This window comes from Echiichthys vipera, assembly GCF_963691815.1.
Source record: "Echiichthys vipera genome assembly, chromosome: 23".
NCBI classification, from domain to species: Eukaryota; Metazoa; Chordata; class Actinopteri; order Perciformes; family Trachinidae; genus Echiichthys; species Echiichthys vipera.
The window spans coordinates 1059407-1131495 of record NC_139848.1 but is presented as its reverse complement, the minus strand read 5'-3'; the positions used below and the strand labels follow the sequence as shown (position 1 = coordinate 1131495).

At 46.9% G+C, this 72089-nt stretch overlaps 1 protein-coding gene across 1 annotated transcript; it reads left to right on the top strand.

Annotated features, from left to right (window-relative positions):
* Window positions 1-12893: 12893 nt before the first annotated feature.
* On the top strand, window positions 12894-70624 carry LOC310964714 (zinc finger protein GLI2-like; the record flags this gene model as incomplete). Its single annotated transcript, XM_083937970.1, has 14 exons — window positions 12894-12962; window positions 18673-18779; window positions 41673-41778; window positions 48530-48732; window positions 49235-49417; window positions 55305-55506; window positions 56185-56362; window positions 56914-57024; window positions 64452-64592; window positions 65536-65685; window positions 65957-66121; window positions 66218-66499; window positions 68248-68596; window positions 68673-70624. The coding sequence occupies exons 2-14, from the start codon at window positions 18686-18688 to the stop codon at window positions 70622-70624; spliced, it is 4116 nt and encodes a 1371-aa protein (XP_083794096.1). The 5' UTR covers window positions 12894-12962; window positions 18673-18685.
* Between the last annotated feature and the right edge of the window lie 1465 nt (window positions 70625-72089).

Here is a 72089-nt window from a genome sequence, read left to right as displayed (position 1 = left end):
GGCCCAGGTAGTGTGAGTACAAACGGGCCTGGAGGGGGGACAAGGACCCTAAAGCACGGGGCACGGGACGGAGGAACAGTGGGAGGGCGCCCTTAGAGCTGGTTAATGAGGCCCGGGAAAGGGACGTTTGGGGTCCCCTGCTGGAGCTGCTGCGCCCACTATCCGATCCCGGAAAAGCGGTTGAAGATGATGACGAAGCTGTCAGAAGTCACAGTATGAGAAGCTGCTGCCACACTGAGGTGGACGTTGCATCACTGCGTCATGGTTCTGTTGTTATGGTAGTTGAAACTGAATCCACAGGATTACGGCGTCACGGCGCTGCAGAGGAAACACGGACGTTTGAATCTGCAGGTTCATCTGATTGATTCTTATCCAGACTGCAGACGTTACGCAGGGACACAGACGAGCTCATGACATCGTGTTTTCCCTTTAGAAGCTCAGATGGATCCTGACGGTGATGAACAGTGGGACATTGAATCCCCATGATGCACTTGGAGGAACCTTCCAGAGACGCTACACGACTGAAAACTGGACACAAACTGCAAAAACACACATACTCCCACTCTACACGATCCAAAATGATGCATTCAAAGACACACAAAACGCCGAAATATGGGGCAAAACAATCAGAAAGGGAAGCAAAGCCACTAAAAATACACGCAAAATGACATTTAATGATAAAAATAGACGCAAAACTGATGCAAAATGTCTAAAAATGACCATAAAGTGACAAAAAAAGACAAAAGTTTGATGCAAAAACGATGAAAAGGGAAACAAAATGGCTTCAAACGGATGCAAAACGACTCCAAGAGGCTGAATGAGTGAGAGTCTGGGTCCCGTTCAGACCCACAGCTGCTCACTGACCTCTGGTGGTGGAAGCAGCTGATGCTCACACACACACACACACACACACACACACACACTGATGTTTGCTTTTCTTCCGGCTGTAGCTCCGTGCGCTCGTCCTCTCTCTCCGCGGAGGTTCTGCACAAGCGTCACGCCGGATTACCAAAGCCGGGCTTCACAGCGGAACCAAAGCTTGGGTCAACTTTAACGCAGAAGCTCCGGAGAGTGAAGAAGATTGGAACCAGGCCGTGAAAGTGAAGAAGACGTGGGTGTGAGTGTGTTCAGGTGGAAACGCAGAGGTTTGTGTTTCCATCACGCACAAATAATCCTCGTACGCACGGGAGACGCTGACGCTGTTGGATGTTTATCAGAAGAGCTCAGATGTGTTAAAAACAACAGATGATGAAGTTTAATTGAAAGACAGAGAAGATCCACAGACTGTAAAAGAGAAATATCCACGCTGAACAGACTCAGGACGACCACAAAGAGATGCTATACGATTGAAACCTGCACAGAGAGGACAAAAAGACACACATTCTCACTACAAGAGACACAAAATGACCCAAAAATGAATGCAAAATAACCATGTTAATGTCTAAAAATGACCATAAAGAGACACAAAATGATGACATAGAAACATATAAAGACTAAAAACAGATGCAAAATGACCACAAAAGACCAAAATGACAAAAACAAAAGCAAAATAACCAAAAAGGGACGCAAAGCCACTAAAAACAGATGCAAAATGACACAAAATGACCATAAAGAGACACAAAATGACCATAAAGAGACACAAAATGACCATAAAGACACACAAAATGACCTTAAAGAGACACAAAATGACCACAAAGAGACACAAAATGACCACAAAGAGACACAAAATGACCATAAAGAGACACAAAATGACCATAAAGAGACACAAAATGACCATAAAGACACACAAAATGACCATAAAGACACACAAAATGACCATAAAGACACACAAAATGACCATAAAGAGACACAAAATGACCATAAAGACACACAAAATGACCATAAAGAAACACAAAATGACCATAAAGAGACACAAAATGACCATAAAGACACACAAAATGGCTGCAAATCGATGCAAAACGACTCCAAGGATCTGAATGAGTGAGACTCTGAGTGTGTGTGTGTGTGTGTGTGGTTCCTGTGCAGACGGGGCGGGGGGCCTCTCCCATGTCGGTGCCCAGGGCCCCGTTGTGTCCTCCCCTGTCCGTGGTCAGCGTGGACGGGGCCGATAGAAACATCACGTCAGTGCGGCCTCTCTCTCGTGTGTGTGGGGCCCCTTGAGCTGAGGCAGGGGACACCCGGGGTTTCTAACCCCACAGGCCGGTTTATCCGTGGGGCCCCGGGCCTCCCGCGGACCCCCCTCCCCAAGTCACAAAGACCCGGCGGAAGCTGCCCCGCTGCTGCAGAGCCGGCGCTCCCCGACGCCGCAGCACAATGGGGCCAGAGCCGCTTCATCCTGGACCTCTAATCTGGCTTCTGTCCCTCAGTCACAGCCGCCGCCCGCACCACTGACAGCCCACCGTGCGCCGCGTCCGCACAATGGCGCTAACAACGCCAGGGGCTCTCCTCCCCCAGGACTGGCTGCTGAGTGAAGGCTCCTCTGCGTGAACGAGGGCTCTGTGCACAGATCTAATTAAAGCACAATGAGGCAATTACTGCTCTTCTGTACGGGACGAGGGAGGAGAAAGAAACCCCACACAGGTGCGCACGTGCACGTGCACGCTCCACAAAGGGAGCGCGTTGAGTCCGCAGAGCTCGGTTTAGTGTCACGGCGTGGAGTCAGACGCAAGGAGAAGCGCTCCTGCATCACACGTCTGACGCTGAACACTCATCGAGCTTCAGCAGCAGCAACACTCACTCACTCATCTTCAGCCTCTTGTCCCTGTCGGGGTCGTGGGGGGCTGGAGCCGATCCCAGCTGACATCGGGCGTGAGGCGGGGTCCACCCTGGACAGGACGCCAGTCTATCACAGGACACATAGAGACGAACAGAGACAGACAAACATTCACACCTACGGGTGATTTAGAGTCATCAATGAACCCAACACCTGCACGTCTTTGGACTGTGGGAGGAAACCGGAGAACCCGGAGAAAACCCACGCAGACACGGGGACAACATGCAAAGGGCCCCAGCTGGGATTCGAACCAGGAACCCTCTCGCTCTGAGGCATGAGGATGTTTATCTCTTTGTTTCAAATGGTGCTTTACAAGACAAGTCATGGAACGAAAGTAATAAAATAAAATGAACGTTTGCCCTGATGAACGTCCGGTGGTGCAGGTTTGACGCAGAGTAGCATCAGCGCTGAACCCAACAGGGACAAAGGTCCGCTGAGCGTCGACCTTTCCTCCGATCGGTTCATTGTTTGGAGGAAATATCACATTACCTGCAGACATGATTAAAGTCCTGCGAGGTAAATGGACACTGCGGCCGCCACAGCAGCTATCAGACGCCTGCGAGGCTCTTTCCAGGAGGTCACACGTGAACCAGAGGGTCATTTCATCCAGAACAGGACAGAAGATACTGAAGAATATGTGCGTGATATCCAGAGACGTGCACGGCTGTGACGGCGCTCTTTACGGTGGAGGTTTCACTGCGAGCGTGAAGCGGGCCTCAGGCTGCTGGACTGAGCCCAACCCGTCCCGCAGGCCTCTCAGACGGACGTGAGAACGGGCCGACGGGGCCGCTCAGATGTGACGGGACCTCCGCGAGGGGGACCCCACTCTGCCCCTGACATTCATCTCCTCTCAGATCACTTGAGTGTGACTTTCCCTCGGCTCTGCCCAGCGTGGAGCCCCGCGAGAGCCTCGCCGCCCGCGCTGACATGCATTGTTGGCGTGTCAGTAGGTTTTTGGAGAGGGCCACGTGCGTCCAGTCGGCTGAGACAAGCGCTCCCATACATGATGTCAGACATGAGAACGGAGCTTCTCCGGAGCAGAAACGCGCTCCCATCGGCACAAAGAGACTTATCAGCTCAGGGGCCGGCTTTGTGCGCAGGAGGACGACTCGCCGTCCCCCCAAAGCCAACGGGAATTAGCATCTTTTGAGCGTTCTCCGTGGCTGAGGCGCTCATACAGAAGTGTTTGTGCAGGTTGAGTGCTCGAGAGTCTCGCTCAAGGACACTTGAGCAAGGAAAATACTCAACGGCTGAAGCGTTTGTGAGCTTTTGAATGCAGGGTAATCTGTGGAGCCAGCGGGCCACGCAGACGCCGCGCAGAGAGGGAGAGAGAGGACGCAGACGTTTAGACTTTCCTCTGTCAACCAAGGGAATCACGCTGAAGCAGGAGCTTGCACAGAACCGAGAGGGACAAGAGTCCGAGTCAAGTCTCCTCTCATGGTTTTAATAAATAATAACAAAGAGTTGCAGCTGAACTGTATAATCACACACGATCCCGACTAATGAAAGGTTCCTAATCTGGTGTAAATAAAGATATGCTGCATGACGTGCTCATGATTATGGTCCATACTTTCATACATATTTGCTGTATTACAGTCGTGTGTTTTTGTTTCTGTCTCAGGAAAAATGAGATGTTTAATGTCAGCAGCTCTTCCTGTTACATAAATAATAAAAAACCTCTCAAACGCAGTGTGATGGTCTGTGGTTACGTGGACTACAAAGAGCAAAAATGACTGAAAAAAGATGCAAAATGACTAAAAAGAGAAGCAAAATAACTAAAAACAGATGCAAAATCACTAAAAACAGATGCAAAATGACTAAAAACAGATGCAAAATGACTAAAATAGATGCAAAATGACTAAAAACAGATGCAAAATGACTAAAAATTACCACAAAGAGACACAAAATGACAAAAACTAATGCAAAATAACCAAAAAGGGAAGCAAAGCCACTAAAAACAGATGCAAAATGACTAAAAAGGAAGCAAAGCCACTAAAAAGAAATGCAAAATGACTAAAAACAGATGCAAAATGACTAAAAATAGATGGAAAACCAGCACAAAAAGATGCAAAATGACTAAAAATAGATGGAAAACCAGCACAAATAGATGCAAAATGACTAAAAACAGATGCAAAATGACTAAAAACAGATGCAAAATGACTAAAAAGGAAGCAAAGCCACTAAAAACAGATGCAAAATGACTTAAAACAGACGCAAAATGGCTAAAAGCAGATGCAAAATGACTAAAAACAGAAGCAAAATGTCTAAAAACAGATGCAAAATGACTAAAAACACATGCAAAATGACTAAAAACAGATGCAAAATGTCTTAAAATGACCACAAAGAGTTTCTCTTCTAGTTTTTACAGATCTAGAGAAACGTCTTCGTATCGTCCGGACACTCATGGTCCCCAGAAGATGAACCCAATCATGCTCAACTCAGAGAACAGGAAGTCCTGGACGTCTTCAGTTCAGGACTTCCTGTCCAACTGGACGCAGGTCAGAGCTCGAGTACGTGGGTGAGATTCTGAACGACGTGACTGAGCGTTCACGCCGGCGTTCGGACGCCATTGTTGTCCCGAACGAGCCAAACAAGTGATGAACAGCCTCAGACGTGCTGGGCGTGAATGGATCGGTGTCATCCGTTAGTCAGACAGCGAGACGGGCGGAGACGGCAGGGGAGGCTGTGTCCACCTCATTGTCCCGCCGCACAGAGGCTGATGGGGCCCTGAAAGACTGACAGATTCCTCTTGGCGTGCAGCCAGCAGGCACACACACACACACACACACACACACACACACACACACACACACAGCGCAGCATGGGAACTTTCGGGGCTGCTGGTTTCGATGAATGGCCGACGGAGGCGGAGGGCAGATCGTCAAACTATTAGTGTCCAACACAGGATTCAAAACCGTGTCCCCCGCCAGTTAATGGAGAAAGAAACGCCACCATCCGTCACTGGGACTGAAGATGAGCGACGCGTTCTCCGCGGAAGAGCACGCTGTCGTGAAAAATGACACAAAGATCGCAAACCAAGAACCTGCTGTTGTTCTTGAACGCCTCGTTAAGAGAAACGGTTCTGTCACTCGGTCGAGACTCAGAACGACCACAAAGAGACGCTGCACGACTGAAACTGGACACAGAGGAAGAAAAGACACACGTTCACACTACAAGAGTCACACAATGACCCAAAAATGAGCAAGATAACCAAAAAGGGAAGCAAAGCCACTGAAAACAGATGCAAAATCACTGAAAATGACCATAAAGACACAAAATGACCATAAAGAGACACAAAATGACCTTAAAGAGACACAAAATGACCATAAAGAGACACAAAATGACCATAAAGAGACACAAAATGACCTTAAAGACACACAAAATGACCACAAAGAGACACAAAACAACTACAAAGAGACACAAAACAACTACAAAGAGACACAAAACAACCACAAAGAGACACAAAATGACCTTAAAGAGACACAAAATGACCATAAAGACACAAAATGACCTTAAAGAGACACAAAATGACCATAAAGACACAAAATGACCTTAAAGAGACACAAAATGACCACAAAGACACAAAATGACCTTAAAGAGACACAAAATGACCATAAAGACACAAAATGACCTTAAAGAGACACAAAATGACCACAAAGACACACAAAATGACCACAAAGAGACACAAAACAACTACAAAGAGACACAAAATTACCATAAAGAGACACAAAACAACTACAAAGAGACACAAAATGACCACAAAGAGACACAAAATGACCACAAAGAGACACAAAACAACTACAAAGAGACACAAAACAACTACAAAGAGACACAAAACAACTACAAAGAGACACAAAACGACCACAAAGAGACACAAAACGACTACAAAGAGACACAAAACAACTACAAAGAGACTCAAAACAACCACAAAGAGACACAAAACAACTACAAAGTGACAGAAAACAACTACAAAGAGACACAAAAGAACCACAAAGAGACACAAAACAACCACAAAGAGACACAAAACAACTACAAAGAGACACAAAACAACTACAAAGAGACACAAAACAACTACAAAGAGACATAAAACAACTACAAAGAGACACAAAACAACCACAAAGAGACACAAAACAACTACAAAGAGACACAAAACAACTACAAAGAGACACAAAACAACTACAAAGAGACACAAAACAACTACAGCTACAACTACAATGTGAATAAAGCATCTGTCGTCGGCGCTCGTCGTTAACGAGGACCGACCCGCGGCCTCAGTGTCTTTATTTATTTCTGTTTGTTTCTTCATTTATTTTTTCAAATATCTTCACTTTTTTATATTTGTTTTTATTTTTTCATTTATTTTTAATTATTTTTTTAATACATTTTTCATTTATTTAAAATTTAACAATTTATTTCTGTATTTTTCTTAATTTATTTGTTTATTTATGTTTCCTCATTTATGAAATGTATTTTTTTTATTCATTTTTCAAATATTTTCATTTTGTTTATTTTTTTTTTTTTTTTTTTTATTTTAATTGTATTTCTTCATTTATTTTAAATTTTCTCTTCATTTTTTCATTGATTTAAATTCATTTTTCTTTTATTTTAAACGTATTAAAGTCTGCGTTCGGCCTCTTTCACACGTGTGCGGCTCCTTCCTGGTTCCCAGGACGCCGGCGTCGACGCCGCGCCCGCGTGAAAAAACACGGAGGGGCCGCTCATTAACGCGCTGCGCGTATTTTCAGGTCAGTCACAGCAAACACAGAGACGCCGCTCTGAACCCGTTTACCCAAGGAAGCCCGGGGCACGCAGGTTAATCCAGAGGTGGCGAGGAGGGCGGCCTTCCACATATCTGATTTAATACGCATCCGAGCAGGGGCGGCGAGGACCGGGGGGGGCGGGGGGGCGAGGGGGCCGGGGAGGGCCAGGGGGGCCGAGGGGGCGTACAGAGTAAACTGAGCGGATATTAAAGGTCAAAGGTCGTCCCACATGTGTTTTCTGAGACGCTGAAGACGAAAGCAGACGAGACGCAGACGCGGAGTAACGCGGGGTCACGCAGGAACCACGCGGCCGGGTCCACGCGCCCCGGGTCCACGCCGTTTACGCTCAGCTGTTGTTGTTTTTCAGAGATGCTGCGTCTTTACGACGGCGTGTGACGAAGAAAATCCAGATTAACGTCGTAAATTTACACTAAAATTACAAAAAAAAACCTGGATTTTCTCTTAAAGTTGAATATAAACAAGAAGAAACTTGTGAATTTGAGATTAAAGTGAAAATTTATAAGAAAAAAACTCACAAAATTACTAAAAAGGTGAAAATTCTTTAAGAAAAAGTTATTTTATGAGATATTTTGTGAGAAAACAACAAAAATAATCCAGAATTTACAACAAAATTGGAATATTCTGAGATTAAAATTGTAAAAAAGGAAGAATAAAAAAAATATATATATATTCTGAGAGATTAAAGCGATAAATTTACAACAAAAACTCATGAATGCACAAAAAAGTTTAAAAATTCTCTCAGATTAAAATTATTTCATGGGAAAAAAATGCAGATTTTTTTGTAAGAAAACAAGAAAAAACACAAAAAAGTTGAATTTTCTCTTTAATTAAAGTTTTAAATAAAGAAAAAACACAAAAAAGATGAATTTCTTTAGATTAAAGTTTCAAAATATTGAGTCTTTGGGTCCCGGACTCCTCCTGCAGGTGGATCTGGGCTCAGGCAATGCATTCTGGGAAATGTAGTAAACAGGGATAAAACCCCTGAAACGCACTGAAAATAAAGGATTAAAGGTGCGTAACAGGGCGTAATCCTTCCAGAGCCTTGCTCAGAGGCACTGCAGCAGCCTCACGTGATTAGATTTAGATTTTAAAAGATATTTAATATTATTATTTCTGCCCAGAGGCACTGCAGCAGCCACGATGGGTGCAATGCATTCTGGGAAATGTAGTAAACAGGGATAAAACCCCTGAAACGCACAGAAGGTGACACTTTAAAGGTGCGTAACAGGGTTTAATCCTTCCACAGCCTTGCTCAGAGGCACTGCAGCAGCCTCACGTGATTAGATTTAGATTTTAAAAGATATTTAATATTATTATTTCTGCCCAGAGGCACTGCAGCAGGCACGATGGGTGCAATGCATTCTGGGAAATGTAGTAAACAGGGATAAAACCCCTGAAACGCACTGAAGGTGACACTTTAAAGGTGTGTAACAGGGTTTAATCCTTCCACAGCCTTGCTCAGAGGCACTGCAGCAGCCATGATGCCTGCAATGCATTCTGGGAAATGTAGTAAACAGGGAGAAAAGCCCTGAAACGCGCTGAAGGTGACACTTTAAAGGTGTGTAACAGGGTGTAATCCTTCCACAGCCTTGCTCAGAGGCACTGCAGCAGCCATGATGCCTGCAATGCATTCTGGGAAATGTAGTGAACAGGGAGAAAAACCCTGAAACACACTGAAAATAAAGGATTAAAGGTGCGTAACAGGGCGTAATCCTTCCAGAGCCTTGCTCAGAGGCACTGCAGCAGCCTCACGTGATTAGATTTAGATTTTAAAAGATATTTAATATTATTATTTCTGCCCAGAGGCACTGCAGCAGGCACGATGCCTGCAATGCATTCTGGGAAATGTAGTAAACAGGGAGAAAACCCCTGAAACGCGCTGGAGGTGACACTTTAAAGGTGCAGGGTGTAATCCTTCCACAGCCTTGCTCAGAGGCACTGCAGCAGCCTTGATGCCTGCAATGCATTCTGGGAAATGTAGTAAACAGGGATAAAACCCCTGAAACGCGCTGAAGGTGACACTTTAAAGGTGCGTAACAGGGTGTAGACGGAGACGCAGCTCTGTGGAAGTCATCAGGATCAGATTCTAACAGTTATTATTTAATATATTTTTATATTTAATATTATTATTTCTGCTCAGAGGTGAAATTATTGCAGAACGCGTGACGTCATCATTTCTCCACAGCTATGATTTAATTTCCCTGTTTTATTTTTTATTTAATCGTCGCCCGCAGACGTTTTCAGTCATTTATAAAAAATAAATCCACAGCAGCAGAGCTTTTCCTCATTCATGCTTTTTTTAAATCACATTTTTAGAAATTTTATTACTTCAAAATAAAAGCAGATTTCAAAGCTCACGTGTTTATTTTGAAGGATTTTCCATTTTGTCTTTGGTGGATTGTGATTCTCCCTGAGCACCAGCAGGGGGCGCAAACACACAGCTTTTATTTTTTATATTTACTTTAAAAATAAAGTTTATAAGTAGATTAAGTTGCTCCAACATTAAAGTGTTCAAGTAAACCATCAATTATAATTATAATTATAATATTAAGTACGTTTTATTAATGTTTTCAGACTTTTATTAATATTTCTGCTTTTTTTACTTTATTTTTAATCATTTTTGATGCTTTTATTTTGTAGTAAAGTGATGAAATAAAAGATTTAAAACTAAAATAAAAACCACATAAAAACACACATTAGTTAAATAAAAGATGTAAAAACATTCTGTGTCTTAATAAAAGTAATAAATGAATAAGTGTAGTTCACAGTTTGTCCACTCGGCGGCGCTGCTGCTTTTCTCTGCTTTCATCAGAAAAACAATCAAAATAAAACTATAATTATTTATTAAACTTTGTGTTTGTAGATTTCTCCTAAAGTCAAAAAGTCACATTTTTATATTTAAATATAAAACTTTTAATATATGAAATAACTTTGTTAATAATTTATTTTTAGTTTTATTTTGAAATGACGTCAAATTAAAGGTTTTACTGTTAAACTCTAAATGTTTAATTATTTATTTATATTTATATTATATTCATATAATTATGTAGATTATGTATTTATATATATATTACATTTATATGTATTTATTTAATTATTATCCTGTTTTGATTCAAGTATAGTTACTTTAATGAGTCACAATAATTATAATTATAATAAAAATAATAATTATAATAATAATAACATATATAAGAAGAAGAAGAATCATATTAATAAGTATAATAATTACAATAATGATAATTATAATAATAAAGTTTAGAGGAAAATGCTTCACATTAAAAACAAACAGGAGAATTATGTGTTTATTTATTTATTTGCCTGTTTTAATTAAAATATAATTGCTCTAAAGTGTCATTATAATAATAATAATAATAAACTTAAAAATAGAATAATGTGTTTATTAAAAGGTGACGAACAAGAATAAAAATTAAAAAATAAATTTCCTTAATAACGATGACCTGGACGAATGAGAACATTCACAGGCCTAAAAAATAAATTAAATATTTAAAAATAAATCAACTAAAGTGAAGAAAGTGAAAATAAATAAAATATTAAAACACAAAAACAAAAATAAAAGGAATAAAAAGCTTAAAAATGTGATTTTAAAGTTTTTTTTAATGAGTTTTTTATTTGAATTCAATCTTATTTTTTATAAACACACAAAATAAATCAACTCAAGTTAAATAAAGAACTTACTATTACTAAAGTCAATACCATTATATTATTTTTATTATTTTATTATTTATTAAATAAAATAATAAAACACAACAAATAGAAATAAAAAGCTTAAAAAATGTGATTTTAACGTTTTTTTAATGAGGTTTTTTATTTTATTCCAGTTTTATTTTTAATAAACACAAACATAAAAAAACCTGTTTTCTCTCTTAAGTTGTATTTAAAGTGATCTGTTGAATATATTTATTATAATAATTTAAGTTAATTTATTGAGTGATATTTGCAGGAGGCCTCGCGCTCCCCTCTGACGTCAGCAGGTGTCAGGATTTCACCTCAAATCACAAAAAAAGAGATTTTTTATGTTTTTATGTCACATTTAAATAAAGAGCAGCATGAAAAGAGTCTTTGTGGGATCAAAAACATAAATATTATAATATTATAATAAATAAATAATTTAATAATCACTAATTATTTTATTTATTTTTCATTATTTTGTTTATTTTAATTCAAACTTAAAGCAGCGGTAAAACCTCTTTCCTTTAAACGTGTGAATCAGATTTCATCCTCACGTTTCGGTGCATTTTAAAACATATTTAATAAAGTGCATTAATTTAGATCAAAGTGCATGAAAGGGCGCGAGGACAGCAGCAAAAACAGCGCGTGTGGAAGCGAGTCTTTATCGTTCATCACGCGCACAAATGTCGCAGCGCCTCCTTCTCAGTTTATCCGAAATATGCGGATTTATTTTTATTAAATCTGTTTAATCCAACTATTGTTCGGGTTTTTCCTCGTGCACATTAATGCACCTTTATTATAACACATGCAGGTTATTAATTATGAATAATTATGAATAGTTACTGCGGTAGTTTCAGTGATTGTGAGAAGAATCAGGAGCAGCAGCGCGGCTTCAAAGGCCTCAAATCAGACAATTCATGTTAAAAAATAAGACAATTAATGTTAAAAATGTTCAGTTTCTGCAGAATTATTATAAATAAATGTTTTTATTTGCAGTAATTTTATAGATTTATATCTTTTTTTACCTGCACAATTATTATTAATTCATGTTTTTGCAGCTTTAGTTGAATTTACTTAACAATTAAATGATGCATTTGTTCATTCACACCTTAACAGCTCTGTCTGTCACACACACACACACACACACAGGGAGAGAGGGAGAGGGAGAGAGAGAGAGAGAGAGAGAGAGAGAGAGAGAGAGAGAGAGAGAGAGAGAGAGAGAGAGAGAGAGAGAGAGAGAGGAGGAGGTGGTGGAGCGCGCAGAGACACACGGCGCACCCGCAGCTCCGCAGCATCCCGGCGGAAGCTCCGGGAAAAGTTTGATCCAAGTCTCCGTGAAAGTGCTTCTGCGGACTCGGGTGCACCGGGACTCGGCTGCACCTCCGCGCGCACACCCGGGGGAAACTTTTCCACAGAGAGAGAAAGAGAGAGAGAGAGAGAGAGAGAGAGAGGGAGAGAGAGAGAGAGAGAGAGAGGGAGAGAGAGAGAGAGAGGCGCGGACGCGTGACCTCCGCCGCGTCCTCTCCTGTTCCCGGATCTCATGTTTGGTTTTACGCGCGGTGGATTTGCTCTTCCCCTTCTTCCCCCTCTTCTTCCTCTTCTTCACCAGAGTTTGACTTTGACTTAAACAAAAAAGAGGAGAAGTTGAAGAGAAGGAGGCCGAGGAGGAGTCGAGAGGAGGCGCCCGCAGCAGAGAGGAGGACACGGGGACACACGGGGTGAGTCTGAGCCGCTGCTGGAGCCGCTGCTGGAGCCATGTGCTCCTCTGCAGCTTCACCATCACCTCCTCCTCCTCCTCCTCCTCTTCTTCTTCTTCTTCTTCTTCTAAACTCTCTCATTCCCATCATTCACTCCGTGTTCTTCAGATGTAAAGTGTCTCTGATCCTTCACAGTGTAACATAAATAAAATAAGACCCAGGGAGAGAGGAGAGAGGAGGTCTTTAGACCCTGAACGCACCAGAAAGAGGTCCACGCTCACCCTGGAATCCCTGGAATTTGCAACCTGATATTTAAGATGCTCTCGGGTGAAGCGGCGTGCAGAGGAGTCCCCGTGACCCCCCTTCCCTCTCTTCCTATGTATTATTTCAGAGGGAGATGTGGAGGCAGCCCAGGCCTCGTTAAAGTCTGGATTTAAAGGCTTTTAAACGGCGGTGGAGGAGTTTTTCTGCAGCCTGAGAAAGAAAAAAGGCCTCAAACTGAGTCAGTACAGAGCAGAACTAGATGCTGGTGTGAACCCGCGGACCCTGGTCCCCTCTGCCTCCGGGCGGGTCCCTTTCACGCTGAATGGCGGGTGCGTTCATTTGCATCAGAAGGAAAGTTCCAGAGCGTTTGCTTTTGTGCAGGATGCAGAGTTCCAGCAGTCAGGGGCGGAGGGGGCGTGCGGAGATGAGAGGGCGTAATGGGGCCTGCGCGTTAGTCAGGGTGACACGGGGGCCCCCAGACCTGGGGTGGGGATGTCACTCTCATCCTGCCCAGGCGCCGTCCCCTCCCTCGCTGTCCTCCTCACACACACACTTCCACCCCCGCCGCCCGGCCGCTCCTCGCCGCCCATCCTCATACACACACTTTAAAGACGAGGGGAGAGAGGGAGTCTGGCACACGGGGCGAGATAAATGTGTGTGTGAAGGGAGTGAAGCGCCCCGCGGAGACCACTCAAAAGTCCCGCGGACCACAAAACAACAAGTCCCACGGTTACACCGCGTGACGTGTGTGTAGAGGTGTGTGTAGAGGTGTGTGTGTAGAGGTGTGTGTGTAGCGTGTGTGTAGACGTGTGTGTAGACGTGTGTTTATAGGTGTGTGTAGACGTGTGTGTAGAGGTGTGTGTAGAGGTGTGTGTAGACGTGTGTGTAGAGGTGTGTAGAGGTGTGTGTAGACGTGTGTGTAGACGTGTGTGTAGAAGTGTGTGTAGAGATGTACACACACACATCTGTTTAAAACACACACACCTGTTTAAAACACACACACACACCTGTTTAAAACACACACACATCAGTTTAAAACACACACACATCTGTTTAAAACACACACATCTGTTTAAAACACACACACATCTGTTTAACACACACACACACACATCTGTTTAAAACACTGTGTGTGTAGACGTGTGTCGGTGTGTGTGTAGACGTGTGTGTACACGTGTGTGTAGAGGTGTGTGTAGACTTGTGTAGACGTGTGTGTCGACGTGTGTGTCGACGTGTGTGTAGGTGTGTGTGTAGACGTGTGTAGACGTGTGTGTAGGTGTGTGTAGACGTGTGTGTAGACGTGTGTGTAGACGTGTGTGCAGTGATGGCGGCGTTTACTCCCGCTGAGCACCAGCGAACACGTCAGTGGCGAGCAGAAGAGGGGCACGCGGCCTGAGACGCTCCGTCACACGGGCTGACATCACAAATCAAAGGTCCGGGGGTCTGGGGGGTCTCTGGGGGTCTCTGGGGGTCTCTGGGGGGCCTCTGGGGGGCTCTGGGGGGGTCTGGGGGGGCTGGAGCTCCTCCTCTCTGCTGTGGAGCCGGAGCGTTTGGTGCGTCTGTTAATTAACTCCTGAAGGGACGCACACCAACGCCACGCTGAGGCCTGACAGCGCCGAGCCGAGCAGGCGGGCGTGAAGGATGTGAGGGACGTGAAGGATGTGAGGGGGGGCCCCCGCGCTGTGAGGCGCCGACGATGGCGATGGCGTCCTGATCCTGAAGACCTCACAATCTGGTCTTCGCCACATATGACGGTGTTTGTTCAGGAGTGGAGACAAGCTCCGCGGGACTGCTGCTGCTGCTGACGGGACGGCGTGCAGAATCACTCCACACGTGGCGTCCCGGCGAGGTCAGGACGGGTGTGTGCGGCCCCTGGAGGCCCCGGGACGAGGATTGTCAGTGACGGGGCCTCACAAACACACACAACTACTAAATAAAGATGGCTGCTGCTGCTGACGGGAAGGCGTGCAGAATCACTCCACGCGTGGCGTCCCGGCGGGGCCATGCGTGACTCTTTAGCGATCAATCTGCGCTGCGAGGTCAGGACGCGTCTGTGCGGCCCCTGGAGGCCCCGGGACGAGGACGTGAGTGACGGGGCCTCTGCAGGGCTCCACTCAGCTCAGACGACACCACAGAAGAAGAGACACGTTTGAAATGTGAAGTCTTTATTCGTCTCGTCTCGGTCGAGCGCCAAAATGCACCCGAGCGTTTCTGTGTCTGAGGAACGAGGGCGGCGTGACGTGTCTCTGAGCCTGGCGGCGTGACGTGACTCTGAGCCTGGCGGCGTGACGTGTCTCTGAGCCTGGCGGCGTGACGTGTCTCTGAGCCTGGCGGCGTGACGTGTCTCTGAGCCTGGCGCCGTGACGTGTCTCTGAGCCTGGCGGCGTGACGTGTCTCTGAGCCTGGCGGCGTGACGTGTCTCTGAGCCTGGCGCCGTGACGTGTCCCTGAGCCTGGCGTCGTCGTCGTCGGTGACGACAGGAAACACTCAATAAAAAGTGTTTTTAGAGACGCGCGTGCAGCTGTTGGGGAGTTTCCCATGATGCATCACTCAGGCCGTAATGTCACAGTGACACGAGTGAGGTGTGCAGACCTCCAGGGTGTGTGTGTGTGTGTGTGTGTGTGTGTGTGTGTGTGTGTGTGTGTGTGTGATTGGATAATAAACAGGAAGTGCTCCTGTAGGTGACGCTCAGCAGGAAGTCACGGCTCCAAACTGTGGCAGTAAAACAGAGAGCAGCTTCCCGCGGTCGCACCATTTGGTCCCGAGTTCAGGGATCAAAGCAGCTGGACAGACACACACACACACACACACACACACACACACACACACACACACACACACACACACACACACACACACGCTCACACACACACACACGGCCACTGACACCAAGTCTGTCTCAGGTCAGCCTCAAAACTCACACAAAACTACTAAATATAGATGCAAAATTAGCACATGGTGGATCTGGGCTCAGACGTGGAGCTGGATCAGGTGGATCTGGGCTCAGACGTGGAGCTGGATCAGGTGGATCTGGGCTCAGAGGTGGAGCTGGATCAGGTGGATCTGGGCTCAGACGTGGAGCTGGATCAGGTGGATCTGGGCTCAGACGTGGAGCTGGATCAGGTGGATCTGGGCTCAGACGTGGAGCTGGATCAGGTGGATCTGGGCTCTGAGGTGGAGCTGGATCAGGTGGATCTGGGCTCAGACGTGGAGCTGGATCAGGTGGATCTGGGCTCTGAGGTGGAGCTGGATCAGGTGGATCTGGTCTCGTTCTCTCCGCGTGCACAGGAACAAGTGTGCGTATAAATCAGAATGTCACCGTAAACAACCCCCCTCGGCTCTGAGGCGCTCTTCTATTTAAGACCGGGCCGACCCGGGCCCCTTTTACGGGGCGCCTATTACTCACGGGAGAGAAGGTGCCGGGCCCGACCATAAATTCCACCAAGTGGCCCCTCCAAACGGGGCGCGGCGGCGAGGAATTGACTGCGTGCTCCGAGCTTCTCCTGGTGACCTTTGCAGCGGAGACAGAGTCGTTTGTTCTCCGGTAATTCAGGGCGCCGTCACGGCAGCTGCTGGGGATGAGCCGCGCCGCGCTCTCCTGCACGCCAGCGGGCCGCCGCGGGGACGCCGCGCAGACCGCAGAGGCATTTGTCTCCCTGACGCGGGGAAAGACCCTCCCGCAGGACATTCATCTCCATCGTGTGTCCGCGGAGTTTATTTACAGTGTCACAGGTTTGATGCTGGGAGGACTCACCTGCAGAGGGGGAGCAGACGCAAGCATGCGCTGCACAAACGGCCTCCTGCACAAACGGCGTCCTGCACAAACGGCGTCCTGCAGAAGGAGAGAAGCACATTAGAGGGAGTTAGTGCACGTTAAACTGCAAAAAACACACATTTATGATGATTTTGCAGAGAAAACACGATATAAATGTAAAATTCATTAAGTTAACAAAGGTAAAACTGCAAAGTTTGTGACAATTGTGCAGAAAAATAAGGTTTGAAAGTCCAAAAACCAAGTGTCTGTGATGAATATGCAGAATTAATAAAGTATAAATGTCCTGATGCATGGATATAATCATGGCGAGCATCAGAATCAATCATATAATGTGAGTAAAACTGCAAGAAAACACACATTTATGATGATTATGCAGAAATAAATAAGGTCTAAATGCACAAAAGCATCAAGTTAATGCAATTAAACAGACTTTTATGATCATTTTGCAGAGAAAACATGAAATAAAAGTACAAATTCATCATGAAAGTGCAGGTAAAACTGTAAAACAACAAACATTTAATAAATAAGGTTTTAATGCACAAAAGTTAAGTTTAGTTTGTTTAATTATTAAGTTAATTTAATTAAAACTGAATAAAACATGAGTTTGTGACAATGGTGCAGAAATAAATAAGGTATAAAATTCCAAAATCATCAAGTTAATGTAATTAAACAGACTGTTAAGATATAAAAGACTGTGCATGATATAAAAGTACAAAAGTTAAAATTCATCATATAATTATTAAGTTAATGCACAAAAAACTGCAAAAAACACAAACAGTTATGATGATTATGCAGGTTAAGTTAAATGTGGGCTAACTGTGTGTGTGTGTGTGTGTGTGTGTGTGTGTGTGTGTGTGTGTGTGTGTGTGTGTGTGTCTGTGTGTGTGTGTGTGTGTGTGTGTGTGTGCGTGTGTGTGTGTGTGACAGAACAATGGATCTGAGCACAAAGAGGTTTTTTTTCTGTTTGTTCTGCTTCACTGAATCATTTTGCAGAGAGACCATTAATTACACCACTAAATAGACATTAATTACACCGCTAAATAGACCACTAAATAGACCACTAAATAGACGTTAATTACACCGCTAAATAGACCACTAAATAGACATTAATTACACCACTAAATAGACCACTAAATAGACCACTAAATAAACATTAATTACACCACTAAATAGACTGCTAAATAGACCACTAAATAGACGTTAATTACACCGCTAAATAGACCACTAAATTGACATAATTACACCACTAAATAGACCATTAATTACACCGTGCATTTACTCTGTGACTCAACTGATGACTCGACATTTACTCAACTGATGACTCGGCATTTACTCAACTCATGACTCGACATTTACTCAACTGATGACTCGGCATTTACTCAACTGATGACTCGGCATTTACTCAACTGATGACTCGGCATTTACTCAACTGATGACTCGACATTTACTCAACTGATGACTCGGCATTTACTCAACTGATGACTCAGCATTTACTCAACTGATGACTCGGCATTTACTCAACTGATGACTCGGCATTTACTCAACTGATGACTCGGCATTTACTCAACTGATGACTCAAGGGGTTTTAAAAGTGTTTTAAAGGTCTTTTAAAGGTGTTTTAAAGGTGTTTTAAAGGCCCACGTCGTCGTGGCGCCCCTCATTAACGCCCCCTCTTTGCGTCCCCCCCCCCAGCGCCCGCCGGGCGATGGAGACGACCGCGTCCCGAGCCTCAGAGAAGAAAGACAAGATGGACGGGAGCCGATTCCACGAGCTCCAGAAGAAGCCATCAGAGCTGAGAGGTAACGCGCTCCTTTCAAACCGCTCTCTCTCTCAGATGTGTGTGTGTGTGTGGGGGGGGGCGGCGTCCGGCGGTGTGTCGGGCCTCCGCGCTGCGCCGTGGCGTCCGCGGCAGCAATGAAATATACATTTGAAAGATAAAGAGTCGTGTGTCCTGGGAGCCTGATAAGTGCCGGCGGCAGTCAGAGGTGACGTACAGTAGGAGTCTGACAGGAATCCTAAACAGTGTTGAAAGAGCATCGTTAACGCGGGCGCCGCGGCACCGAGAGTGGCAGCGCGGCACGGTTTGAGCCCCGTAAACACTGATGAACAGATAACATGACAGGAGGAGAAGAGCAGGTGGGCGGGGGGTCGGGTGGGGAGGGGGACACTGTTGGTGTTGTTGAACTAAATGAAGAGCAGCAGCGAGCGTCTCCTGCAGACATGTTTTAAAGATGTCAGGGCACAGAGGGATGAAAGGGCGCCGTAATGAGCCTCAAAGAACGCCACGTGTCTCAGCTCCAGAGGGTAGAAAAAGAAACGGTGTCAGGGAGAAGAGAGGAGGACAGAGATGCAGAGGGACGGGGATCGAACGTGTGATCTGGTGAAGGTTTTTACTCAGTGATGAAGAAACATGAACGAGAGAAGAAGGAACAAAGATGGAAACAGAGTCTGCAGAGAATTACATCCGCTAACGTTAGCTTCGTTAGCTCCGTTAGCTTCTTTAGCAGCGTAAGCTTCATTAGCAGGGTTAGCTTCATTAGCTTCGTTAGCAACGTATACAGAGGAACAAAAGGTGACGGTTGAGTTTAGATGATTAAAGAAGGAACAAAGAGATTAACACCCGCTAACGTTAGCTTCGTTAGCTTTGTTAGCAACGTTAGCTTCATTAGCTTCTTAAGCAGCGTATGCAGAGGAAATATAGCCGATGGCTGAGTTTAGACGACTAAAGAAGGAAAAACGATGGAAAACAAAGTCTGCAGAGTTTTACATCCGCTAACTTTAGCTCTGTTAGCAATGTTAGCAACATATGTTAGCTTCGTTAGCAACGTATACAACAATAGGCAACGGCTGAGTTTAGACGATTAAAGAAGGGACTAAGAGATTTACATCCGCTAACGTTAGCTTTGTTAGCAACGTTAGCAATGTAGGTTAGCTTTGTTAGCAATGTATACAGAGGAACAAAAGCTGCGGGTTAAGTTTAGACGACTTAAGAAGGAACAAAGATGGAAACCAAAGTCTGCAGAGATTTACATCCGCTAATGTTGGCTTTGTTAGCAACGTTAGCTTCATTAGCTTTGTTAGCAGCGTATACAGAGGAACAATAGACGAAGGCTGAGTTTAGACGACTAAAGAAGGAACAAAGAAATTTACATCCGCTAACATTAGCTTGGTTAGCACTGTTAGCAACGTATGTTAGCTTCATTAGCAACGTATACGGAGGAACTAAAGGTGACGGTTAAGTTTAGACACCTAAAGGAGACGGTTGAGTTGTGCGTGACAGCTGAAGTTTCTCTGGGCTCAGATAAAAAACGCCCCGCGTGTAAAGAGGAGCAGGAGCGCGGAGGTCCGTCCTCTGGAGGTCCGTCCTCTGAGGTCCGTCCTCTGAGGTGAGGACGGCGTGTTTCAAAGGTGTCAGCCAGCACGTGATGAAAGCTCGCTCTAACGAGGTGAAAGGAGCTGCTCCTCACCTCCGCGGGGGAGACACGCTGACGCCCATGCAGAGTGACGGCACACGTTTGAAATGGAAATGCAGCCGCTGATCAGGGACACGTCTGCGCTCTAACGAAGGGCCCGGTGGCCGCCGCCATCAAGGAACCAACCGTACCTGTTCAGAGGAGAACATCAATGCAGGGCGCCGCCGCACGCGTGACTCTGCTTCAATATTTAACACAGCTGCTGCAGCGACGCCTGCATCGCTAAAATAAAGACGTGCAGGAGGTTTCTGTTCTTTTAGAGACCAAACGTTTGATCGAGCGACCGCAACAATTAACCTGCGGATGCACGCGGAACAAATATGATGCTGTTTTAAACCAACCAAGAGGGGCAGCGCACGGCACGGTTTGAGCCCCGTAAACACTGATGAACAGATAACATGACAGCAGGAGAAGAGCAGGGGCACGGGGGGGGTGGGGGCTCTGTGTTGTTGAACTAAGGGCACAGAGGGATGACGTTTGTTTACACGACCGCTGACGTTAGCGCTGACGCTAATGCTACGCTTCCTTGCTCAAATAGCACAGTATTCCATAACTATAGGAAGTGCTAACTGTTAGCATCTGGATGCAGCGTTCTAGGATCAAAGTAAAAGTTCCTCTCCACCATCTCGTCTCTTGTTCGCTCCTGATGAAGCTGCGTCAGCCTCCGCGGTCGCCATCTCTGGAAACAACAGACCGTGTTGACCGGTGTCTCGACTCTTCACGCATCAGTTCTCCGCTGTTCCTCGCTCTCTCTCACAGACCGCTCTGTCGCCCCCCTCACAGACCGCTGTCGCTCTGTCGCCCCCCTCACAGACCTCTGTCGCTCTGTCGCCCCCCTCACAGACCGCTGTAGCTCTGTCGCCCCCCTCACAGACCGCTGTCGCTCTGTCGCCCTGTCTCTCTGTCGCTGTGTTGCTCTCTCTCACAGACACTCTGTCGCCCTGTCGCCCTGTCGCTCTGTCACCCTGCGGAGACACGCACCACCCGGGCGGTGACAGCGTCGGGCAACTGAAGGGACGCTGACGGGCAGGAAGCTCCACCAATCATTTCATTCAGACCGAATAAAAAGATTTTATCAGAAATAAAATCCTAAAAAAGACTTAGAGTGTCAGAAAGGGAAGAAACCGCTTTAATCGTGACGTTAGAAGGAAACAAACGAGCTGCAGAGGAAACGCTGCCTGTTCACTTTTCATCCCGCGTGTAGACGAGCGCCTTTGGGGGAAATCTGCGTGCACGCGGTGACACAACAGTGTGTATATTTCGTCGCTTAGTGTGTAAGCGCAGTCCGCTCACTTTGAAGATGCACGTTAATGAAACGTCCTCAAACGTGCAGAGAGGTGTTTCCTCTGATCAGCTGTCGACACGTGGACGAGCTGCAGTGACGCGTGTTCCTCTCGTCGGTGCTTCACGTCGTACTTTACTGCAGTTTACGCTCAAAGTCTCTGTTTTCCCGTTAAATCTGAACTTTTTTGTGTGTGAAACGAAGAGAATCTCGTCTCTTTGCCTCTAAACGTCCCAGATCTGCTCTTCCTCCGTATCAGCTGCTGCCTCTGTAATAAACGAGTCCCTGCGTAACTCTTCCTCCGTATCAGCCCAGCGTAAAAGCTCCTCGCCTTTTAATCTGCCGCCGCCGCCCCGCTCCCGTCTGCACCAATCAGATCTCAGATACCTCAGCGGTAACGACCAACGGGCGTCTGCCACCGCGTCCGGACACGGCGATTACTTACGGCCGTGACACGCATTATTATTCGTGCGGCCGGCTCCTGATAAGTGAATATGCAGCGAGCTCCTTGAACCTGGAGAGCGTTTGTCTGCAGCACGGGGACGCCACAGCCGCCGCCGCCGCCGCTCTGATATACGGCCGCTGCTCTTTACTGTCACAGGATCCCTGTCACCTAAGTCATGCCCACCTCTGAGCCTCCACGCCGCCCCCGCCTCTGCACAGCCCGCCCTGCTTTATATTCCCGTCCTGCGTTATTTATTCACAGCCATTTCCTCTCTATCAGAGGACGCGGCTAATGCTGCGGTTTAATATCTTATTTACACGTGAAAACAAGCTCTTTACAGCGGCGCATGTGTGCAGGGGGGGGGCGAGTGGGCCCCGGCGCCGCGCCCCGATCTGTTATATCACACTTTAACAATCTGGATTGCTAATAGAACCATTTATCATGGAGCGGTCATTTGTTTTATGTGCGCGGCCCGGGTCCCGGTCCCAGAGGCCTATGGAAATGGGCTGCGCGTATAATGAAGCTCAAGTGAGAGACACTTTGTTTAAAGAAGAGGATCCGCCGCCGCGCCACCACTCAATTAGGATGGCCCCAGGTGCTCCAGACGCTCTATCTGCTCCTTCCTGATGACCCGGCCCCCTCCTCGCCCTCCCGCTCCCTCCCCTGCAGCTCCAAACGTGCGGTGACACAATAAAACCCTGGCACGCCACTTCCTGGACTCGTGCTCCGTGTCATTTCCCAACAGTCGGCCCCTGGCAGCGCTCTCCGCTTCTGCCGTTTCTGGTGCTGGACGAGCCCGAGACTGTGCCACAGCCCGCCACCGCCACTGCCACCGCTTAATAGATTCAAACGAGCGCGTGTATTTCCTGTGACAGCACGCATCTGTCTGCTCAAACAGGCCGGGGGCCGCGGCGAGCGCACGCACGCCGTCTCAGGGACCAGTGTGTTTTTTCCAAACCCAGTCGTAATAAGCAAAAGGTGTCGGAGGTGCAAACGCGCGGGTTATTGATGTGAGTGTCAGCGCGCGGGCTCGAGAGGATTAACGCTTTTATACATAAGACTTTTCTTTAAGGGAGAATCTGATTTCGCTCAGATTTAGACTTATTGCCTTCGCACACGACGTCACGGGTCCCATCAGCCAGTCAGGGTGCGGCGCATCGTCCCCATCACGTGTCTCCAGAGTCTCAGTCCGTTTAGCAGCTTTTCCGGAGCTTTCTGCTGCTTCACATGATCTTCAGCTGCAGGTTTCTCTTTGTTTCTGCTCTGGAGCGAATAAACTCCAGAGAGAGGAGAGAGAGACGTCTTCAGGGGTTTGAAAAGTGAATTTTCAACGTTTGAAATGTGGCAAAAGAAGCAGATTAGACGTGTTTCCATCAGCGGGTCCGGAGACGAACACGCGTGTTACAGGAATATGTTTTCTAACGCGGTTCTTTAAGACTCAGGAATAAGAAACGCAGCATCGTAGAGGCTCAAACGTCCTCTTTAAGGACTTTAAAGGTCAGGTTCAAAGGTTGTTTGAGTGGCTTTTTGTTCACGTCAAAAGATCTTTTGACTTTTGAAACGTCGCAAAAAAAGAACGTGAATTAGATGCATTTACATCTGCTGGTCTGAAGACTGCAACGCTTGGAAATGCATGAATGGAAACGCCTAAATGTCGTCTTTAAGGACTTTAAAGGTCAGGTTCAAAGGTCATTTTGTGGGCTTCGGTTTCGTGGCTTTTCGATCACGTCAAAAGATCGTTAGCAGCGGTTTTTCCCAGTGTGAAAAGTGAACTTTCAACGTTTGAAAAGTGGCAAAAGAAGCAGATTAGACGTGTTTCCATCAGCTGTTGTGGAGACGAAGACGCGTTTACAGTAAGACGTTTCTAACGCGCTTCTTTAAGACTCATGAATAAGAAACGCAGCATTGTAGACGTTCAAACGTCCTCTTTAAGGACTTTAAAGGTCAGGTTCAAAGTCGTTTTAGCAGCTTTTTCAATCACGTCCAAAGATCTTTTGACTTCTGAAACGTCGCAAAAACAGAACGTGAATTAGATGCATTTACATCTGCTGGTCTGGAGACTGCAACGTTTGGAAATGCATGAATGGAAACTCCTAAGTGACGTCTTTAAGGACTTTAAAATTCAGGTTCAAAGGTCGGTTTAGCAGCTTTTCCCTCACGTCAAAAGATCTTTTGACTTTTGAAACGTCGCAAAAACAGAACGTGAATTAGATGCATTTCCATCGAATCGTCGGAAGACTGCGACACTTGGAAATGCATGAATGGAAACTCCTAAATGACGTCTTTAAGGACTTTAACGTTCAGGTTCAAAGGTCGGTTTGTGGGCGTTGGTTTAGCAGCTTTTCGATCACGTCAAAAAATTTATTTTCAACGTTTGAAAAGTGGCAAAAGAAGCAGATGAGACGTGTTTCCATCAGCTGTTGTGGAGACAAAGACGCGTTTACAGGAAGACGTTTCTAACGCGGTTCTTTAAGACGCATGAATAAGAAACGCAGCATCGTAGACGTTCAAACGGCGTCGTAGAGGTTTAAGGTTTAAATGAAGTCTTTAAGGACTTTAACGTTCAGGTTCAAAGTCGATTTAGTGGCTTTTTGATCCCGTCAAAAATCTCCATCAGCAGTTTTTTCAGTGTGAAAAGTGAATTTTCAACGTTTGAAATGACGCAAAAGAAAAACGCAGATTAGGCGTGTTTCCATCAGAGGGTACAAAGACGCGTTTACAGGTGAGAACGTTCAGGTTCAAAGGTCGTTTTAGTGGCTTTTTTTAGCAGCTTTTCGATCACGTCCAAAGATCTTTTGACTTTTGAAAAGTCGCAAAACAGAACGTGAATTAGATGCATTTCCATCGACGAAGACGCGTTTACAGGAAGATGTGAGAAGACTTGGAAATGCATGAATGGAAACGCAACGTCGTAGAGGTTTAAGGTTTAAATGACGTCTTTAAGGCCTTTTAAGGTCAGGTTCAAAGGTCGGTTTAGCAGCTTTTTGATCACGTCAAAAAATGAATTTTCATCGTTTGAAATGTGGCAAAAGACGCAGATTAAACGTGTTTCCATCAGCGTCTCCGGAGACAAACACGCGTTTACAGGAAGACGTTTCTAACGCAGTTCTTTAAGATGCATTCAAAGGTTCAAAGGTCGTTTTAGCAGCTTTTCCATCACGTCCAAAGATCTTTTGACTTCTGAAACGTCGCAAAAACAGAACGTGAATTAGATGCATTTACATCTGCTGGTCGAAAGACTGCGACACTTGAAAATGCATGAATGGAAACGCGGAGTCGTACAGGTTTAAGGTCTAAATGTCGTCTTTAAGGACTTTAAAGGTCAGGTTCAAAGGTTGTTCTAGCAGCTTTTCCATCACGTCCAAAGATCGTCAGCATCAGTGTTTTTAGTGTGAAAACGTTTGAAATGTTGCAGAAGAAAATTCCTCTAAACTAGAGATCACATTTCTATTTTTACCTCAACGAACTTCTCCTTCGTTTGAGCAGCGAACCAAAGAACAACTCTCCAAAATTAAACAAATGAACAGAAAGCACTGATCTATGCAGAGACACGTCGTCGTCTCTCCCCTCCAGAGGACAGAGGACGGACAGGAAGTGCGGGTGTGATGGAGGGAAGTGTATTCAGAGGCGCGTTAAAGCCCCGACCCTCGGCGGGTGCAGCTCTGCTTCCCTCTGCGCTCCGTCTGCGTCTCCTAACTAGGCCAGAGGAAACGGCCGAGCGCCGCTAATGATTTGATTAACTGGCTCCGGCGGCTCCTGACATACATCTTACCCAGAGTGAGTTTGTCATTCGAGAGGGAGATTGATGCGCCGCGCTCAGCCTCCCTCCCTCCCTCCCTCCCTCCCTCCATCATCCCTCCTCCCTCCCTCCTCCTGCAGCCTCGCAGGTCTTTCTGCTGAGGTCCGCAGGGAGGGTCCCCGAGTACTTAGCGCCTCCTAGTCCGCCTCCTAGGCCGCCCCCGGGGCGCTCCGGGGCGGGGGGCGGAGCTAAAGAGGCTAAACACACACATCTTTACAGCTGCAGCTCCAGTAAATGTGGATTTTGACTTTATTTACTGATTTAAAAGAGAATTTCTCATTATATTTAAAATTAAGTTCACTGGGAATAAAGAAGAATACATACAAATAAAGTCTGTTTGGTTTATTTTGACCTTTTTTAATAAGTTAATAAATAATTATTTAAATATGAAAAGCAATTTAAATGAATAAAAATGAAATAAATAAACATTATGTTAATTATCAGTCAATTTAAATAAACACAAATAAAATAAATATCTAAATAAACATTATTTTAATTATCAGTCAATTTAAATAAAGTAAAACAAATAAAAATAAAATAAAATAAATATTAAATTAAACAATTTGTTAATTATCAGTCAACTTAAATTAAATTAACTAAAAATAAAATATTTATTTAATCATCATGTTCAGTTTCAGTCAATTTAAATTAAAATAAAATAAAAGATTTAGATAAACATGAAAATTATCAGTTAATTTAAATAAATACAAATAAAATAAACAGCTTAATGACGTCGTTTCTAAATCATTATATTTTCTTTTATGTCAGAAAACAAAAATGCGTTTTGATCATTTGATCGTTTGCATCAAAGAGGGTGTGTGTTTGTGTGTGTGTGTGTGTGTGTGTGTGTGTGTGTGTGTGTGTGTGTGTAAATAGAGTCTTAAGAGAGGTGTGTGAGAGATAAGGACGCGTTCCTTTATCTGAGGGACGGGGAGTATAATTGATGGCGTCTGGATGTGCACGCGTTCACCGCCACGCCGGCGAGCTGCACACAGAGCTGCACACAGAGCTGCACACAGAGCTGCACAGAGAGGGGGTCAGACCCGCGGGCTGAGAGAAATACGACAGGGAAAAGGGGCTCAGCGTCCACCTCCGACCCTAAAGGACGACCACTAATCTTCCTGAGGAGGAGGAGGAGAAGGAGGAGGAGGAGCAGAGGGAGCAGCGGGTCTAAACGAGGCCCTGCACCCGCTCACACGCTCCTCACGCCGCCGTCTCGCTCTTTATGCTGCAAAAATACCATTAAACTTGACTCATAATGGCATCAAACGACCACCAGACCACGTCCTGCGGTGGTGTGGTGACAGGAGGACGCGTCATCACTCTGACCCTCCTGATGAGGGCCTTCACTTGGCTCCAGGACGCTCGGACACACCTTCCTCCGCAGCTGCAGACTCGATGTTGCGTGCGCGGCGTGCAGCTGTCCGCAGAGCACGTGTCCGAGCCTGAATCCACCTGCGGATTCAACCTCTGGTCTTCATGCACGCGTCCACGAGAGGACAACACAAGCAGCTCCAGCGTCACATGATTCACGTCTAAATAAAGATGGTTTCTGTCGTTTCAGGTGGTTTTTAATCGCACTGAAACACTTTTAATGAGTCTTTTCCTCTTGTTTTCAGTGGATTTATAGAGCAGTGGGAGACTACGGCACTAAAAATACACACGTCCTCGTGCCCTCACTCGCTCCTCAGACGCTTTTGAGTCATTAAGAGAAAACACGGCCTAGATTTGAAACATCATCCAACATGTGGAAGGTTTTTATTCCATTAAATACGACTTTAAAGTCACTTTGAGGGCTTTGTTTCACACGTTTGTCCACATTTAAAGAACGCAAAGAGAGAGAAAACAAGCATCTCACGTCTTATTGGATGATTTAAAGATGTTTTCGTTGCTCTGATTGGTTTAAAGTCACATTTTCGTTGCTCTGATTGGTTTAAAGTCACATTTTCGTTGCTCTGATTGGTTCAAAGTCACATTTTTGGTGCTCTGATTGGTTCAAAGTCACATTTTTGTTGCTCTGATTGGTTTAAAGTCACGTTTTCAATGCTCTGATTGGTTTTAAATCACGTTTTTGTTGCTTTGATTGGTTGTAAGTCACGTTTTCGTTGCTCTGATTGGTTTAAAGTCATGTTTTCGCTGCTCTGATTGGTTGTAAATCATGTTTCTGTTGCTCTGATTGGTTTAAAGTCACGTTTTTGTTGCTCTGATTGGTTTAAAGTCATGTTTTTGTTGCTCTGATTGGTTTAAAGTCACGTTTTTGTTGCTCTGATTGGTTGTAAGTCATGTTTTAGTTGCTCTGATTGGTTGTAAATCATGTTTTTGTTGCTCTGATTGGTTTAAAGTCATTTTTCTGTTGCTCTGATTGGTTGAAAGTCATGTTTTTGTTGCTCTGATTGGTTTAAAGTCACGTTTTTGTTGCTCTGATTGGTTTAAAGTCATGTTTTTGTTGCTCTGATTGGTTTAAAGTCACGTTTTTGTTGCTCTGATTGGTTTAAAGTTACGTTTTTGTTGCGCTGATTGGTTTAAAGTCACGTTTTTGTTGCGCTGATTGGTTGAAAATCATGTTTTCGTTGCTCTGATTGGTTGTAAGTCATGTTTTTGTTGCTCTGATTGCTTTAAAGTCACGTTTTTGTTGCTCTGATTGGTTTAAAGTCATGTTTTTGTTGCTCTGATTGGTTTTAAATCACGTTTTTGTTGCTCTGATTGGTTGTAAGTCACGTTTTCGTTGCTCTGATTGGTTTAAAGTAACATTTTGTTGCTCTGATTGGTTGTAAGTCATGTTTTTGTTGCTCTGATTGGTTTAAAGTCATGTTTTCGTTGCTCTGATTGGTTTAAAGTCATGTTTTTGTTGCTCTGATTGGTTGTTGGTCACAATTTTGTTGCTCTGATTGGTTGAAAATCACGTTTTCGTTGCTCTGATTGGTTAAAAGTCACGTTTTCAATGCTCTGATTGGTTAAAAGTCATGTTTTCGTTGCTCTGATTGGTTTAAAGTCATGTTTTTGTTCCTCTGATTGGTTGTAAGTCACATTTTCGTTGCTCTGATTGGTTTAAAGTCATGTTTTCGTTGCTCTGATTGGTTTAAAATCACGTTTTCGTTGCTGTGATTGGTTTAAAGTCGTGTTTTTGTTGCTCTGATTGGTTTAAAGTCATGTTTTCGTTGCTCTGATTGGTTTAAAGTCATGTTTTCATTGCTCTGATTGGTTTAAAGTCACGTTTTCGTTGCTCTGATTGGTTTAAAGTCATGTTTTTGTTGCTCTGATTGGTTGAAAGTCATGTTTTCGTTGCTCTGATTGGTTAAAAGTCACATTTTCGTTGCTTTGATTGGTTTAAAGTCACGTTTTCGTTGCTCTGATTGGTTGTAAATCATGTTTTTGTTGCTCTGATTGGTTTAAAGTCATGTTTTTGTTGCTCTGATTGGTTGTAAGTCACATTTTCGTTGCTCTGATTGGTTGTAAGTCACGTTTTAGTTGCTCTGATTGGTTTTAAGTCATGTTTTCGTTGCTCTGATTGGTTTTAAGTCATGTTTTTGTTGCTCTGATTGGTTGTTGGTCACGTTTTCGTTGCTCTGATTGGTTGTTGGTCACGTTTCATTGGTTCAACATGCATTTGCAAATGAGTCTGGTGATGCCAGGCGGCACCTTTTCAAGTATGCTGAAACCAGAGCTGGTGGTTTTTCTGCTGACAAACAAACAAACACACAAACTGAACCCTGGCAGAGGTGAAGATAAACCCAGATAAAGGAGTTTCCTTTGTGAATGTGTTGATATTTGTTCCAGTAAACACGGAGAGAAGAGAGAACGTCCTCCTTTATAGGACGGACAGCAAAGTCAGAGACACGACTATAAAAAAGACTCATAAAGTCAAAACCAGGGCGGGTGAAGTCTGCACACCTCTTCTGTCCCGTCCACATGTAGGCCACGCTGGAAACAGATTGGTGTTTTGGTTCTCACCACTCATCAAAGAGAGGCTTCCCTGCGTTTTAGTACGTCCGTCTGGTTGACTGAAGCCATCCCAGCGCTGAAATATGCAACCGCAAGCTTCAGGCGACGTCTGCAGACATCCATCTCTCAGAGCCATTAAGGTCCAAAAACAACAAGGCTGCGTTCCTGCAGATTTACAGCTGTGGAGGGAGCGGCCGCAGGGATACATGGATGTTTTAGAGGATTAGACCCCAAAACACTCCCCCACCGTCTCATGTTCTCTCTACCTGCTCACCCTCCTCTGTGTGGGCCCGGCCTTTAAGGGCGCACTCCCACTGTGCCTCCGTCCCGTGCCCCGTGCTTTAGGGTCCTTGTCCCCCCCTCCAGGCCCGTTTGTACTCACACTACCTGGGCCTCGGAGAATGCTTCTTGCTGCCTATACGTCATCACGCCGTAACACGTCACACGCATTGATGACGTCATGGCGATGCGTGGCTTTGTTTCCAGATCTTTCCGTAGACCTCAGAGTTTTTTTGCGTCTTGTCGACAGTTTTTGAATCTTTTCATCGACCAAATCTGCAGTAAACACTCCACCTCCGCATCACACCAACGTGAACCTTTCACCGCCATTGTTTGAAATGTCCGCGCATGGTCCCTCCTTCTTTTTTCTACGTCCCAACAGGCGCACAGGAAATGACCTCAGAACCGCCGTAGGCCTCGTGCTCGTACACGTGCGCACGCTCGTGCTCGTACACGTGCAAACGTGCTTTACTAAAGCCCACCTCTCCCAAACGGGCCGTGGACGGCAAGCGTGCAGCAGTTATGCGTGGAGTGAGTGCACTCACACTGCTCAAACGCACGAGGCTTTAGCTGAAAAACCTGTTTTGGCGCGGCGCGGAAGGACAGTGTGAGTGCGCCCTAAGAGAGTTCACGACAAAACGTCACAAATGTTGGCGCCTTTTTAACAAATATCACTTAAATGTCGTTATTTCTCACGATATTGAGAGATTATGAGGATAAAGGTTAATTTGTACAAGAGAAAAACATCATATTGAGACTTAAAATCACCTAAAACTTCTCTAAAAAGTCACAACTATAAATAATAAACGTATAATTTAACCACCAAGCGTCGACTTCTGGGTCCCTGAAATAAAGAATAAAAGGCCCAAACCCACATTTTGAATGGAACCAAGTTTCCTATGCGTCTGACACTTGGAACAAACCAAACGTGTTGAATATTCGTCACTAAAGGATGATTTTATTAAAGGACGGAGCTCCGGCCTCCACAGACACACGTGCCCTGACCAAGATGGCCGCCGTGTTGACGCATCACTGTAACGAACAGCAGCGTGATTATGAAAATATTCTTCTTCTTGCTGCAGAAATTCACTTTTCTTTGAGGACAATCAAACAATGATACTCCAGAACAGCTACGGCAAGTTTTAATTATTATAAAAAACATAATCTGAGGAGGAAGAGGAGGAAGAGGAGGAGGAGGAGGACGAGGAGAAGGAGGACGAGGAGGAAGAAGGAGGAGGAGGAGGAGGAGGATGAGGAGGAGGAAGAAGAGGACGAGGAAGAAAGAGGAGGAGGAAGAGGAAGAGGAGGAGGGGGAGGAGGAGGATGAGGAGGAAGAAGAGGAGCAGGAGGAGGAGGAGGAGGAAGAGGAGGAGGAGGAGGAGGTGGAGGAGGACAAGGAAGAAGATGAGCAGGAGGAGGAAGAGGACGAGAAGGAAGAGGACAAGGAGGAGGAGGACGACGATGAGGAGGAGGGGGAGGAAGAGGATAAGGAGGACGAGGTTGTGGGACTTGTAATGAAACCTCTCCGACTGACGAGTCCAGACACATCTGCACCAGTCTGAATGTGTGTGTGTGTGTGTGTGTGTGTGTGTGTGTGTTTGTGTGTGTGGCAGTGCTGTGTGTGTGTGTGTGTGTGTGTGTGTGTGTGTGTGTGTGTGTGTGTGTGTGTTAGCTTAACTTGTGACCCATGAGGTAAACAGAGGGATCAGTGTTGGTGTCAGACCCGAGGGGATCAGAGCGTGTGGAGGAGGTCACTTTGGATCCTCCTCCGGGTCAAACGTCATGATTGACAGCTGCGATTGTGGGCGGGACTGCGATGGCGTCTGATCTCTGCTGTGCAGACTCTGGTTGCTACGTGACAACATGGCGGCGCCACATATCCTCACGTTTGTACAGCGGGTCATGCAAACTCTCCTCAGGTCCCAAGAGTCTAAACCCGGACTACGACGTGCACGGGACTTTCCACCAGCGCTGCTATGAAAGGTACGGATGTGACGTCTGCGGGACTCTTGATCCGTGATCTGGTCCTGAGAGGAGACGGACGCCCCGGCAACGGCGAGGGGCGCTCTACACATGTGCTGCAGATGTGACGTGTGCACGGAGGCAGCGCTCTTTAAATCCCAGCCCGCACAAACATCTTTATTCTGGGGTTTCAGCCGCTCCTTCTGGTCCTGAGCAGCACCGCCGCGGTCTGCAGGGCCGCCCTCGGTGTTCCCTCTTCCCCTGACGTCTGGCACCTCCAACACAAACACCGAACCACAGAGAGGGAACCTCCACATGTCCGAGTCCCGTTCACACCCACTGCACGCCAACATGAGGAGACGGAGAGATGCTTCAGCTCTGAGACACCGACCAAGTCCGTCCGCTCCGTGCTAACGAGGACCCACTTAGAGTGTTTATGAGTCGTGTTTACAGTGATGGAACCGTTGCTACGGGCCGCCGGTGATTCAGCCGTGGGTTTGAAACCCTCCTCTCTCTCAGACGCCGGAGCTTCATAAAGATTTATAATGGCCCGACAAACACCAGCCTGTGTTTATCCTCATGTGCCAGCTTTGATTTCCACCGTAGCCCCGGCTAATTAGCCCTTATTGCTAACCTCCAGCTGCTTTCTGTGATACTTACAAGGCAATTAGCGCGCCTCTGCTCATTTCACTGGCGGTGTGGAAAGACTGAGCGCTGCGGCTGCAGGCCCGGCACCGCCTCGCCGCCTCAGCCCCACAGACGTGCACTCACTTCATGAGTTCATGTTGCACAGAAGAGACGAAGAGCGGGGGTGAAACCGCGCTCAACGACCCAATGTGATCGATGCAAATCTTTACATATCGTCCGTATTGAGACTCCTCCACCTCTCAGCTGCCATTTGTTGCAGAGGCGACCCCAGGGTTGGCCTTCAGAGGGTCAGACCCCGGTGAACCCCCTCAGTGTCACGCCGCTGCTCCTCGGCTCCTCCTTCTCTTTGTGTTTCTGCAGAGGAGCAGCTCCGTCCCACCACAGTCCCCTCTTCGTCACACAGAGAGGCTTCTGGGAAAACGCCATCACGCTCAGCCGTTGTGTTCAGCGTGTAGTCAAGTGTAGGAACGCTCACACACTCATTCAGGAACCAATCAGTTTCCACCTCCAGCTCCTGGAGCGGCGCACACAGCAGGACGCAGCGGCGAGCTGCAGGATAATGCGTGTAAAGCGGCGAGGACGTGGGTGTAAAGACACGATTCTTAGTGACGGGGAGCTCTGGCTCACAGAACGCACCCAGCTGGGGCGGTAACAGGAGCCTGGACGTGACCACGAGGGCGCTCAGGGGACGCCTCCAGCGCCCAGCAGAGCCTGCGGCGGAGCTCTCGTTTCCTAATCACGGGCCTCCCGTCCCTCTCTGCGGAGCTTCTGCTGACATCAGTGGGAAGACGTGAGCGATGACGGACGAACACGACTCAGCCGACGATCATTCGATTATCCGGTTTCAGAGAGAGCCGCAAACTTCAGCACAGAATCTTTTCACTCTGTGACTTCAGCGCCGCAGACATCGGTCAGAGCGGAGCACGCTCAGTTTAACGAAGAGGGACGCTGCAGCTCAGTAGAGCCGGATGCTGGGCGCCAGCGCGAGCCAGACGCTAGCACGAGCCGGACGGCAGGCGCCATCAGAGCCGGACACCAAGCGCCAGCACGAGCCGGACGCCAGTACAAGCCGGACAACAGGCGCCAGCACGAGCCGGACGCTAGCACGAGCCTGAGACCAGGCGCTAGCACGAGCCGGACGCTAGCATGAGCCGGACAACAGGTGCCAGCACGAGCCGGACGCTAGCACGAGCCTGACACCAGGCGCCAGCACGAGCCGGACGCCAGTACAAGCCGGACAACAGGCGCCAGCACGAGCCGGGCGCTAGCACGAGCCTGAGACCAGGCGCCAGCACGAGCCGGACGCTAGCATGAGCCGGACAACAGGTGCCAGCACGAGCCGGACGCTAGCATGAGCCGGACACCAGGCGCCAGCACAAGCCGGACGCTAGCACGAGCCTGACACCAGGCGCCAGCACGAGCCGGACGCCAGCACAAGCCGGACAACAGGTGCCAGCACGAGCCGGACGCTAGCACGAGCCTGAGACCAGGCGCCAGCCCGAGCCGGACGCCAGCACAAGCCGGACAACAGGTGCCAGCACGAGCCGGAAGCTAGCACGAGCCTGACACCAGGCGCCAGCACGAGCCGGAAGCTAGCACGAGCCTGACACCAGGCGCCAGCACGAGCCGGACGCTAGCACGAGCCGGACGCCGGGAGCCCACACAAGCCAGACACTAGCACGTGCCGGACGCTGCATGAGTCGAACACTAGCACGAGTCGGACGCCAGGCGCCAGAGCAACATAAAAATAAATACATAAACAAAGAGCAACATATGCGAACGCCAAATGTATAAAACCAGCAGAATATAATAAATAACTAGTTTATAATAATAACTAACAGAGAGCGTGTGCAGGCGCGCTGCAGCCTCCTGTGGTCAGAGGCGAACGCTCTCAGACTGATCGTCGTCCTGACGCAGTTTGTCTTCAGGTGGAGCTGATGAAGCAGGAAGCAGGAAGCAGGTCAGGACACAGCCGCGCTCATTTACTCCGCTCTTTACAGATGAATCACCGTAACGATGCTCTTTGGCTCCGCATTACATCTCCGCACATTTAATGTTTGCTTCTATTTCAAGGCGTCCATTTTTCCTTTCTAACCGTTCCTCTACCGGCGCTTCGGACCCGCTCCGATCAGCCAAGACGAGCGGAGACGAGCGGGGACGAGGTGCGACTCAGCTCCTCCTCCTCTTCAGTACTGTATCACCTCTCCACGCGGTGTTTGCGGAGCTTTGAGGCCCTCTGCGTCCTCTATCAGAGGCTGAACGGTGCAGGTCAGAGGTCACCCGCTGTGGAGGAGCTGCAGGAGGACTGTTCCTGTGTGTGTGTGTGTGTGTGTGTGTGTGTGTGTGTGTGTGTGTGTGTGTGTGTGTGTGTGTGTGTGTGTGTGTGTGTGTGTGTGTGTGTGTGTGTGTGTGTGTGTGTGTGTGTGTGTGTGTGTGTGTGTGTGTGTGTGTGTGAGCCTGAAGTCTCAGAGGGACAGGATCAGGTTTCTGTCTCTCTCTGGACCCTGCAGGGCTGTAATCACACCCACGCTCCCTCTCTTTGTGTTTATCGAACCCCCGGCTCGATTACAGGCCGCGCGGCCGCGTAGACGCCGCTCACGTGAACTCCTGAGCCGCTTGTTTACGGCATGTCACCGCGGCGTGGGCGTGGGCGGAGACATCACAGTCGGTGTTTTCTGCTCTGGAACATGAGAACGCTCTGAGTCACAGCAACGCTTTCTGTCTGAGGACGTTTGAGTTCAAACAAGGCGAGAAAAAGTCATCGGCAAAGCAAAAAAGGCTCGTTTTAATCTGATAAAACAAGTAAAAAAACAATATTCTCTGAAGTTACAGCGGCAAATGTTCATGAGAACAATAACAAGGATAATCTGTGGGATTAAAGTGGTAAATTTAGGAGTTAAATGTGAATATTCTGTGGGATTAAAGTGGTAAATTTAGGAGTTAAATGTGAATAATCTGTCAGATTAAAGCAGTAAATTTAGGAGTTAAATGTAAATAATCTGTGGGATTAAAGCGGTAAATTTAGGAGTTAAATGTAAATATTCTGTGGGATTAAAGCGGTAAATTTAGGAGTTAAATGTAAATAATCTGTGGGATTAAAGCGGTAAATTTAGGAGTTAAATGTAAATATTCTGTGGGATTAAAGCGGTAAATTTAGGAGTTAAATGTAAATAATCTGTGGGATTAAAGCGGTAAATTTAGGAGTTAAATGTGAATAATCTGTGAGATTAAAGCGGTAAATTTAGGAGTTAAATGTAAATATTCTGTGGGATTAAAGCTGTAAATTTAGGAGTTAAATGTGAATAATCTGTGAGATTAAAGTGGTAAATTTAGGAGTTAAATGTGAATAATCTGTGAGATTAAAGCAGTAAATTTAGGAGTTAAATGTGAATAATCTGTGAGATTAAAGCTGTAAATTTAGGAGTTAAATGTGAATAATCTGTGAGATTAAAGCAGTAAATTTAGGAGTTAAATGTGAATAATCTGTGAGATTAAAGCTGTAAATTTAGGAGTTAAATGTGAATAATCTGTGGGATTAAAGTGGTAAATTTAGGAGGAAAATGTAAATAATTAAAACGTGGTTAAAACGACCATTTTACTCAAATATCAGAGAAAATTTGAGGTGTTTTGTCGTAAATCTGTGAAAACGTCGTTGAACAGGCCGAGAGGAGTGTGTGTCACAGAGGAGAGGCTTTTATTTTGAAAGGATTCAGATAAACTGAACACCAGCAAGAGATTAAGACGAAGCAACGACGCACAGGTGAAGCAGGAAATATTATAATATAAACATATATACATGGTTGCTGTGTGTTGGCGCCGCTCTGACCCGTCCACGGTTGTTTTGCGGTGGATTCATTCGTCTCCGGCTCACAGAGGCGGAGCGAGGCGTCTTCAGAGGCCCGAGGACGTCCCCCTGAGGCCCGCGCTCCATCACGCGCCCCCGTTTGTGTCACACAAACGTTGGCGCGTGGTAAAACGGGCAGCGCCGGGGGAGAAGCAGCAGCAGCCGGGTCACGGGACACAAACACTCCTGCTTCAGCAGAAAGCGTGAGCGCGGCGTGCAGCCGAGCGTTCAGATCCACACGGGGGAGGCTGCTGAGTGCTGACGCCACAGCTCGCCCCCGTCTATTTAAAGAGATCTGAGTGGAGGTCCGGGCCTCCGCGGTGACTCCCCAGAGCCCCCCAGCGTCCCCCCCCACAACAACAACTAGGTCTTTGTTTTACACGGCGCCCGCTGGAGGCCCGTCCCGCTGGAGGCCCGTCCCGCTCCCACCGGCCCGGGGCGACTCCTAATCCCAGGCGCCCCCCTGGCGAGGGTGCCGGCGGGGTAATATGGATGTTAGCTGGGGAGCACGGTGACAGCCCCAGAACACGCTCTTTAATTCATTGTGTTTTAATTATCGCTCTCGGCGCCGCTCGCCGGCGACAGCACGCCTTCATCACGGCCCGGCGCCGCAGATAATAAACTTGTGCTTTAAGGTAATTACTTAATCTGGACAAACCTGTGTGTTAAGCAGCGCTATTAAGAGAGGGGCCGATAAATCAGGCGTGCCGTGGAGGAGGGTGATTACTCGCCGCTGCAATCACTCTTTGGACCCTCGCCGTCTCTTAAGGAGCTAAAGAGCACAAACAGCGTGCGAACAACACGCGGCGAGCGCCACCTCCAGCCCCGTGATGCATGGGGGTTATTAACACGTGGCCCCAGCACAGCTGTCCACGGCTGATAAGTGACTCTGCCTGTGGTGGGGTGGGACACAGGGCCACCAGGGCCACCAGGGCCACAGGGGCCACCGGGGCCACCGGGGCCATCAGGGCCACCAGGGCCACAGGGGCCACCGGGGCCACCGGGGCCACCGGGGCCACAGTGCTACAGACTCGTGGTCGTCTTCTTCTTCGTCTCCTGGCGTGTTTGATTCCTTCTCTCTGACTCTTTATGGTCCTGGTGCGTGGATCTGTGTCCTGGATCTGCGTCCTGGTGCGTGGATCTGAGTCCTGGATCTGGGGCCTGCTGCGTGGATCTGGGTCCTGGTGCGTGGATCTGAGTCCTGGATCTGGGGCCTGCTGCGTGGATCTGGGTCCTGGTGCGTGGATCTGTACCCTGGTCCTGGTCCTGGATCTGTACCCTGGTCCTGGTGGATCTGTACCCTGGTCCTGGTGGATCTGGGGCCTGGTGCGTGGATCTGGGGCCTGGTGCGTGGATCTGGGTCCTGGTGCATGGATCTGTGTCCTGGTCCTGGATCTGTACCCTGGTCCTGGTCCTGGATCTGGGGCCTGGTCCTGGTGGATCTGTGTCCTGGTCCTGGTGGATCTGGGGCCTGGTCCTGGTGGATCTGGGGCCTGGTGCGTGGATCTGGGTCCTGGTGCATGGATCTGTGTCCTGGTCCTGGATCTGTACCCTGGTCCTGGTCCTGGTGGATCTGGGGCCTGGTGACGCTGAGGAAGTGCAGTCGTCCGGCTGCAGACGCTGAAACCAAAGTGATGAAGCAAAGACTAATAGGTGGCTGCAGCCTAAAGCGAGGGCCTGACGCCGCTGCCTGACGCCACTGTGTACGCCCAGGGGGGACCGGGGCCCAGGGGGGACCGGGGGGGACCGGGGCCCGGTGAATCAGGTAAATGTGCCTCTTGAACTCTCATGAGCGCTCGCCTTTTGTTCTTCCCGCGGAAACAGAACAATGGAGCTGTCAGGGTGATGGAATAAGCCGCGCTCGGTCGATCCCCTCGGCCGGGACGCCGGCGCCGCAGAGGAGCGCCACGAGGACCGGCTGGATCCCTGACAGGCCTCCTCCTGCTCCGGGTCCAGGACTGGAAAAACAGGGAGGGAGGAGGGTCGGGACTCCAGTCCTGGAGGAACTAAAGACACTTTTGCACGACTTTCCTTCATCGTGTCAAACTTTTCTGCTCCTAAAGAACAGTGAACGTACCGTCGCCTCCGTGTGTGTGTGTGTGTGTGTGTTTGTGTGTGTGTATGTGTGTGTGTGCGGCTCGGTTTGTGCGGTGAACACTTTGAGTCCCCGCAGCAGGTCGTGCTCGTTAACGTGCACACTGCAGCACTGAGACGATGCTTTGTCACGTTCTGGTGACCCAGATTTAGCTGCAACACAAACACACACACATGCACACACACACACACACGCACACACACACACACACACACACAGACACGCACACGCATGCACGCACACACACACACACACACACACGTGCAACAAGTCACCAGAACAAGATGCGACTGTGCTTTACTTTAATCAACAGCAGCTGTTTTTAACTTAATATAATAAATAATTATTTTCCTACAATGGTGCAGTTTATAACGGTGCGGATGCTTTTATTTTGAAAGGATTCAAACTGTTAATAATCTATGAGATTAAAACGGTAAATTTATGAGGAAAAACGAACAAATTTGAACCAAAAAAGAACATTTATGAGGAAAAACGAACAAATTTATGACAAAAATAAGTTAATTAGTTTACAAATTTAAGAGAAAAAATAACAAATTTACAAGAAAAAAAACAAATGTATGATATTTTATTTAAATATTAGAGATTAAAACGGTCAATTTGAAGGAAAAACAAACAAATTTGATTAAAAAAAAGAACATTTATAAGAACAAACTAACAAATTCATGAGAAAAATAAGTGAATTGGGGAAAAAATAACAAATGTATGATATTTTATTTAAATGTATGAGATTAAAATTGTAAATTATCGCGGAAAGAAACTAAAACATTTAAAGGAAAAACCAGCAAACTTCCATGAAACGAATAAATAACAATAATAATTATAATAATTAAAGTTGTTTGCAGAACTCTTCATCACATAGAACTCATTAATAATGAATAAGTGACAAACAGGAGGAAAGAGGTGTCTGATGTATTTACTCCCTTATTGTTTTTATACTTTTATACTTATACTATATATTTATATTATAACCGCTGCTGCTGCAGAGTCTCCACACGTCACAATAAAAGCATATTTGACCGTCATCTTGTGTGTTTTTGCTCCTGAAGCTGAATTTAAATCATAAAAACATCTTTTTCCCTGAGCTGTGAACTCCGAACCCTGCGTCTACGTCATTAAAGAGCCTGTTTTTAAACCGAGCAGGTTCCTGCGTCTGTGCAGGTCTCTCTGCGCCCTCAGACCACGGTAAAGGGGGGGCGCTGAGGGGACTCGGGGACAGGAAGCGGCCTCCTTCAGGACTTCCCCTCCAAACTAAACCCAGACGGAGCCGGAGCTGAGAGGATCCAGCCCCGGCCCCTGGAGGCCCCGGAGCCACTGTGCAGACGGAAAGTGGAGAGTAAAGAGAGCTATTTCTGCGGGGCGCCGGGGGACCGGGGGCCGCTCCGCCGGGCTGTCAGGGTCCAGAGTGAGAGGAATGGACCTGGAGTGCTGACTCACTCAGGTCCTGGAGCCCCTGGGAGCCCGGGAGGCCCCAGTCAACCCCCTCCTGACGCTCGGCACGGAGCAGATAATGATCCGTGGCCCTGACCCCTCCGCTCCCCAGTCCCAGGTCACCCTGAGATCCCCGCTGCAGGAGTGTGTGTGTGTGTGTGTGTGTGTGAGAGAGAGTGTGTGTGTGTGAGAGAGTGTGTGAGACAGCAGAAGAATTTTAATGTGATCCAGAGATCAGCTGGCTCACCTCGTCCTCCTCTTTTTTCCTCCTGCTGCAGACGAGACGCACCGGGTTACAATTACCAGGATGAGAGGAGTCTACGGAGAGGGGGGGGGGAGAGAGAGAGGGGGGGAGAGAGAGAGAGTGGGAGAGGGAGAGAGATGTTAAAGAGGAACACAGGTCCATAAAGATGTTTACTTGGTGGTAAAATAAAGACGCGACATGTTTTCGCAGCAGCTGATTGGTTCTGACGTTCTGCAGGAATCATCACTTCACAACGCACGGAGCCAGCAGAACCAAGAACCTGCAGAACCAGCAGATCCATCATACAGAACCTGCAGAACCAAGAACCTGCAGAACCAGCAGATCCATCATACAGAACCTGCAGAACCAAGAACCTGCAGAACCAGCAGATCCATCATACAGAACCTGCAGAACCAAGAACCTGCAGAACCAGCAGATCCATCATACAGAACCTGCAGAACATCATACAGAACCTGCAGAACATCATACAGAACCTGCAGAACATCATACAGAACCTGCAGAACATCATACAGAACCTGCAGAACCAAGAACCTGCAGAACCTGCAGAACCTGCAGAACCTGGCGCTGGGTCTCCAGGCTCGGCTCAGAGACACAAACACACACACAAACGTGATTCTGATCGTTTGAATCGTCGTAAACGTCCAAAAACAAAAGTCTGGATTAAAACACTGAGCAGTTTATGACGGAGGGGAGGCTTTTATTTTGAAAGGGCTTAAACTTTGTAAAATGAGAGATTTTATGAAATTAGAACGAGTGTGTGTGTGTGTGTGTGTTTGTGTGTGTGATATCAGTGAGTCTTCTTCCTCCTCTTCCTCTCCCTCCTCCTCCTCTTCCTCCTCTTCCTCCGCCTCCTCTTCCTCCTCTGCGCCCATGCTGGTTCTGGCTTTAGAGCCCTGTCCTGGTCCTGGTCCAGAGCCCGTCCTGGTCCTGGTTCTGGCTCAGAGCCTGTTCTGGTTCTGGTTCTGGTCCAGAGCCCGTCCTGGTCCTGGTTCTGGCTCAGAGCCCTGTCCTGGTCCTGGTCCTGGTCCAGAGCCCGTCCTGGTCCTGGTTCTGGCTCAGAGCCCTGTCCTGGTCCTGGTTCTGGCTCAGAGCCCTTCCTGGTCCCGGTTCTGGTCCAGAGCCCGTCCTGGTTCTGGTCCGGATGTCTTTCATGTTCAGGATGATCTTTGATGATTTACTGACCCCCCCTCTCTGCTCTTGTGTCCCCAGCGCCGCCTCACGTCTTCCCCACCTTCCACACGCCCATCCCCCTCGACATGCGGCACCACGAGGGCCGCTACCACTACGAGCCCCACGCGCTGCACGCCCTGCACGGGTAAGTCACGGCCGCCGCTCCTGGGGGGGTTCTGAGGCGGATCTGACAGGGCTGATGTTGTCTTGCTTTAACCAGGGAGGAAGTGGAGGAAGTGGAAGTCAGCGGGCGCCAGTGTCGGAATCAAACACGCGCACGTCAATGCGCCGACTTCCAAAGTGAATAATCAGTGTCAGTGTGAGAGCGTTCCTGCTCCGCGTACGGTTTGATTACGGGAGAGAGCTTTGGAGACGAGTGGGGATCAAACGCTCTGATGCTCTGGGAGCTCTGTAGTCCTCTGAGCCTCCGAGCCTCTGAGCCTCTGAGCAAGGCAGCGCAGCAGCCGGGATCAGAGCACAGACGACTGTGTAAAGTGGGTTCTGCTGACTTTAGAGGCCGCGCCGGCGTCTTTAAACACACAGATGTCGTTTCTCTTCCTCTGTCTAAAAAAGATGCAAAATTACTGAAAATAGATGCAAAACCACCACAAAAAGATGCAAAACCAGCACAAAAAGATGCAAAATGACTAAAAATAGATGCAAAACCAGCACAAAAAGATGCAAAGTGACTAAAAATAGAGTGTGCAGTAAAGTAACAGAGTGTGCAGTAAAGTAACAGAGTGTGCAGTAAAGTAACAGAGTGTGCAGTAAAGTAACAGATCGTGCAGTAAAGTAACAGAGTGTGCAGTAAAGTAACAGATCGTGCAGTAAAGTAACAGAGTGTGCAGTAAAGTAACAGATCGTGCAGTAAAGTAACAGATCGTGCAGTAGAGTAACAGAGTGTGCAGTAAAGTAACAGATCGTGCAGTAAAGTAACAGATCGTGCAGTAAAGTAACAGAGTGTGCAGTAAAGTAACAGATCGTGCAGTAAAGTAACAGATCGTGCAGTAAAGTAACAGAGTGTGCAGTAAAGTAACAGAGGGTGCAGTAAAGTAACAGAGTGTGCAGTAAAGTAACAGAGTGTGCAGTAAAGTAACAGTGTACAGTAAAGTAACAGAGTGTGCAGTAAAGTAACTGAGGGTGCAGTAAAGTAACAGAGTGTGCAGTAAAGCAACAGAGTGTGCAGTAAAGTAACTGAGGGTGCAGTAAAGTAACAGACTGTGCAGTAAAGTAACAGACTGTGCAGTAAAGTAACAGAGTGTGCAGTAAAGTAACAGAGTGTGCAGTAAAGCAACAGAGTGTGCAGTAAAGTAACTGAGGGTGCAGTAAAGTAACAGAGTGTGCAGTAAAGTAACTGAGGGTGCAGTAAAGTAACAGAGTGTGCAGTAAAGCAACAGATCATGCAGTAAAGTAACAGAGTGTGCAGTAAAGTAACAGAGTGCGCAGTAAAGTAACAGACTGTGCAGTAAAGCAACAGACTGTGCAGTAAAGCAACAGCAGCTCCTGGATGACAGATCCGTGTGCAGCCGGCTCCATTAGCAGCGTTGAGCGCGGATCTTTCTCCGCGGACAGAACACACCGACCTGCTCCAGCCCTCTTTATATTCATGAATGGACTGTTGCTGGAGCTAATCTGTGCGCCGCAGGCCGCGCTGCAGGCCGCGCTGCAGGCCGCACTGCCACTGCACCGCCCCTGAGCCCGCGCCGTAATTAAACTCCCAGAGTACAGAGGTCACCGCGCCTCGGTGGCAGCAGCAGCAGCGCGGTGGTGAGTCCGGCCTCAGAGTGTTTAAACTTCACACTTCTGCTGTAAAAAAAGAGTGGACGTGCAAAAACTGAACATTTACAGAGCACAGAGAAAATAAAACAACAAAATGACTAAAAATAGATGCAAAACCACCACAAAAAGATGCAAAATGACTAAAAATAGATGCAAAACCACCACAAAAAGATGCAAAATGACTAAAAATAGATGCAAAACCACCACAAAAAGATGCAAAATGACTAAAAATAGATGCAAAACCAGCACAAAAAGATGCAAAATGACTAAAAATAGATGCAGAACCAGCACAAAAAGATGCAAAATGACTAAAAATAGATGCAAAACCACCACAAAAAGATGCAAAATGACTAAAAATAGATGCAAAACCACCACAAAAAGATGCAAAATGACTAAAAATAGATGCAAAACCAGCACAAAAAGATACAAAATGACTAAAAATAGATGCAAAACCACCATAAAAAGATGCAAAATGACTAAAAATAGATGCAAAATGACTAAAAATAGATGCAAAACCACCACAAAAAGATGCAAAATGACTCAAAATAGATGCAAAATGACTCAAAATAGATGCAAAACCATCACAAAAAGATGCTAAATGACTAAAAATAGATGCAAAACCACCACAAAAAGATGCAAAATGACTAAAAATAGATGCAAAACCAGCACAAAAAGATACAAAATGACTAAAAATAGATGCAAAACCACCATAAAAAGATGCAAAATGACTAAAAATAGATGCAAAATGACTAAAAATAGATGCAAAACCATCACAAAAAGATGCTAAATGACTAAAAATAGATGCAAAACCATCACAAAAAGATGCAAAATGACTAAAAATAGATGCAAAACCAGCACAAAAAGATGCAAAATGTCTAAAAACAGATGCAGAACCACCAGAATTGTGCGTGTAAAGCAGAACCTTGTGAGTGCTGTAACGCTTTAATGTTGTGAGTGAAGCTGAAGCGCTGGAGTTTGGACTCAAACGTCTGCAGCACAGAAAAGCCCGCGTGTGTGAGAGCGGCGTGTAAAAGTGCGCCTGGCTGTGACACTGACCAACGAGCTGCAGCTCCGCTCCAAACTTACTTTATCACGGGAGGAAAAAGTGGCGGCGGGACAAAAAAAGTCAATAGCATTCTCCAAATAGTGCTCTTACATTTAGATTCACAGATGTGATGGTGATGCATACTTCGCGCCTGGCGCCAGCAGGGCCATTCATCACGCCGGCCCGGGGAGGGGAGGGGGGGTGGGGGGCTGTCCGCGGGCCCGGCCACCTTGATTAATGTGATTTGATCTTGACAGTGGACCCCTAATTCATCAAGACCTTGATCTGGTGTCGCTCCGCCCTGCCGCTGCCAAATTCACCTAATTACAGCAACATTGTGCAGCAAATGAAGTGCGCTGTCATTTGTCGCCTGGTGCGGCACTTTATTACGGGCGCGTGGCAGCGTGTCAGAGGTCCCCTCCGTGATTGTCTAACATGACATGTCGGCGCCGGCCCCTTCATCATTGTTTGCATAAAGCGTAATGAGAGGGCTGCTTATTTTGTCAGGCCTGTCAGAAACAAGAGACTCTGGGAGTCACGGAGGAGGAAGAAGCTCCTGTCTCAGGGAGACGCCGCTTCACTTTAAACGCCTGTAAGTGTGCACGCTCTCGGACAGGAGCCGCTCCAGAGGACGGACCGGGCCGCTCCAGAGGACGGACAGGAGCCGCTCCAGAGGACGGACAGGAGCCGCTCCAGAGGACGGACAGGAGCCGCTCCAGAGGAGGGACAGGAGCCGCTCCAAAGGACGGACAGGAGCCGCTCCAGAGGACGGACAGGAGCCGCTCCAGAGGACGGACAGGAGCCACTCCAGAGGACGGACCGAGCCGCTCCAGAGGACGGACACGAGCCGCTCCAGAGGACGGGCCGAGCCGCTCCAGAGGACGGACGCGAGCCGCTCCAGAGGACGGACATGGGCTGCAGACGTGGAGCTGCTCAGAAACTCAAGTTTGGAAAGTTGCACGTTGAAGAAAAGAGAAAGAAGCAGATGAAACGATGCAAAATGACTAAAAATAGATGCAAAACCAGCACAAAAAGATGCAAAATGACTAAAAATAGATGCAAAACCAGCACAAAAAGATGCAAAATGACTAAAAATAGATGCAAAACCAGCACAAAAAGATGCAAAATGACTAAAAATAGATGCAAAACCACCACAAAAAGATGCAAAATGACTAAAAATAGATGCAAAACCAGCACAAAAAGATGCAAAATGACTAAAAATAGATGCAAAACACCACAAAAAGATGCAAAATGACTAAAAATAGATGCAAAACCAGCACAAAAAGATGCTAAATGACTAAAAATAGATGCAAAACCACCACAAAAAGATGCAAAATGACTAAAAATAGATGCAAAACCAGCACAAAAAGATGCAAAATGACTAAAAATAGATGCAAAACCAGCACAAAAAGATGCAAAATGACTAAAAATAGATGCAAAACCACCACAAAAAGATGCAAAATGACTAAAAAAAGATGCAAAACCACCACAAAAAGATGCAAAATGACTAAAAATAGATCGAAACTCAAGTTTGTAAAGTTGCACGTTGAAGAGAGAGAAGGAGGAGAAACGTGTGCAGGATGAGACGAGGAGTGTGGAGTGTTTGTTTGTATGTAGGTCAGTCCTCCCTCTGCATGAGGAGGACGGTGGCGTTCGGGGGGTTCGGTGGCGGCGGCGCCCGTTCAGCAGCTTCAGCCTCGTGAACAGTGGGAGTTTATTCAGCCGCTCGCTGGACGGCGTGATTTATCTAAATCAGAGCGCTCCCTGAGCCCGACACCGGAGACGAGACGCACTGTCACACTGCAATTCATCTCCGGTGTCTCCCACACACACACGCACACACACACACACACACACACACACACACATGCACACACACACACACACACACACACACAGGACTCCAAAAGCAGCTTTTTAAATCTGCCATAAAACAAACAGACGAAGAAGAAGATTTGAATGATGTTCATAAGGTTGAACAAGAGGAGGAGGGGAGGGAGAGGAGGGTGAGGAGGGTGAGGAGGGTGAGGAGGAAGAGGAGGGCGAGGAGGAGAGGTGGGTGAGGAGGGAGAGGAGGGGCGAGGAGGAGAGGTGGGTGAGGAGGGAGAGGAGATGGAGGAGGGAGAGGAGGGAGAGGAGGGAGAGGAGGGAGAGGAGGGCGAGGAGGGAGAGGAGAGGGAGGAGGGAGAGGAGGGAGAGGAGGGAGAGGAGGGAGAGGAGGGCGAGGAGGGAGAGGAGGGAGAGGAGGGTGAGGAGGGAGAGGAGGGAGAGGAGGGAGAGGAGATGGAGGGAGAGGAGGGCGAGGAGGGAGAGGAGGGAGAGGAGGGTGAGGAGGGAGAGGAGGAAGAGGAGGGAGAGGAGGAGAGGTGGGTGAGGAGGGCGAGGAGGGAGAGGAGATGGAGGAGGGTGAGGAGGGTGAGGAGGGAGAGGAGGAAGAGGAGGGAGAGGAGGAGAGGTGGGTGAGGAGGGCGAGGAGGGCGAGGAGATGGAGGAGGGTGAGGAGGGTGAGGAGGGCGAGGAGGGTGAGGAGGGTGAGGAGGGCGAGGAGGGAGAGGAGGGTGAGGAGGAGAGGAGGGCGAGGAGGGAGAGGAGGGTGAGGAGGGAGAGGAGGGTGAGGAGGAAGAGGAGGGAGAGGAGGGTGAGGAGAGGGAGGAGAGGGAGGAGATGGAGGAGGGTGAGGAGGGAGAGGAGGGTGAGGAGGGAGAGGAGATGGAGGAGGGAGAGGAGGGTGAGGAGAGGGAGGAGGGCGAGGAGGGTGAGGAGGGCGAGGAGGGGGAGGAGGGTGAGGAGGAAGAGGAGGGAGAGGAGGGAGAAGAGAGGGATGAGGGTGAGGAGGGAGAGGAGGGTGAGGAGGGTGAGGAGGGAGAGGAGGGAGAGGAGGGCGAGGAGGGTGAGGAGGGTGAGGAGGGAGAGGAGGGTGAGGAGGGTGAGGAGGGAGAGGAGGGTGAGGAGGGTGAGGAGGGAGAGGAGGGTGAGGAGGGTGAGGAGGGTGAGGAGGGCGAGTCCTTCTTCTGTTTGGACGATAACGCCTTCATTTCTGGAACTACACTTCCCATAATGCACCTCTACAGTGAGCAGAAGCACCTGTCAGCACTTCCTGTTTGCAGTGAACGTCACAAACAGCCCAAAAACCCGCAGAAAGCTTCTAAACTCTGACTTTTCCTCAGAAACTCAAAGGATGAATCCATGAATCTGAGCATTTTTCATGATGCAAAACTGAGAAAATGTGTTTTTGCAGCTTTAAAATGTGATTTTATGAAAAGAGCAGAAACAAAAGTTGAGTTTTTCCCCTCCTTTATACGTTAGTGTAACTTTTTTGAGTCTTTCTACGGTACTTTCTACGCGCTGAGCGTCAGATCAAAGGGAAGTTTACCAAACCTGAGTGCTGCATTAAAAATACACACGCTCCTTCATCATCCTCGTCTTCATCGGCCTCTAACAAAGCCTCGCTGCAGGACGCCGCAGGACGCTGCAGGACGCTCGGGTTGCATCACGCGTGATGTTCCAGACGATAAAGATGTGATTTTTTTAATCAGAGTGAAATATTGATGCTGAGCCTGCAGGTGAGCGCCGTCTGTGTCTGCGTTTGGTTACGCGGAGAACGAGCTCCTCAGCCCGTGGATATGTCTGTCTCTGTGAAGGAGAGGAGAAGGGAGGAGGGGAGGAGGGGAGGAGGGTGATGAGGGAGAGGAAGACGAGGAGGGGGAGGAGGAGGTCGAGGAGGAGGGGAGGGGGAGGAGGAGGAGGGATAGGAGGAGAGGAGGGAGAGGAGGAAGAGGAGGGCGAGGAGAGGGGAGGAGGGAGAGGAGGAGGAGGAGGGTTAGGAGGAGAGGAGGAGGGCGAGTTGGGGACGGCAAGGAGGAGAGGAGGGCAAGGAGGCGAGGAAGGAAAGGGGGAGAGGAAGAGGAGGGCGAGGAGAAGGGAGAGGGGAGGATAGGAGGGAAGAGGAGAAGAGGAGGGCGAGGAGGCTGAGGAGGAGGGGAGACTAAAAAAAGATGCAAAATGACTAAAAGTAGGAGTTTGTTTGAGTGTTAAAGTGTTTTGTGTCCTTGCTCACTTCCTGTCCCTTCAGCCCTGCAGGTTTGTCCGGCGGCCCCGTCCTTTCCGACATCTCCCTGATCCGCCTCTCGCCGGGCGCCGTGCAGAGCGGCGACTCCCCCTTCAGCCCGCCTCCCCCGTACGTGCACCCCCACATGGAGCACTACCTGCGCTCCGTGCACGCCGGCCCCGCCCTCTCCATGATCTCCGCAGCCAGAGGACTCAGCCCCGCGGACCGTGAGTTCACGCACACACACAAAACGGGAAGATGCAAAATGACTAAAAATAGATGCAAAACCAGCACAAAAAGATGCTAAATGACTAAAAATAGATGCAAAACCAGCACAAAAAGATGCAAAATGACTAAAAATTGATGCAAAACCAGCACAAAAAGATGCAAAATGACTAAAAATTGATGCAAAACCAGCACAAAAAGATGCAAAATGACAAAAAATAGATGCAAAACCAGCACAAAAAGAGGCAAAATGACTAAAAATAGATGCAAAACCACCACAAAAAGATGCAAAATGACTAAAAATAGATGCAAAACCACCACAAAAAGATGCAAAATGACTAAAAATAGATGCAAAACCACCACAAAAAGATGCAAAATGACTAAAAATAGATGCAAAACAACACAAAAGGGCACACCACTGACTCCCCTCCCTCCTCCCTTGTCTCCTTCCTTCCTTGTCTCCTTCCTTCCTTGACTCCTTCCTTCCTTGTCTCCTCTCCTCAGTGGCCCACGAGCATCTCAAAGAGCGCGGCCTGTTCACGCTCCCCCCTCCTCCTCCGGGGGCGAGCCCTGCAGAGTATTACCACCTGATGGCGAGCCACCGGAGCCCCTACGGCGAGCTGCTCATGCAGGGGGCCGGGGCCGCTGCCGGGGCCCACCTCTCCGACTACATCACCCCCATCGACGGTGAGTCTCTTTAGCCTCTTTTAGCTCCTAGCTTCACCAAGCGTTTCACTCTTGGTCGTCTCTCTGACACTTCAAGCGTGAAGAACAGCTCCATTTGGTGTCTCTAGATCGTCGTCTCAACAACAAAAAAGAAGTCCAGCAGTGGGGTTGCCAGGTTGGTGAGACCCGGCCCAGTAGCTCCAGGAGACCGGAGTCTGTTTGAGCCTGTTTGAACCCGTCCCCTCCAGAAAACCACAGCATCAAAACAAGGATTAGAGGAGTTTGACTGACAGTTAGCGTTAGCGTTAGCCGTTCCAGCTAAGTGCAGATGAAAGTGATGTCAGCATCAAGGAGCAGCGTAGCCATGTGGGCGTGCGTTTGAATGGCGTTCCTCTCCTTTCTCTCAGTCCATGGAGTGAATGCTCGGCCTATAGTGACTCTGGTTGTTGCCCGTCTCCGCTCACTCAGCTGCTGGGACAAAGAAGCAGCTGCACGATTGGCTAACTCCATTTCACCCAGTGCCAGCCTACAGTAGCTGCACCCAACAACAGGCAACCCTGGCTACCAGCAACGCCCAACGCTATTGGCTGCTGCCATGGAAACACAACGGGACAGGAAGTCAAACATTCCGCGAAAGCAAAACTTTCATTCTGCCGACACAAACGCACAGCACGCCAAAGTGTCAGGGTCGACTGTTTCACCGGAGAAGGACATGCTCTTTACACGCCAGGAGGACACAGGAAGTGAGGCTTTAATGACAGGAAGTGACATCACTGCTGAAGAGGATTAAAGCAGGAAACAAGAGGAGGATTTGGACTTTATTTTACACCTTCAACTCAATATTTCACCTTTATTCTGAAGTTTGAAAGTCCTCCCTCGCACTGACACCGAAGGTTCGACTTTTCTCTGCGCGTTTTGACTTTTATTTCCGATATGCACGGACAAAAATGTCCCTTACAGGCTTCCGTACGTTGCTGCGGACTTAAACCTGCTGCAGAACTTCAAGAAGACGCCTTAATCTGTCTCTTTGCTCGCAGCACCGAGTCGCTGCAGGAAAGTGAAATCTTTAAGTCTTTGGAAGGTCGTCAGGTGTTCACAATCAGTCGAGTGTGCGGCTGCACGCGCGCCGCGTAAAAACACGCCGTGGCCCTTTAAGACGCCTTGCTCAAGAGCTCCTGTCTGGAAGGAGAAGGGAGCGCGTGGTTCCCTGCAGCCGTGGCATCGTTTGAACCTGCAACCTCCTGGTGTCCAACAGTTCAGTTACAGCGCAGACCACAGAGGCACGAGGGCCTCGAGGGCTGCACACACACACACACACACACACACACACACACACACTCACACACACACTCACACACACACACACACACACACACGGGAGGCTGAGGATATAAATCACCTCGCAGGAGGAGGAGGGGTGGCGAGCGAGTGAAGCCGGGCTTCTCCATTGGCTCATTTATCAGGGGAAGTGGCACATTAATAAACACATCTCCCTCGAGGTGAGAGGAAGTAACAGAGACGAATACGGCTGCTGCTGCTGCTGCTGCACACACACACACACACACACACACACACACACACACACACACACACACACACGCACACACACCTCCGCCCTCTCACGCCACCGTCACCACCAACCCGAGCTGCGTCTCAACTTTAGCTGCTTAAATGTCTAAATTAGCGGCGGGACGTCCCTGGAGGAGCCGCTTCGTTCGTTCGTTCGTGTGTGAGTGTGTGTGTGCGTGCGTGCGTGCGTGCGTGCGTGCGTGCGTGCGTGCGTGCGTGCGTGCTTGCGTGCGTGTGTGTGTTTGTCCCGGGCTGAAAAAGACACGTGACAGATGTTTCAGGGAGAGACGCGGTCGAGGAGATACTCAAACACGACCTGTTCGCCGCGCAGCATTAAGCAAACAAAGCAGATTCCTAACCCCGATCAGACGGCGAGCAGAGACCGGGACAGGAAGTGAGGGTGTGATCCACGCCGGGGGGTGTGAACGCTGCGCTGAGGAGCTCAGGAAACGTTTACGGTGTAAAAATGAAAGATAAACGTCGTGAGAGAGACACGGAGGATCATCAGAGACACGTTCACCTGAAAAACAAACCACGAAGCGCTTTCCTTGCCTTCCTTCTTTCCTACATCCTTATTTCCTTTCCTTCCTTCCTTCTTTCCTACATCCTTATTTCCTTTCCTTCCTTCCTTCCTTCCTACATCCTTATTTCCTTCCCTACCTCCTCCCCATCCTTCCTACATCCTTATTTCCTTCCCTACCTCCTCCCCATCCTTCCTACATCCTTATTTCCTCGCCCGCCTTCCTTCCTACATCCTTATTTCCTCGCCTTCCTTCCTTCCTACATCCTTATTTCCTTCCCTTCCTCCTCCTCATCCTTCCTACACCCTTATCTCCTTCCCTACCTCCTCCCCATCCTTCCTACACCCTTATCTCCTTCCCTACATCCTCCCCATCCTTCCTACACCCTTATTTCCTTCCCTACCTCCTCCCCATCCTTCCTACATCCTTATTTCCTTCCCTACATCCTCCTCATCCTTCCTACATCCTCATTTCCATCCCTACCTCCTCCCCATCCTTCCTACACCCTTATCTCCTTCCCTGTCCCCTCCCCATCCTTCCTACACCCTTATCTCCTTCCCTTCCTCCTCCCCATCCTTCCTACATCCTCATTTCCATCCCTACCTCCTCCCCATCCTTCCTACACCCTTATTTCCTTCCCTTCCTCCTCCCCATCCTTCCTACATCCTCATTTCCATCCCTACCTCCTCCCCATCCTTCCTACATCCTCATTTCCATCCCTACCTCCTCCCCATCCTTCCTACACCCTTATTTCCTTCCCTTCCTCCTCCCCATCCTTCCTTCATCCTCATTTCCATCCCTACCTCCTCCCCATCCTTCCTACACCCTTATCTCCTTCCCTGTCCCCTCCCCATCCTTCCTACACCCTTATCTCCTTCCCTTCCTCCTCCCCATCCTTCCTACACCCTTATTTCCTTCCCTACCTACTCCCCATCCTTCCTACACCCTTATTTCCTTCCCTACCTCCTCCTCATCCTTCCTTCATCCTTATTTCCTTGCCTTTCTTCATTCCTACATCCTTATTGCCTCGCCTTCCTTCTTTCCTACATCCTTATTTCCTCGCCTTCCTTCCTTCCTACATCCTTATTTCCTCGCCTTCCTTCCTTCCTACATCCTTATTTCCTCGCCCGCCTTCCTTCCTACATCCTTATTTCCTCGCCTTCCTTCCTTCCTACATCCTTATCTCCTTCCCTACCTCCTCCCCATTCTTCCTACGTCCTTATTTCCTCGCCTTCCTTCCTTCCTACATCCTTATTTCCTCACCTTCCTTCCTTCCTACGACCTTTTCTCCTTCCCTTCCTCCTCCTCATCCTTCCTACCCCCTTATCTCCTTCCCTACCTCCTCCCCATCCTTCCTACCCCCTTATCTCCTTCCCTACCTCCTCCCTATCCTTCCTACACCCTTATCTCCTCTCCTTCCTCCAGAATCGTCCCTTTCGATCCTTTTTAAAGCTGTTTGATGTGATATTTATTATCTCAGAGGAGTGAACACACAGCGTCTCCGTGTGCAGCTGCACATCGATCCTCTCTGGATCAATCTGTTGTTAATCGTCCTCATTAAACACCTGCAGCAGCGACGCACCTGAGACGCTTATCTGCACTCGTTACAGGATCACTGTGAGCCGATCACAGCAGAGACGCACCTGAGACGCTTATCTGCACTCGTTACAGGATCACTGTGAGCCGATCACAGCAGCGACGCACCTGAGACGCTTATCTGCACTCGTTACAGGATCACTGTGAGCCGATCACAGCAGCGACGCACCTGAGGCGCTTATCTGCACTCGTTACAGGATCACTGTGAGCCGATCACAGCAGCGACGCACCTGAGGCGCTTATCTGCACTCGTTACAGGATCACTGTGAGCCGATCACAGCAGCGACGCACCTGAGACGCTTATCTGCACTCGTTACAGGATCACTGTGAGCCGATCACAGCAGCGACGCACCTGAGACGCTTATCTGCACTCGTTACAGGATCACTGTGAGCCGATCACAGCAGCGACGCACCTGAGACGCTTATCTGCACTCGTTACAGGATCACTGTGAGCCGATCACAGCAGCGACGCACCTGAGACGCTTATCTGCACTCGTTACAGGATCACTGTGAGCCGATCACAGCAGCGACGCACCTGAGACGCTTATCTGCACTCGTTACAGGATCACTGTGAGCCGATCACAGCAGCGACGCACCTGAGGCGCTTATCTGCACTCGTTACAGGATCACTGTGAGCCGATCACAGCAGCGACGCACCTGAGGCGCTTATCTGCACTCGTTACAGGATCACTGTGAGCCGATCACAGCAGAGACGCACCTGAGACGCTTGTCTGCACTCGTTACAGGATCACTGTGAGCGATCGATTGCTTTAGTCTGGATCTTAACGAGCGCACAACAAAGTGTGTTTTAAACGTCTATCGTCTAAACATTTGTTTTTTGCAGCTTTGTGCTAAAATAACATTTAAAGAGTCACTTCATCTGTGATCTGCAGGAATTAATATGATTTTTTTACTGTTTTTATTTAAAGAAGTTCAGTTTAAGGACTCAAATATATATTTAGATATATATAATCTATATTTTATCTATATTCTGCAGGAATTATTATGATTTTTTTACTGTTTTTATTTAAAGAAGTTCAGTTTAAGGACTCAAATATAGATTTATATATATATAATCTATATTTTATCTATATTCTGCAGGAATTAATATGATTTTTTTACTGTTTTTATTTAAAGAAGTTCAGTTTAAGGACTCAAATATAGATTTATATATATATAATCTATATTTTATCTATATTCTGCAGGAATTAATATGATTTTTTTACTGTTTTTATTTAAAGAAGTTCAGTTTAAGGACTCAAATATAGATTTATATATATATAATCTATATTTTATCTATATTCTGCAGGAATTAATATGATTTTTTTACTGTTTTTATTTAAAGACAGGACTCAAATATAGATTTATTTATATTTCATCTGTATTCTTTATTAATTATTATGATTTTTTTACTGTTTTTATTTAAAGATACTTCAGTTTAATGTTTTACTACGATGGAGATTATTTTTCTGCATTTTTTATTGTTTTTATTTAAAGAAAGTTCAGTTTAAGGACTCAAATATATACTTTATTTATATTTAATCTATATTTTTCATTATTTTTATGCATTTTTATTGTTTTTATTTAAAGAAAGTTCAGCTTAAGGACTGAAATATATTTTTTAATCTATATTTTGCATTAATTCTTTCTGTCTCTTTCTTTTTCCCTGTGTCTTGATTTCTTTTTATTGTGTTTATATATTTAAGGTTTATTAATATTATGTTTTGATAAGATGGAGATTCTTTGCAAAGGGGAACTAGTAAAAAATGTTTTTAAATGAATCTATTTGTTTTTATTTATTTACTATTCAAACAGAAATATCAATAAATGTCACATTTTATAAGTTAATTAATGCTTAGATTTATTTTAAATATTATTTTAATTTATTACTCATTGATTTTTGCAATTGTTAAATGTTTTAAATCATTTTTAAATCTTTTTGTTTTTATTTATTTAATATTTCTCCTTTATTTTTATTATTTTCTTAATATTTTGTTTAAATTTAAAGCAAAAAAATAAATAAATCTTTAAAAAAGAAGAATTAAAACAAATGTAATGAAATAAAGAAGAAGATTGAAACAGAAATATTAATAAATGTCACATTTTTTCACATTTAGAGGCATTTTAATTCATTGAGAGTCTTTTATTTTGGCAGCTTCCTGCTCCAGGTGCTTTCTGGGTAACGTAGTCCTCACCTGTGTGTCCTCTCCGTGTGTCCTCAGTGTCGCGGTTCTCCGGGCCCAGACTGGCGCCCCGGCTGAGCAGGAAGCGGGCGCTGTCGGTGTCGCCGCTGTCGGACGCCAGCCTGGACCTGCACGCCATGATCCGCACGTCCCCAAACTCCCTCGTCGCCTACATCAACAACTCGCGCTCCAGCTCCGCCGCCAGCAGCTCCTACGGACACCTGTCGGTCGGAGGGCTCAGGTCAGTGTCCTGCTCCTCTCCTGCATCCTTATTTTCCTCTTCTGCATCCTTATTTCCTTTCCTTCCTTCTCCTCTTCCTTCCTACATCCTTATTCACTTTATGCATCCTTGTTTCCTTTCCTTACATCCTTATTTCCTTCCCTTCCTTCTCCCCTTCTTTCCTACATCCTTATTTCATTCCCTCCCTCATCCTCTTCCTTCCTCCACCCTCGTTTCCTTCCCTATCTCCTCCTCATCCTTCCTCCATCCTCGTTTCCTTCCCTACCTCCTCCTCTATCCTTCCTCCCCCTTGTTTCCTTCCTTACCTCCTCCTCTTCCTTCCTCCCCGCCTCGTTTCCTTCCCTACCTCCTCCACATCCCTCCTCCCCCCTCGCTCCCTTCCCTACCTCCTCCACCCTCGTTTCCTTCCCTACCTCCTCCTCTTCCCTCCTCCCCCCTGGTTTTCTTCCCTACCTCCTCCTCTTCCCCCCTCACTTCCTCCTCTTCCCTCCTCCTCCCTCGTTTCCTTCCCTACCTCCTCCCCCCTCGCTCCCTTCCCTACCTCCTCCCCCCTCGCTTCCTTCCCTACCTCCTCCTCCCTCGTTTCCTTCCCTACCTCCTCCTCCTCCCTCGAGTCCTTCCCTACCTCCTCCCCCCTCGTGTCCTTCCCTCACGGTCTCGTGGTCGTGTGTCCTGCAGCCCGTCCTTCCCGTTCCCTCACCACATCAACCCGATGGCGTACCAGCAGCTCCTGTCGCAGCAGCGGGGGCTCGGCGCCTTCGGACACACGCCGCCTCTCCTCCAGGCTCCGCCCACTTTCCCCGGACGCCAGCCGGGCCTCGGCCTCGCCGCGCTCAACAGCGAGCTGCCGTCCAAGGTGCATTCAACACATTTATCTGCAAAAGAAGAAGAAAATGTGGAAATAAAAACACAAATAAATAATGAAAAAAATAATTAAAAGTATTTTTTCATTTATTTTTTTAAATACATTTATTTTTAAATAGATTTTATATGTTTTTTATATATTTTTGTAATATAATGAATTTATAAATACAGGTTTTTATTTCTTACATTTTTATAATGAAATAAAATAATTTAATTTTAAAAAAATCAAGTGATTTATTTGCCAAAAACTGCGACAAATACAGAAGTTAAAATGCATTTAATTATTTTTATTTATTTATTATTGTGTCTTTTATAGATGTTTTATTTTTTGTGACTCCATATATTTAAATAAATACATTTAAATATATAAACAAACACGTTTAAATATATAAATACGCACGTTTCACGGCAGAAATCTTCCGTATTAAACAGAAGTATAAATAAATACATATAAATATTCTTCCGTATTAAACAGATGTTATTAAATGTTTCTGTGTCGTGTATTTGACTGTAAAGATGTTAAACGTTCTTTCCTGTCGTCAGAACCACGGCGGCGACCCGGCCGTCAGCAGCACCGTCGACCCCATGATCATCAAAAGGTCAAAGGTCAAGACTGAGGCGGAGGGACTGAGGCCGCTGTCCCCGAGTTCACCGGTAAGGAAATTATTAATACAGAAAAATAAAGATTCAAATACATCAGCTGCTTTAATTAGGATTTATTTAGGATTATGACTTTTATAATTGATATTATTTGTATTATTATTATTTTACTATTATTTTTTTATAATTATTTTATTAATATTATTATTTGTATTTTTTTATTACTATTATAATTTTATTTTTAATTTTAAGTATTATTTAGTATTATTATTTCTTATTATAATTTAAATATTATTATTATAATTTAATATTATTATTTGTATTATTTTTATTATTTAGTATTATTTTTATTTATTTTTTTATTATTGTATTATTATTTGTATTATTATTATTTTACTATTATTTTTTATTATTTAGTATTAATTTTATTTATTTTTTATTATTGTATTATTATTTGTATTATTATTATTTTACTATTATTTTTTATTATTTAGTATTAATTTTATTTCTTTTTTATTATTGTATTATTATTTGTATTATTATTATTTTACTATTATTTTTTATTATTTAGTATTAATTTTATTTATTTTTTATTATTGTATTATTATTTGTATTATTATTATTTTACTATTATTTTTTATTATTTAGTATTATTTTTATTTATTTTTTATTATTGTATTATTATTTGTATTATTATTAAGTATTATTTAGTATTATTATTATTATTTTTATTATTAATATTTAGTCCTAACCTTTAAAAAAAACCTGAGCAACGTTCCAGAATTGATTTTAATTATTTCCTAATTAATAAAGCCGACAGAGTGAGTGAGCAGACTCAGACCGAGCTCCGGTTTGTGAAAGTGGATAAAAATCATTTATGGAGCGTGACGACGTGTTGATCATAAACGAGGACTTTGAAGACGTGTTCCTAAAGTTCCTGTGAAGTTCGGTCGTTACGTGGAAAGAGTCACGGTTTGGAGATTTCACTAAAACATTCAGGACATTTCTGGAACGACCTGGTGTTCGTCTGAACCTTAGCCCGCGGCGGTGGCGTGCCTCGCAGCGTCCCGTGAGCCCTACTTTGTAAAACGCGTCTGGGACACAGAGAGAGTCCCGTGCTAAGAGCCTCTCCTCGCCCCTCCGCGTGTCCCCGGCCGCTGTAAACTGTGCCACAACACTTCATTTCCATGAAACATCGTCACCTGAGGAGCCGTTTTCCCTCCTTTGACAAATTTGCGTCTCTTCTCCGATGGCGAGGCAGGTCGGGGCTTGATGCATGGGGACGGCGGCGCACACCGGCGTCTTGGGGCCGGCACAATTGATGAAGATAGCGTGCGTGGGGCGGACACAAACATGCTGCAGTCAGCACGTTGTGTGTACCTCTGTGAGTGTGTGTGTGAAGCCGTGTGTCAGTTTCTACTCTCGTGCGACTTCCTGGAAAGAGGAAAGAGGACGTTTTTAGGGAAAGATCGGAAAGTTCTGGACAATCGGGACATCTGGGACATTTAAGGACACGTCAGGAAACGAGTTCATGTGTCCGTGTTTTGGAAGAACCGTTTACATATTTGGAAATTTGGGGAAAGAAAGTTGGGAGAGTCGGGGATTGTGAGGACATTTTGGTAAAGTTGGGACATTTATGGAGAGTTGGGACATTTATGGAGAGTTGGGACATTTACGGAGAGTTGGGACATTTACGGAGAGTTGGGACATTTAAGGAGAGTTGGGACATTTATGAGAGTTGGGACATTTACGGAGAGTTGGGACATTTAAGGAGAGTTGGGACATTTGTGGAGAGTTGGGACATTTAAGGAGAGTTGGGACATTTAAGGAGAGTTGGGACATTTATGGAGAGTTGGGACATTTATGAGAGTTGGGACATTTAAGGAGAGTTGGGACATTTATGGAGAGTTGGGACATTTATGAGAGTTGGGACATTTATGGAGAGTTGGGACATTTATGGAGAGTTGGGACATTTACGGAGAGTTGGGACATTTACGGAGAGTTGGGACATTTACGGAGAGTTGGGACATTTACGGAGAGTTGGGACATTTATGGAGAGTTAGGACATTTATGGAGAGTTGGGACATTTATGGAGAGATGGGACATTTATGGAGAGTTGGGACATTTATGGAGAGTTGGGACATTTATGGAGAGTTGGGACATTTATGGAGAGTTGGGACATTTATGAGAGTTGGGACATTTATGGAGAGTTGGGACATTTATGGAGAGTTGGGACATTTATGAGAGTTGGGACATTTATGGAGAGTTGGGACATTTATGGAGAGTTGGGACATTTATGGAGAGTTGGGACATTTATGGAGAGTTGGGACATTTACGGAGAGTTTGGACATTTATGGAGAGTTGGGACATTTATGGAGAGTTGGGACATTTACGGAGAGTTGGGACATTTATGGAGAGTTGGGACATTTACGGAGAGTTGGGACATTTACGGAGAGTTGGGACATTTATGGAGAGTTGGGACATTTACGGAGAGTTAGGACATTTATGGAGAGTTGGGACATTTATGGAGAGTTGGGACATCTATGGAGAGTTTGGACATTTATGGAGAGTTGGGACATTTATGGAGAGTTGGGACATTTATAGAGAGTTGGGACATTTATGGAGAGTTGGGACATTTATGGAGAGTTGGGACATTTATGGAGAGTTGGGACATTTATGGAGAGTTGGGACATTTATGGAGAGTTGGGACATTTGTGGAGAGTTGGGACATTTATGGAGAGTTGGGACATTTAAGGAGAGTTGGGACATTTATGGAGAGTTGGGACATTTATGGAGAGTTGGGACATTTATGGAGAGTTGGGACATTTATGGAGAGTTGGGACATTTATGGAGAGTTGGGACATTTATGAGAGTTGGGACATTTATGGAGAGTTGGGACATCTATGGAGAGTTGGGACATTTATGGAGAGTTGGGACATTTATGGAGAGTTGGGACATTTATGAGAGTTGGGACATTTATGGAGAGTTGGGACATTTATGGGGAGTTGGGACATTTATGGAGAGTTGGGACATTTATGGAGAGTTGGGACATTTGTGGAGAGTTGGGACATTTATGGAGAGTTGGGACATTTAAGGAGAGTTGGGACATCTATGGAGAGTTGGGACATTTATGGAGAGTTGGGACATTTACGGAGAGTTGGGACATTTATGGAGAGTTGGGACATTTATGGAGAGTTGGGACATTTAAGGAGAGTTGGGACATTTATGGAGAGTTGGGACATTTAAGGAGAGTTGGGACATCTATGGAGAGTTGGGACATTTATGGAGAGTTGGGACATTTATGGAGAGTTGGGACATTTATGGAGAGTTGGGACATTTACGGAGAGTTGGGACATTTATGGAGAGTTGGGACATTTAAGGAGAGTTGGGACATCTATGGAGAGTTGGGACATTTATGGAGAGTTGGGACATTTACGGAGAGTTGGGACATTTACGGAGAGTTGGGACATCTATGGAGAGTTGGGACATTTATGGAGAGTTGGGACATTTATGGAGAGTTGGGACATTTATGGGGAGTTGGGACATTTAAGGAGAGTTGGGACATCTATGGAGAGTTGGGACATTTATGGAGAGTTAGGACATTTATGGAGAGTTGGGACATTTATGAGAGTTGGGACATTTATGGAAAGTTGGGACATTTATGGAGAGTTAGGACATTTATGGAGAGTTGGGACATTTATGGAGAGTTGGGACATTTATGGAGAGTTGGGACATTTATGGAGAGTTGGGACATTTGTGGAGAGTTGGGACATTTATGGAGAGTTGGGACATTTGTGGAGAGTTGGGACATTTATGGAGAGTTGGGACATTTACGGAGAGTTGGGACATCTACGGAGAGTTGGGACATTTATAGAGAGTTGGGACATTTATGGAGAGTTGGGACATTTACGGAGAGTTGGGACATTTACGGAGAGTTGGGACATTTATGGAGAGTTGGGACATTTACGGAGAGTTGGGACATTTATGGAGAGTTGGGACATTTATGGAGAGTTGGGACATTTACGGAGAGTTGGGACATTTATGGAGAGTTGGGACATCTATGGAGAGTTGGGACATTTATGGAGAGTTGGGACATTTATGGAGGGTTGGGACATTAATGGAGAGTTGGGACATTTATGGAGAGTTGGGACATTTATGGAGGGTTGGGACATTTATGGAGAGTTGGGACATTTATGGAGAGTTGGGACATTTACGGAGAGTTGGGACATTTATGGAGAGTTGGGACATTTACGGAGAGTTGGGACATTTATGGAGAGTTGGGACATTTATGGAGAGTTGGGACATTTACGGAGAGTTGGGACATTTATGGAGAGTTGGGACATCTATGGAGAGTTGGGACATTTATGGAGAGTTGGGACATTTATGGAGGGTTGGGACATTAATGGAGAGTTGGGACATTTATGGAGAGTTGGGACATTTATGGAGGGTTGGGACATTTATGGAGAGTTGGGACATTTATGGAGAGTTGGGATATTTACGGAGAGTTGGGACATTTATGGAGAGTTGGGATATTTACGGAGAGTTGGGACATTTATGGAGAGTTGGGACATTTGTGGAGAGTTGGGACATTTATGGAGAGTTGGGACATTTATGGAGAGTTGGGACATCTATGGAGAGTTGGGACATTTATGGAGAGTTGGGACATTTATGGAGATTTGGGACATTTATGGAGAGTTGGGACATTTATGGAGAGTTGGGACATCTATGGAGAGTTGGGACATTTATGGAGAGTTGGGACATTTATGGAGAGTTAGGACATTTACGGAGAGTTGGGACATTTATGGAGATTTGGGACATTTATGGAGAGTTGGGACATTTATGGAGAGTTGGGACATTTATGAGAGTTAGGACATTTACGGAGAGTTGGGACATTTATGGAGAGTTGGGACATTTATGAGAGTTAGGACATTTATGGAGAGTTGGGACATCTATTGAGATTTGGGACATTTATGGAGAGTTGGGACATTTATGGAGAGTTGGGACATTTATGGGAGAGTTGGGACATTTACGGAGAGTTGGGACATTTATGGAGAGTTGGGACATCTATGGAGAGTTGGGACATTTATGGAGAGTTGGGACATTTATGGAGGGTTGGGACATTAATGGAGAGTTGGGACATTTATGGAGAGTTGGGACATTTATGGAGGGTTGGGACATTTATGGAGAGTTGGGACATTTATGGAGAGTTGGGACATCTATGGAGAGTTGGGACATTTATGGAGAGTTGGGATATTTACGGAGAGTTGGGACATTTATGGAGAGTTGTGATATTTACGGAGAGTTGGGACATTTATGGAGAGTTGGGACATTTGTGGAGAGTTGGGACATTTATGGAGAGTTGGGACATTTATGGAGAGTTGGGACATCTATGGAGAGTTGGGACATTTATGGAGAGTTGGGACATTTATGGAGATTTGGGACATTTATGGAGAGTTGGGACATTTATGGAGAGTTGGGACATTTACGGAGAGTTGGGACATTTACGGAGAGTTGGGACATTTATGGAGAGTTGGGACATTTACGGAGAGTTGGGACATTTATGGAGAGTTGGGACATCTATGGAGAGTTGGGACATTTATGGAGAGTTGGGACATTTATGGAGGGTTGGGACATTAATGGAGAGTTGGGACATTTATGGAGAGTTGGGACATTTATGGAGGGTTGGGACATTTATGGAGAGTTGGGACATTTATGGAGAGTTGGGATATTTACGGAGAGTTGGGACATTTATGGAGAGTTGGGATATTTACGGAGAGTTGGGACATTTATGGAGAGTTGGGACATTTGTGGAGAGTTGGGACATTTATGGAGAGTTGGGACATTTATGGAGAGTTGGGACATTTATGGAGAGTTGGGACATTTATGGAGATTTGGGACATTTATGGAGAGTTGGGACATTTATGGAGAGTTGGGACATCTATGGAGAGTTGGGACATTTATGGAGAGTTGGGACATTTATGGAGATTTGGGACATTTATGGAGAGTTGGGACATTTATGGAGAGTTGGGACATCTATGGAGAGTTGGGACATTTATGGAGAGTTGGGACATTTATGGAGAGTTAGGACATTTACGGAGAGTTGGGACATTTATGGAGATTTGGGACATTTATGGAGAGTTGGGACATTTATGGAGAGTTGGGACATTTATGAGAGTTAGGACATTTACGGAGAGTTGGGACATTTATGGAGAGTTGGGACATTTATGAGAGTTAGGACATTTATGGAGAGTTGGGACATCTATTGAGATTTGGGACATTTATGGAGAGTTGGGACATTTATGGAGAGTTGGGACATTTATGGGAGAGTTGGGACATTTACGGAGAGTTGGGATATTTACGGAGAGTTGGGACATTTATGGAGAGTTGGGACATCTATGGAGAGTTGGGACATTTATGGAGAGTTGGGACATTTATGGAGGGTTGGGACATTAATGGAGAGTTGGGACATTTATGGAGAGTTGGGACATTTATGGAGGGTTGGGACATTTATGGAGAGTTGGGACATTTATGGAGAGTTGGGACATCTATGGAGAGTTGGGACATTTATGGAGAGTTGGGATATTTACGGAGAGTTGGGACATTTATGGAGAGTTGTGATATTTACGGAGAGTTGGGACATTTATGGAGAGTTGGGACATTTGTGGAGAGTTGGGACATTTATGGAGAGTTGGGACATTTATGGAGAGTTGGGACATCTATGGAGAGTTGGGACATTTATGGAGAGTTGGGACATTTATGGAGATTTGGGACATTTATGGAGAGTTGGGACATTTATGGAGAGTTGGGACATCTATGGAGAGTTGGGACATTTATGGAGAGTTGGGACATTTATGGAGAGTTAGGACATTTACGGAGAGTTGGGACATTTATGGAGATTTGGGACATTTATGAGAGTTAGGACATTTACGGAGAGTTGGGACATTTATGGAGAGTTGGGACATTTATGAGAGTTAGGACATTTATGGAGAGTTGGGACATCTATTGAGATTTGGGACATTTATGGAGAGTTGGGACATTTATGGAGAGTTGGGACATTTATGGGAGAGTTGGGACATTTACGGAGAGTTGGGACATTTATGGTAAAGCTGTGAAACTTCGTGGTTGTAAAAATATGTTTTATAAAGGTAAAGGTTGAGACTTTGACACGCGTTAAGGATCCGCAGCGTCGTCCTGAGTCTGAGGGTGCGATGGTCTCCTGAGACACAAAGACCCGCTGACGGACGTAAAGTCCTCGCTGCCTGATGACGGAGACACCAGGAGCCGTAAACACCGGAGGAGTGTGTTTGTTGGAGCGCGTCGTCAAAACAAACGTGGTTCCAGCCTCTTTAACTGCAGTGAAGCGTGACGAGCGTCACTCTGTAATTTACTGTCGGCTCCGCGTGAGTCCTCACAAACAGCCGTAAACCGTCCCACATGTGCTCGCTGTAAACACGCCGTCCGTCCTCATGTGTCCTTTTCAGAACCACCTCGGCAGCCTGCTGGACCTGAAGGATGACGTGGAGCGGGACGAGTGTAAGCAGGAGCCCGAGGCCGTCTACGAGACCAACTGCCACTGGGAGGGCTGCAGCAAAGAGTTCGACACGCAAGAGCAGCTGGTGCATGTGAGTGTGCGTGTGTGTGTGTGTGTGTGTGTGTAACACCTCCACCCACAGGCAGGACGTGGTATTGCACCGTAAAGAGCGGGACCATGGGTTAGTAGTTAGTAGTTCTGTCGCCTAAATCAAACCCAGGTGACGTTAAAGTTACATCGTGATGCAAGTTTTTATGAGACTGTAATTCTGTTAGTGATGTACGTGCGTGCTTGTTTAGATGTTTCCACACGACGGCGTGCGTGCAAAGAGACTCTTACGTTATTCGTGTTTGAAAGAGCAGAGACTCTGAACGCCCCGTTCACGCTCATCTCCTGCAGACGCACATTTCCCACCCGTCGTCTCTTTGACCTTTTCTCTCTTTCTTCACCACAACAAGCGGAACAACAGGGTCTGAAGCATTCCACGGCGGCAGCGGAGCAAAGAGAGAAAAGGGGGATTAGAGCGGGTCTCTCTCACAGGAAGCACCTCCGCGTCCTCCTCTTTAAACTTTCTACAAACTCACAACACATTTACCGTAACCTGCATGACTTCCCTTTGTTCTTTTGTGCCTTATAATTATCATAACTGCTGCTAAACGCTGCAAAATGCAGAAGGTTGCAGACGTTTCCACAGAATGGGAGCAGAAGGCTTCATTTAGGGAACACACTCCTGTTGTTTTAGGACAATGAAAGGACAAATGTGAGATGTTTTCACTGGTTTGCGCTCTTGAACTCGCCTTTCATCCGCTCTGAGAAGAATCCGCGCTCCTAATTAGAGAGAAGAGTTTCCTCCGCTGCTGCCTCCCTTTGAGATTTACACCGAGAAGATGGATTTCTACTGAAACACCCTGCCGAGAACAACACGAGAGCCTCTTAGTGGACAACCCTCTCACTTCTGTGTGTGTGTGTGTGTGTGTGTGTGTGTGTGTGTGTGTGTGTGTGTGTGTGTGTGTGTGTGTGTGTGCGTCCCACAGCACATCAATAACGACCACATCCACGGAGAGAAGAAGGAGTTTGTGTGCCGCTGGGACGAGTGTTCGCGGGAGCAGAAGCCCTTCAAAGCTCAGTACATGCTGGTGGTTCACATGCGCCGACACACGGGGGAAAAACCACACAAGTGCACGGTGGGTAACGGACGCACGCCACCTTAACACGCGCACGTTTCTGCACACACACGTAGTTTTACATGCAGGTAAAACAACCACACACCTGGGGTTAGGATTTCTTTCTTTCCCACTTAGAAATTTCACAATAAAAGACTGAAACTGGAGCCGAAGCGTCTTAAATCTGCAGACTTTGTGCGTTAAATTGTGCAAAATTGTGTTTCTTTCCACCAATGTCGTCTCTCTTTATGTGCACGATTGTCAGATGTGATACATTTTTTCTCTCCTGCAGTTCGAAGGCTGCTCGAAGGCGTACTCCCGTCTGGAGAACCTCAAAACACATCTGCGCTCACACACCGGAGAGAAACCGTACGTCTGCGAGCACGAAGGGTGCAACAAAGCCTTCTCCAACGCCTCGGACCGAGCCAAGCACCAGAACAGGACGCACTCCAACGAGGTAGCCACTCTCTAACTGCGCCGCAGAAACAGGAAACCGTGCGTACGATGGTGAAGAAACTCTCATCCGTGTCTGTATGTCTCTGTGCACGTGTAGAAACCCTACGTGTGTAAGATCCCCGGCTGCACCAAGCGCTACACGGACCCCAGCTCCCTCAGGAAGCACGTGAAGACGGTGCACGGCCCGGAGGCCCACGTCACCAAGAAGCAGCGCGGCGACCTGCCCCCGAGGCCGCCGGCGGCCCGGGAGAACGGCGAGAACGAGGCGGCGGCTGACAGAGACAGGATCCGCAGGGAGGACAAGCTGTCGCACCACAGCTCCCCCAGAGGCGTGGATGACTACCTGCACGTCAAATCCATCAAGACGGAGAACTCTGTGGTGAGAACACGCCGAAGGTTTTTTAGAGCAGACATTAACCCCAACACGCCTCTTTTTACTAACCTCTCTTCTTCTTCTGGCCTTTTCTCACTCTCCTAACGGACAGACGTTGCTGAGGTGAGCTCACCTGTGACTTATTATCATACCTTTCACCATCTTACGCCATCACAATACACGTGTCAGGGAGGAAGCACTGCAGAAGGGAAGGGAAATGAGGGGAAAAGCCTTTCGCAACGTGTTTTGTTTGAAGCATGTTGTCCGTTTGGATGATTTCCACACGATGATAAAGACTTTTTAAAAGCTTTGAGCAGAAAATGAACGCTGACGCTCTTTCATTGCATCTGAACTCATTAGAGGATCAAATGTTCTCACTTTGCATGAACTCACGTCTTCATTTCATCACCAGGTGCAGCAGCGTTTACTTTTGACAGGATGTTTTTAGCACTGGACGCTCACGCTGCACCTGACGCTCCAGCATTAACATTCAAACGTTGGGAGTTGGTTTCGCTGTGATCCAGACGGCTTTTTAGCAGCGAATGCATCGAAACAGAAGGAGAAACCATAGAACTGTGATTGTCCCGTCCGTCGTATTCATGATGATGAACCATTTTTTACAAATTAGAAGAAACAAACGATGGAAACGTTTTGTTCTTTGCATTTTTTTTCTGCTTTGAGGCAAAAACAACAACAATGTAAATTATATTAAACCAACAAATGTCCAGTTTTAACGAGGCATTAATGATATTACCTATAATAGAGTTATTCCAAGTGTTTATTACAGATATTTAGCATCTTTGTTTTCATCTCAATCTTGGAAACACTACCTTTGTCAGTAAACTACATAACAATGACCGTTATTAGCAGACACAGCGACGCCTCATGCATTTATTTACTGGTCTGTTAATAAGGGCGCCCTCCCACTGTGCCTCCGTCCCGTGCCCCGTGCTTTAGGGTCCTTGTCCCCCCCTCCAGGCCCGTTTGTACTCACACTACCTGGGCCTCGGAGAATGCTTCTTGCTGCCTATACGTCATCACGCCGTAACACGTCACACGCATTGATGACGTCATGGCGATGCGTGGCTTTGTTTCCAGATCTTTCCGTAGACCTCGGAGTTTTTGTGCGTCTTGTCGACTGTTTTTGAATCTTTTCATCGACCAAATCTGCAGTAAACACTCCACCTCCGCATCACACCAACGTGAACCTTTCACCGCCATTGTTTGAAATGTCCGCGCATGGTCCCTCCTTCTTTTTTCTACGTCCCAACAGGCGCACAGGAAATGACCTCAGAACCGCCGTAGGCCTCGTGCTCGTACACGTGCGCACGCTCGTGCTCTTACACGTGCAAACGTGCTTTACTAAAGCCCACCTCTCCCAAACGGTCCGTGGACGGCAAGCGTGCCGCTCCTAGACGTGGTACGGTTGCACTCACACTGGTCAAACGCACTAGTCTCTACCCGAAAAATCTGTTTACGCCCGGTGCGGAGGAACAGTGTGAGTGCGCCCTAAGGCGTAGTGACTCAAACAGTTGAGCAGGGCATCTTTGCATCATGATAAAAGACAGAAACTCCTGTGAGACAAACAAAGCTTCTTGCTTCTCACCTAAATATTCAGTTTTTGCAGAAACGCTGAGAGAGAAAGACAGGGCGCCACCTCTTCACCCCCAAAAACACACAACAATTCAGCCGTGGGAGAATAGAAGACCCTCGGTGCTGCGTTAACCCCCGCTCCCCTTCTCCCCCTCCTTCAGATGTATCAGTCCAGCCCTGGCGGCCACTCATCATGTAGCAGCGAACCATCACCACTTGGCAGCGCCACCAACAATGACAGTGGAGTAGAAATGGCGGCGCACAGCGGGGGAAGCCTGGGGGACCTGAGCACCCTGGACGACCTGCCCTTCGTGGAGTCCTTGGGCTGGGATGATTCCACCGGCGGGGTCGCCGTAGCAGGTCTTCACCACCGAAAGCAGCTCGGCACCACCCGGCGCCTGGAGCATCTGAAGAAGGAGAGGCTGAAGACAGTGAGGGACTCGTGTCGATGGGCCGGAGACCCAACAGCCCCGGTCCTCGGCACCAAGCTCCCACCCATACCAGCGAGCGGTGAGTCGAGAGGAAAGCAGCGTGTTCTTGCTAAGAAGACGAGAAGTGTTTAACGTTTCCTTCTGTTGGTTTGCAGGGTCCCTCATGGAGAGTCCGAGTATGGGTGGTGGTCCGGTGTCCTTCCCTGGTTCCATCTTTGGTGATCTGAGCTCTGGTAAAACCACTCTGCTGGAACCCCTCTCAGAGCGCCGCGACAGCACCTCCAGCACCCTGAGCTCAGTTTACACCCTAAGCCGCCGCTCCTCAGGCATCTCCCCCTGCTGCTCCAGTCGGCGCTCGAGCCAGGCCTCGCAGTTCGGTGCCAACCGCCCCAGCAACCTCAGCTCCGCCGACTCCTACGACCCCATCTCTGCAGACATGTCCCGGCGCTCCAGTCAGGCCAGCCAGTGTGGGGGAGGCAGCCGAGGGGCGGGCGCACCCAGCCCTCTCAGCTTGACCCCAGCCCAGCACTACAGCCTCAAGGTGAAATTCGCTGCCGCCACTGGAGGGGCGCCGCCTACGCCTCTTCCATACATGAACCGAACGTGTCTGAAGACCCACACAGCACTGTACTCCAGCACCAACAAAGACGCACCTTCCAGGCAGTACAGCAGCAACACCACGCGGAGCCTCATGCCCCATGAGGTCCCGTCGAACATCTACCGCCGAGCCAGTGACCCCGTGAGACGCGTGGCCGTAGATTATTCCAGCAGGCCGCAGATGCAGCGCTACAATAGCATGGGCACGCTGAGCAGAGGCGTCACCATGCAGCCCCACCCGCCTCCTGCAGCACTGAGCCGGCATTCATCCCAGCAAGGTCTCCACCGCTACCCTTACAGGCTGCCACCGCCCCGCATTTCAGAGAACGCCACCGTGGGGATGATAACAGGTGACGTCCCGACAGAAGAAGACGTGATGCTGCCGGACAACAGGGGCCAAACCAACGGAGTGTCGCACTATCAAAGAAGAATGGCCGCCTCCAACATGAACTCGCCCAATCAGGTTTTGAGTCCAGGGCAGCAGATGTGTCCGTCTTCCCCGAGGAACGGCGCTCAGTGGGACAAAGTCTCTTTGGGACCCGTGGACGCCGGCCAGCACTACTCCAGACTACAGGTCCGAGGGAACCTTGCTGTCCTCCAACAAAACCACAACTTTGGACCTTTTCAGAACGACCTCATCTCCAACCAGCAGATGATTCAAAGCCTTGCTAACACGACGCAGCAGAGTTGCAAACATCCGAACGCTCAACCACAAGCGAACCGCTTCCAGACGGCGTCAAACTACAACGAAGCGTTCAGCTCTCAGTGCAGGTTCAACCGAGGCTTCAGCTCTTACGATAGCAACGCTAACGCCACCTATTCAGACAACGCAACGCTAAGCCCCACGTGTAACCAGGAACACTTCACCAATGCTGGACTTCAGCGCGTGCGAGTTAAAATCGAGGACTGTGACGGATCCATCGTGATTCCTGATCAGCAGAACTGTAACGAGACCTCCCAGAATCCCTTGCACACTGAGATTCAGAGCCGTCTCCAGCCGCCATTGTTGCTAAACGGGCACCTTTCAGCGCCAGAGGTGATGCAGCAAACGCAGCTGGATGTTGCGTCTAAAGTACCCAGCAGTAGAGGAGTTTCAGGACTTCATCGCAGCCACAACTCTGAAGACAACGCCTTGTTCTACGCAGGGCAGATTCAAGTCTTTCATGTACCCTTTGAGAACGACGGGGCGTCCCCCGGTGAGGACGACCCGGCGTTGAGGACGGTAGACTGTAACGGCGCTCTGGAGCAGGCACAGATAGACTTCGACAGCATGCTGGACGACGGGGATCACTCCAGCCTCGTGTCGGGAACCCTGAGTCCCGGTCTGCTCCAGAGCTTGTCCCGGAGTTCCTCTCGCCTGACAACGCCCAGGAACTCGGTGACGCTGCCCTCGGGGCCGCCGGGGACCGGGAACATGGCCGTCGGGGACATGAGCTCGTTGCTGAGCGCTCTTGCGGAGGAGAGCAAGTTCCTCAACTCGAAAACAGAACTCTTTGACGCACAACTTTAAAAAAAAAAACAATGTGATTGAATGTGTTTTCTTGTACAGTCTCATATTTAAAAATGGCAACTTGTACGTTTCTAAAAAAGCCATATTTGTTCTTCTTTGAGTCGTACGAACCTGCAGTAAAGACCGGTTTACGAAGTGCCTGGCTCAGCCCAACACACCCCGTGCACACGATTACATTTAAAATGAATAAAATGCATCCAGGAGATTATCTGACACCTGCACATGTGGAGTGTAACACCAACGCCGGCTTGTTTTACACTGTAACGCGCTGGAGATGAGCTCCGTTCTTGTGTGTGTGTCCTCAGTGAGACGCTGTCTGAGATTAACTGTGACGTCCCGGTGTCGTCGCGCATCACACACTTGATTTGTGTCTGATTATTATGAACTCATGCGTGAAATGGACGGGGGACTCGAGCTTTGTTGAATGCTGGTTGAATGTAAATATCATTTGTACATTTTTTTTATAAGAAATACAAACTTGACATTGATTTTTTTAAACGAATGCTCTTTGTGTTGTTTCTTCATGGTTCTGCGTAGAAGATCTACTTGAGAACGACCTGGTTTTATTAAAAGAGCGTCAGCACTGACGACGTTTACACGCACGAATACTCCTGTTTTCACCCTTATTCCTAAATAAGTAGTTTTGCATCTATTTTCAGTCATTTTGCATCTTTTTCTGCTGGTTTTGCATCTATTTTTTTGTCATTTTGCATCTTTTTGTGCTGGTTTTGCATCTGTTTTTAGTCATTTTGCATCTTTTTGTGCTGGTTTTGCATCTATTTTTAGTCATTTTGCATCTTTTTGTGCTGGTTTTGCATCTATTTTTTGTCATTTAGCATCTTTTTGTGGTGGTTTTGCATCTTTTTAAGTCATTTTGCATCTTTTTGTGGTGGTTTTGCATCTATTTTTAGTCATTTTGCATCTTTTTGTGCTGGTTTTGCATCTATTTTTAGTCATTTTGCATCTTTTTGTGGTGTTTTTGCATCTATTTTGAGTCATTTTGCATGTTTTTGTGCTGGTTTTGCATCTTTTTTTAGTCATTTTGCATCTTTTTGTGCTGGTTTTGCATCTTTTTTTAGTCATTTTGCCTCTTTTTGTGCTGGTTTTGCATCTATTTTTAGTCATTTTGCATCTTTTTGTGCTGGTTTTGCATCTAATTTTAGTCATTTTGCATCTTTTTGTGCTGGTTTTGCATCTATTTTTAGTCATTTTGCATCTTTTTGTGCTGGTTTTGCATCTATTTTTAGTCATTTTGCATCTTTTTGTGGTGGTTTTGCATCTATTTTTAGTCATTTTGCATCTTTTTGTGGTGGTTTTGCATCTATTTTTAGTCATTTTGCATCTTTTTGTGCTGGTTTTGCATCTATTTTTAGTCATTTTGCATCTTTTTGTGCTGGTTTTGCATCTATTTTTAGTCATTTTGCATCTTTTTGTGCTGAACTTCATGCCTACAAGGTTTTTTACG